At 37.1% G+C, this 65190-nt stretch overlaps 2 protein-coding genes and 1 pseudogene across 3 annotated transcripts; all 3 read right to left on the bottom strand.

Moving 5' to 3' along the window:
* Positions 1-18691: 18691 nt before the first annotated feature.
* On the bottom strand, positions 18692-38683 carry LOC147908033 (uncharacterized). Of its 2 annotated transcripts, none has more exons than XM_087410924.1 (3): positions 33017-38683; positions 32012-32856; positions 18692-31879 (listed from the first exon to the last, which is right to left on the bottom strand). In XM_087410924.1, the coding sequence occupies exon 3, from the start codon at positions 22958-22960 to the stop codon at positions 22595-22597; it is 366 nt and encodes a 121-aa protein (XP_087267050.1). In that variant the 5' UTR covers positions 22961-31879; positions 32012-32856; positions 33017-38683; the 3' UTR covers positions 18692-22594. The 2 variants fall into 2 exon arrangements, 1 of the variants encoding a protein (XP_087267050.1); XR_015546570.1 differs by lacking the exon at positions 18692-31879 and having other exon boundaries at positions 31890-32254; positions 32348-32856.
* Positions 18997-22408, bottom strand: LOC105154786 (uncharacterized). The gene is made up of 6 exons (XM_087411182.1): positions 22240-22408; positions 21696-21820; positions 21337-21618; positions 20926-21139; positions 19978-20451; positions 18997-19508 (listed from the first exon to the last, which is right to left on the bottom strand). The coding sequence occupies exons 1-6, from the start codon at positions 22406-22408 to the stop codon at positions 18997-18999; spliced, it is 1776 nt and encodes a 591-aa protein (XP_087267308.1).
* A 3596-nt stretch (positions 38684-42279) lies between the features above and the next one.
* Positions 42280-50772, bottom strand: LOC147908032 (uncharacterized; annotated as a pseudogene).
* Positions 50773-65190: the final 14418 nt, after the last annotated feature.

Genomic DNA, 65190 nt, shown 5'->3' with positions numbered 1-65190 from the left:
ATACCATTGTACCTATCACTAGTGAGAGGCAACGATGAGGGCGCGATGCGCCCACATATTTTTTTTAAGATATCCAAAAATAATTCACAGACAGCCGCTCCGCCGGAAATACTTGAGCTCACTCGACTCCGACGAATTTTACTCACTCGTAATGTTAAGCGGCGAGAATTTCCGAACAATTTCGAAACAATACGAGCGGGAACAACAATTAGTATAAAAGCCACATTTTCTTGGCTCTTCTCCTCTTTTTCATTCTGCTCCTGATCCGATTCCCTAAATTTTCCAGATCTGTATCCTCCGCCCGCGAGCGCGAAAAAGTGGTAGAGCGTACTCGAGAGTTCTCGGCAGCAACCGACCGGCATATCCTGAATTTGTTGCGTCGATGGGAGCAATCTGAGACAGAGTGTACTCTGTCTCGCCGAGTGTTCTCGATTGCCAGTTTGTTTGCCGCCGTTTCCTTTCCGCGCACCGACGTAAGTCCAAAGGTAGAGCTCTGTTGAACATTCTTGACCGTCGGCTCTTAGACCAGCGAGTATCGACAATAGAAAAGGAATGAAGTTTTCTTCGCCTCTGCCGAGTGTTCTTGGTCGGGTGCTCAAAACGCATTCTTGGTTTTCCCCATTACATCGGGGAGAACTCGCGCTTTACCGCAACGAACACTGCATTGAAGAGCTCAAAGAGGAGCTCATCAGCAGTTTTTTAAGGAATTACCGGTACTATTGAAGGACGACGCCTAACATGGTGTCGAGGTAACCGAAAACGGTGGGAGACGTGGCATGACTTCAGCGCCAGTTTCATAGCAGCGTTTTTGCCCCATGCTGATGAATTCCAGTTAATCGAAGACATCCACGCACGCAAACAGAAACCGGGAAAAACATTTTTTAAATACTCCACATCGCTTATAGTTTTAATAGCTTATAGTTTTAAGAACCGTGACGGCATAACAAGTAAATACCGCCAGATGAAATATCTCTACCGAAATATACATTGCTCTTATCAGTGGCGTATATGACGTACAAATATATGTTCAATCCAAAAATTGAGCCGCGAGGCCGCGAATTGCGAGCATCTACTTCTGCTAGAAAACGCTGAAAAGAAAAAGGAAACCGCATGCAAAACTGCCATAGCTGCCGCCGCGACGACGTACATAGTATGTCCCAAAAGTAATGAGAATGATTCTGGAAAAAATATTTTTATTAAAATTAAGTTCAAACACTTTGTTTTCAAAGTAATCTCCTTGAGAGTCTATACACCGCATCCAATGCCACTCATAACAGCGCTGGAAGTCTTCAACGGAGACACTGTTCAAGGTCCTTGTCACAGCCGCTTGAACGTTTTCGATGATCTCAAAATGATTTCCTTCCAGGTTAGATTTGATGCGAGGGAATAAAAAGAAGTCTCACAGGGCCAGGTCTGGGCTGTAGGGTGGTTGGAATGTTCTTCACAGCCAAAAACTTTCTCACCGTAAACATGGTGTGGCTCGACGCGTTGTCGTGGTGAAGGATCCATGCATGCTGGATTTCAAGACGCGCGCGACCCTTTTTCTCAAACAATCGAATATTTGGACGTAAAATACTGCATTTATTGTTTGTCCGGTCGGTAAATTCCTTTGCTCTACAGTCAAAAAGAAAATGACCATGCTTTTTACTTTTGACTTGCTTATTCGCACCTTTTTTCGCTCGGTGAAGCCGAAGTGTGTCACTCGGAATTCTGCCTTTTTGTTTCCGGGTCGTATTTAAATATCCAAGTTTTATCGCCGGTTATCATTCGCTGAAGAAAATTGGATTGGAACTTGTCAAATAATTAGAAATTTGCGAATAGCTGAAACATTTCCCTGTCCGTCAATGATGACCTTTCTAGCGATCATATCCGCCCCAAGCCTTCGAGTGCCGTTCTAAACTCTTTTCGAATTGCTGCAAATCGCAGATGACCTCTTCCAATGCTTGGAAGAGTTCCTCAATCCACACACACACGTACGCACGCACGCACGCACACTCCGGAGAAGCTGCTAGTCCGAGTGAGTGCAACTTCTCTGCAAAATTGTCCCGTCAGTACTTGCGCGATGTAAAGGTCGATGTCCAGTCAACTCTTTTCCTTTCAGGAATACAGAGGAAGTAAGTATAAGTTATTCTACCCTTCCGAGTGCTACTTCATCTCCACTCGTCAATGACTGCTTCTTTAATTCTGCTCTTTATCTGTTTAAAAGTCATTATAGGAATGGAAAGAAAAGCAACGCTCAAAAGAAACGCTCTCCCTCTTCTCAGTCCTATACGTCAATGTTCTTTCCTTAAAAGTCAGATTCAATGGCTCAACTCCAGTAAGAATTTGCAGCGCTTCGGTTGAAACCGTACTGTAGGTCCTCGTTATTTTTAAGAGGGCGAATCTTTTTGAGCACACGTACTAATAATACTTTGGCATGATGCTTTCTGATGCTTCCCAAGCTCTAGCGCCGTACGTGATAATTGCCAAGAAGACCCCCCTTGTATAGCGTCATCAAATAGCATACTTTAAATCACTGTTCTCGCAATTCTGCCAAAGAGTTCGAATATAACTTTACTGTTTGCGCACACGTTTTCAATGTGCATATTTATGTTGAATCCCGAACGTGATCTCCAGATTAGCACTGCCAGTCATTTTAATCGTGTTACCTCTGATTTTAGCAATGGGTGATCTATCAAATAATGACCCCTTCAAGAATATTATTTCCGATTTTGTCTCAGAGAGCATAAGTTTATCCGTGAACCAGGACACTATACAATCTGTAATTTACAGTCCCCAGAAAAGGATAATTTCAGTTTATCATTATGTCATTCGGCTTGTATTCGGCACCGACTACGTTTCAGCGATTATTAGATATCATACTCGACCCTGAGCTAAAACCTCACGTGTTTGTCTATTTAGATGATTTTTTTGTCATTAATCAGACTTTTGAAAAGCGCATGCTGCAAGAAGTCTTTAAACTTCGCGACGCGAAATTTAGAAATACCATTTCTACGTAGATCAGTTAAAATATTATACTTAGGGCATATCGTTGATCGCGAGAGAATACAAACCGATTCAAAGAAAGTTAAATCGATCGGCATCACTTAAATTAGTCCGCGCCAAAAACCGTAAAACAAGTACGCCAATTTTTAACATTCTGGTGTAGATACTTCATCCCGGATTTGCAACTATCGCCATTCCGCTAATTGCATTGACCAGGAAAAACGCACGTTGGAAAGGGGGGCCCGACGAAGAAATCGCGTTTAGTAAATTAAAGACGACCCTGACCACTATTCCTATTCTCGCGTATCCAGAATTCACGCAACGTTTCATCTTACAGATGGACACTAATTAGAGATCGTTTTAACGCAAAATTTTACAGAAGGTGAGAGAGTAATTACGATGTATACGAGCCGCATGTTGAACCAGCCGTTGGCTTGTTTGCCACCGTTTTCTTTCCGCGCACCAAGGTAAGTCCAAAGGTAAAGCATGTTCTGCCTCTGTCTGTTCTCATCATCGGCTCTTAGTGTTCTCATCATCGACTCTTAGATCAGAGGGCCTCGATAGTAAAAAAGGGGTGGAGTTTTCATCGCTCTGCAGAGTATTTTTCGTCGAGTACCCAAAACGCATTCTTGGTTTTTTTTCCTCCATTGCATCGGGGAGAACTCGCGCGCTTTACCGTAACGCCGCGAATGCGTACACGACCGCGATTTATTGACGCATACCCGCACACCGCACGAACCAATTAGGTGTTCTGTGCCTGACCCGCGTCCCGCGTCTCGCGAATCACGTTGCAATCGACAACAGCCGACGAAGCCGAACCAGATTTCGTCATATACGCACGTACACATACACAAAGTGTTTACACTCACCGATACGAACAGACACAACAAATTTATTGTACTCCGTAGCGCCGTTTTTCTAGCCGGCTCTGCGAATTCAGCGAAAACACTGCGAATCATCAAAAAGACTCAATTATATCTCCAATACTATTTTCTTTTGTTAAATACACAATCTTAAATTACGCACACGATTCTTTACATCTCACCTTCCCTCTTTTGCGTTCCGCAATAATATTATCGGCGAGCTAAAAGCCGTGCGTAAAAAGTTAGATCGTTACAAGTTAACATCGTTTATTCTTTATTTCTAATTCCTTATTCCTTCTATTGTACGCAGGATCTTACGGTTAGCCAGGCGAATACTTGCTTATTCGGTTCTCTTAAAAAAATTGATACTATTTCTAAAATTGGAAAATGTGATGCACGATTTTCCAATTCAATTTATGATTTTATCTGAACATAAGTAATGTTCCAAATTTTCTGGGACACCCTGTATAAAATGTTATCTACATGTCAACAAACAGGACGTTTTTTCAAAATAATTAAATGTACGCATCGATTTATTGAAAACAATTTCGTATGGAATTACGTAAATATAACATAAGGCTATAATCAAAATAGTGACTCGTAAAGTCGCAGTGGTAAAGCGTTTGAGCTGTCACGTTGGAGATCAGGATTTGATATCAGTCGCTTCCTAAGTTTTTTTCCGCTTCTCTATCATAGTTATACTATATTAGTTCAACATCTCAACACTCAGACCGTAGTGACGCTTCGAATTTTAAAGTAATGCAATATATTATATATTTTATATTTTATATTGTATGTGGAAGGGCTATTTTCTACGTTTTTTAAATTAATGATTTTTGTGCATAATAGTACCGCAAATAATCTTTGGAAAACTTCTTCGACCACAAAAATCAGTATTTTCGGAGATATATTAAAATTTATTTGGAATGACAGTTTTCAAGTCAATAACATTTTCCCCGCGTTGGGCACGACCTTGTGGTGCGGGTGCTCGCCCTGGCCGTCCCCTGTCCCGGGGCCGCCATCGGCACTTTGTTGACGGGGCAGTCGAGCATGGGTGTCGGTCTAGGGTGCTAACAGTGCCCAGTATGACTGGACTCCGTTAAATAGGAAAAGTCTGTGAGTTCGGTACCCCAGTAGGGGACGAGTTTCTTCGAAGGCCAGTCTCTAATGTGTCAGTAGAGATTGGCGGCCCTAACTTCAATCACCCGGTAGCACAGCGTTAAGGGGAGCTTAGCTCCCTATTCGTGACGATGCAGGTGTTCCCACAGGTGGGCTCGCCGGCTGGGTGCCCCTGGCAGATACTGGAGACAATGTTCCATCCGAGAGGATCTACACCTTAAACGCACCGTTGACATTACAAAAAATTTCAACCAAAGAGATTACCGCTAATGAATGACAAAATACTCACAATATTAATATTTATCCTGAGAATTTTTAAAACATATTTTGAAATTATGAATATAAATGAACAATGGCTAATAAATCTTAGTGATACGGAAATTCCAGAAAAAGCCAAAGCCGTATTGCAATTAGGTTAGCAGTTTAATTTACCTAACAATATCATTAATAAAGAAAAGAGTATGCTTGAGTTTATTAAACACATAGAGTGTAACCTTTTAAAAACTAATAATGAAATTTAAAACGATAAGAAATGAAGCAATTAAAATCTTAAAATCAATAGATAACAGTGATATTAAATCCGTCGAAAATGATATCATACGAGAAGATGTAAGGTAAAAACGATTCATCTCAGAGAACCCTGAAATTCTAGTTACCAGAGCGGATAAAGGTAACACAACTATGTATAATTATGAATCGCGAAATTTACAGAAGTAAAATGTATGACATTCTTAATAACCAGAGCACATACATTTTAGTAAATAAAGATCCCACTAACAAAATTTATTTAAAAACAACGGAAATTTATTTAAAAAATTGGAAAAACAAGGGGTACATTGATGTAAATATGTATAAAAAATTATATGTATCAGAACGGCAAACTCCCAAGTTCCTATGGACTGTCAAAAATTTATAAGGAAGGTCATCCGTTGAGAATAATAGTTAGTTGCATAAATAGTACTTTTTATCCATTAGCGACTTTCTTAAAAGACATTATAGATAATAGTAACAAAAAGAATTTTAGTTATGTTAAACATAGTTTTGATATTATAAATAAGCTCAATGAAAGGATAATCGATAATAATTTTAGCATTATATCTTTTGATGTGGTTTCGATGTACACGAACATTCTGACCGATTTGGTATTAAAGAGTATTGAACGAAGGTGGAATCTGATTGAAAATAAGACTTCGATATCTATCTATGAGTTTTTAAAAGCAATTACGATTATAATTACTACATTTTTTTAAATTTGACAAAAAAATTTTTAAACAGATTTTTGGCATGCCAATGGGCTCTCCATTATCCCCTATATTAGCGAATATTGTTCTACAAGACTTAGAACAAAAAATTATTACGACCAATATTGTTTCGTCTTTTTATTTCCATTATGTTGATGACATTGTATTGTCCGTGCATAAAGATAAAGTTAAGAATTTCTGGAATTGTTTAATTCATATCATGAAAGGATAAGGTTTACAGTAGACTTTGGTGACGAAAATAGCATTAATGTTTTTAGATGTTAAACTAATGAGACAAGAAGGAAGAACTATCTTCGACATTTAAAACGAACTAATTCAGGAAGATATCTGAATTCAAATCATCCATTAGTGCATAAAAGGGATGTAATCATTGATTAAACAGAATATTGTTTTTATCCCATCCGAAATTTCAGGAAAAAAATATTTCAGACTTAGTTCACACTCTGTTAATGAATGGTTATCTTCTTGAATTCGTTTTTTCAACAATAAAAACTTTAGAAAATAAAATTAATTTAGATAAAAATAGTGGAATAATAATGAAAATGATTCTAATTCCAATTTAAGAAAAAAATTTTTTGTAATACCATATTTAAGTAAAGTATCGGAAAATTTAAAAAATTATCACATAGTCAGGGCTTTAATATTGCTTACAAATCTATAAATAAACTTAATAAAGTTATCAAAACTGAAAAAGATCGTGTGCAAAGAGGATCATTGTGGAGTGGTTTATAAAATAAATTGTCTGGATATTGTGAGTCTTCTTATGTTGGGCAAACAAAAAAGAAATTAAAAACTCGAATCAAAGAACATAAGAAAATCTATCTCTGATATGTCAATGAATGAAATGCATGAATTGGATGGGGATAATATTAGAATTTTAGATATAGAATAATTGTTCAAAAGAAGAATTTCTGAAATGATATATATAAAATAAGTAGTATTAATAAGCAAAGTGATACTGTAAGTTTGCCTGATGTTTATTTGCCTTTTCTAAAGAAAGATCTCTCTCACACTTAAAAATAATTCTAGAACAATCTAAACTTTTGACATACATATAAATAGCGGTAACATATGACGATATGTCTAAATAATAATATACAATCACGACGAATTTCCATCTACGTGAGGAAAGTGCTTAAGATTCATCATTTTGTGTACAAAACAGGTAACGATTTGTTAATCCTCATAAAATTGACTAGAAGATATTAACGATAGTTTAATTTTTAAATTAGACTCTGGAAATTCTCTTGTTTTACATAATTTGCAATATGACAATTGACGCTGCAACCATATTTTATGATGTACCTTCACAAGATAAAAGAATACATTTATACATATTTATATTTTTGACCGTTGAATTTAATGTCAGATTTATGTAAATTCTGCGTTTTACTGATAATTGTTATTTTATTAAAGATGGCTAGATTGTGAAACGTCCAAAGATTTTTTATTAATGTAATGATTTATTAAATTTCACAAACAATATCTAGTGCTATGGTTTTATGCTCCCCTTTTATGTTTTGATTTATAAACCACGTTTGTTATAATTATTTAAAAATAAAATATGTCGATGTTAAGACAAATTTGACTGCATTAATGAATTCTTTCTTTGGTATTTTTGTGACACCTTTAATGGAGTCCCACCTTCCCATCAATCCATCCAGCGCAATATCCAATAGAATATTAGTAAACAGAGAAGTACATCTAATGAAACCATTATCTCTGTTTTGTCAATCATTATTCTAGTTAGTAATTTATTGTAAAATTCAAAGATATTTTTTATTCTAGTTTTGAGAGAGATAATGGTTTTCATATATAAGATCTATTTCTAATAAAATTACTAAGTGTATTAATAAATCCAAAACATGATTGGCTATAAATCCTTAAACAAGCTCAATAAATTTATCAAATTTCATAAAAACAAAAATCAACATGATAAAAATAATAATATTATATATAAATTAAACTGTAATAACTGCATCATATGTTGGCCAAACGAAGAGACAATTGCAGACAAGAATTAAAAAACATCGCAATAATATAAAATTGGATCAGTCCAAGTATTCAATAATCTTGAAACATTTCATAGAAACTAATCATGACTTTGATTGAAAAAAAGTTAATATTGATTTTGAAAAGAATTATCGTAAAAGAAATATTTCTGAAATGGTACATATTAAAGAACAAAAAAAAACCGGTTTAAATTTAATGAAAGATACTGAGTTATTGGATAACTCTTATTTTAACATACTTGATGATATACGAGAACATAAATGTTCACAGTTTTGAACAGAGTTGTTCTTACATTCGATTTTATTGACTTACTTTTATTTTATCTACACTTCACATCAGTTAATTTTCAAACGAGCAACAATCAGTATATCTTTAATGTACTTAACTGAATCTTTGATTGAGAGTTTAGATTACAGTATTTTATATAAATTATCATAGTTATTATTTGATTCTGTATTCCTCTTATTCTCACTATTAATATATTATTTTAATAAGTCTATTTGTTCTACAGAATATCATAAAATACTCATAACTAAAGAATTCTCAAATGGTATGATACAAGTCTGTGACAAACTAAATTCTCGATCTCAAGGAATTTCGCAAATTCGAGGAATTTGGCAAATCTATCTTTATCGATAAACATAATTAATCTACTGTTGACTGAAGTATCCAAATGTTCCTTATTGTCATCTGGCGGGATACTTATTGACGTTCGATATTTTTTTATACTGTTTTATATTTTGACACTTCACCATCGATGGTTTTTAAAATTTTCATTGTATCCGTTATTCTTTAATGCATTAATTTAAGATTCTGCGTTGTAGCACTGAGGAAGGCTTTGTAAGCCGAAACGTTTGTTAATTATATTAATTCAAAGTTAATTTAATTAAGTAAATTTAATTTAACTATTGTGTTAATTTTTAAGAAAATATATGAGCATTTTTACTCCATTATATATATTCATATAAATGAATTAATTTCAGAAATGATAATTGCGTGCCGATAGGATTGCCGGACTTTCAACGCAATCAATCTGAAATATTAATAATCCCACAAATTTTCCCAAATTTAAAAAATTATAATAAACTTATTGCGAAAAATATTACCTTACAAACTTATTGAACTATTATATACAGGGTACGTCACCAAAATCCGGACAAATCGAACAATTCCTTGTTGTGGCAGCCTCAGAGAGCCTCTTTAATGTGTTTTATTTGTATCAAAGGTCCTTCTCGGCAATTCGACGCATTGTTGGCTCGCTTACACCAACAATCGATGCTAATTTTCGCAATGATTGCCTTGGGTCATCCGAAATCAGCGTTTGAACTCTTTCAACGAATGCAGGGATCCTCGCAGTGCGTTCTTTCGAGTGACTCTTCCTCGCTGGCATACTGGAATCTTCATTGGACTGTTCTAAAGCCGTATATTTTGCCACAACGTCATAAACAGTGGATCTCGGGTATCCAAAGAACCGAATTATTTCCGTTGCTGAGCGCCCGGCGTGAAGGTCTTCGATGATCGCGGCTCTTCGATTATACTCCGCACTTGGTTTCAACATCGCGGCCATTTTGAGAATATGACTGTTTACTAGAAGCATCAGGCTTTCTTGGACGCCAATAACAATCTCTGGCGGAGGCACAGTATAGCGGAAAATTTGAATTGAAATTTGTCCGGATTTTGGTGACGCACCCTGTACATACTATTAGGTGTTGGAATTAATTCGTAGCGTTTTACAAGTGATGGGAAGTACTTTCATTAATGTATTTTTTAATGCTCATGTGAAATAAATAACATTCTTTCATTAAAAACGCTACGAATTAATTCCAACACCTAATACTATTTAACAGCTATCATTATTGATAGATTCTTAATTAGGATTCTTAATAGGAAAAAGAAAAAAAAATTAAAACGCATTAAAAAAAATCGCATACTTTATTTTTTTAAACTTGTATTTTTTTCTGGCGTTGCGACAACCAGTTGTATGTTTTAAATACATTCTGTAATACAATTCTTAACATGATTTCTATATCGCACAGTATTAGCACTGACGAGATACTATTAAAGACCCTCGCTCTGGACAAATTTTCGTGACTATCAATAGAGTCGGAGGGGCACGAGGATAATTGAAGAACGATGACAATTAATTATTTCCGACAATTAATACAGATTTATGATTATTAACATAAATATTTCGATGATACATTATTAAATTCGTGATTTTTTATTATATAAATGCTATATTTATTATATAAATAAATATGCATATCTTAATAATATAATATCTTATATATTGCCGAAAAATTATAATTTTTCCTCTGCAGTTATTATCTCTATTAATAATCAAACTCGGATGATATCAATAAAATCACAGTTTTAAATAAAAATTGAGTATTATTAAGTTTTAAACATATGTACACGTAAGTTTCAAACATATACAAAACTAATAAATTATGAAATTAGTACTACTAGTATTAGTATTACTAGTTTATTACTCTTAATCACTTAAATTTTAACAGGCACGCGAATTTCCAGAAACGCCGAAGGTCTTTAATAATATTTCGTCGGTAGTATTAATAATATCCAAATTTCGTAAAGATCTATATCTTCGTAATCAGCATCCAGAGTTACAACGGTCAATCCTTTTCTCAACACTGCTACTTCCTTCATAATATTCACAAATTTCACAAATTTCTTTCCAATGATAAATCCTTGCAGATCCATAAACGTTGGTACGATCATGGTGAACGACTTTTCGAGACTGTGCTTAATCACAAAATATTTGGTTTTTATTCTTTATATTGAAAAGAGGCCGAGATACTTTTCTTTTATCAACATAATTTCCGTAATCTTGCGTATTACGTTTGACATTGGGCTGTATTTGATCACGCGTATGATTAGACAATAGGCTGTAGTATTCGCGAGTACATTCTCTTTTAACTCAAATTCCAGATGTACATCCATGGTGCCATTCTTGACGGACTCGCTTTGTCGCGAGCAGTCGATGATTATAAAAGCATAACCGTTCCAAAAGGCATCCAGGTTAAATAACGTTTTGTATGTTTCGCGAGAGATTTCATAGTAAGGCTTTCGGAAACGTATATACGTACAAGTATCATACAAAGTAGCTATTCTACGTTCGTCTAAGTCTAGGTCCAGGTAATCATACGGAAAAAATTCTGAGTTTAAATAAAGTTTCATATTGGTTTTTACAGTGATTAGTCAATTTACAGTGGTCAAAGTAAATTTTATGAGATACTTATACAATTCCCAGGAACGGAAACTCATACTTAGATCGTCCATTTTCCAAAGCTTGTAGCATGAATAGTTTATTAACTTCATTCACAACATGAAGCATTCGCCACTGCACTGTGAATAATTCAAGCATCGGCTCTGTCGCTGGATCTCCCACTATAATTATTATCATTGCGTGCTTCAACATCAAAATCAGTTCGTGACGAGCGTTGATTATCACACGTTTGTAATCTTCGCAAAAGCCCAACAATATGCTGAGTAGCACACAAAAATTATAGTATCCGTTATCTGTCATTAAATTTTTCACGGTATGTTCAGTGTGTATAAATCCAGCATTGTGCAGACTACGTACAATGTCCATTGATAACGTTGTATAAATCTTTTTAAGGTACTGATTATTCCAACATTTTTGATACGGTCAATCTCCACATCGTTGAATTCGTATTGAATCTCATCGAACATGAAAGCTATGCAATTATTTCCAAGCTGTTTTTGTACATTTTCTTCCTTTGACATCAATCTTCCTTCGACGTAGAGAACGTTTTCACGATATATAAATCCTGCTGTTGTATGGATATTTTTATCTCGTCGCTATGTTGTATTGACGCACGGATTGTACATGTGAAACTCGAACTTGACGATGCGATAAAGATAGGTTCGCCTCCAATATTCAGGATATCAGCCATCTCAGATATTTCGTACAAGCCTAATGATTTAACGTAAAAATTTAACCTTCGAAGCAGTGAGTTTCTTTCTGAACAATTGAATGTTTTCGATTGCTATCGTTCCTCTGGCAAAAAATTTTTCTCTAATCTGTTCGTTCAGAACAAGCATCATGTTATCATTGTCGTAATACTTTATCGCTGTCGCCTCCAGTCGCCTATGCAATCTAACGGTGATTTCCTCTCCGCAAAAATCGAGTAATCATCCGTCTTGAGCAATGCGAAGCGTCAGATCCGTAATACTCCGTACGATCGGTAGATGAATCTGTCGGAAGATAAACCTATCTGTGTTGATCTTTCCGATATCTTATATCCTAACGGCACGAAAACTCGTGTATCGCGTGCACATTTGTTGTTGCTGTATGCACCCGCGGTCACGTTGCATTCAATGCGAATGATGTTTACATTGATGATTTATTGATACATCCGTGCCTCTGTCGTGTTTTCAACACGCGATTCGAAAATCCTAACAACGATCCATTGTTATGAGGTTTGATGAAATTTACTCGATAAGCGCACTTGATCTTGCTCTTCATTGTATTGTATTACGCGGATAGTCAATGTGTACTTCTCAACTTCTTTGCAAGGCGTTTTCTCTCTCGCAATATCGTTGGGACGAGACTGTAAAGTTGCACGTCTTAGATACTCCTTCACGTATTTCGTACGATTCATCGAGAATGACAATTTCCTTGTTGTCAAAGTAAAATTTATTATTCGATGAATTTACGAGGGCAAGTCAATAAGTTCTTAGAAAATCTGTCAGAAGGCACTCGTAGTGTCATGTCACATTACTTTTTGACAAGTAGCATCTTTCAGCTGATTACTGTCAAATTTTGAGCGGAATTCATCACGTAGTTTCATTTCTGTAGATGATTAAAGCGAACAACCTTTGTATTTTTTGCAAAATGGAAAAAAAACGAGTTTCGTGCAGTGATCAAACATCTACATATGAAAAGTTTAACGCTGAAAGAAATCAAAGCCAAGTTAGATAATGTTTATAGCACATCTGCACCAGCGTTTGCGACTGTATACAAGTGGGTGAATGAACTTAAACGTGGTCATACATTCACATGTGATGCACCTCGTTCGGGACGTCCAATTGAGGCTGCTACGCCAGAAATCATCGATAAAGTCCACGATATTGTTTTGACTGATCGATGAATGAAAGTGTGCGAGCTTGTTGAGGCATATCACAGGCATATCACATGGCACAGTGATTTCAATTTTGCACGAACAATTGGGTATGAAAAAGCTATCGGCAAGGTAGGTGCCACATTTGATCACTGTGGACTATAAGCGCGATGATTTCAAAATAATGTTTGGAGATGTTTCAACGTAATCCAGATGAATTTCTGCGTCGATTCATTACTGTGGACGAAACATGGATCCATTACTTCACACCCGAAACGAAGGAACAGTCAATACAATGGATTTCACCGAGTAAACCAGCTCCGAAGAAGGCAAAGATCGTGAAGTCGGCCGGAAAAGTGATGATCACAGTTTTTTGGGATGCACGCAATACAATTCATATCGATTATCTTTCGTTGAAGCAAACGATGGCGATTACTACGCAGCCTATTGGACCATTTCAAACAACATTTTAAAGAAAAAATGTCCCTATTTGGCAAAGAAGAAAGTACTCTTCCATCAAGATCATCAATGCACGGGTTCACACGTGCTCGGCACTGATGATCAAATTCAACGAATTTCATTACGAATTGCTTTCCCATTCAGCATATTCGCCAGATTTAGCCCTCTGCGACTATTTCCTATTTCCAAACCTGAAGAAATGGTTCGGAGGAAAGAAATTCACCACCAGAGAGCAGCTTATCGCCGAAAGAGGCTTATTTTGAAGGATTGAACAAATCATTATTCGGACAGCTTGAAAAAATTGAAGAATCATTGGATCAAGTGTATCGAGCTCAAAGGAGATTATGTTGAGAAATAAAAATGAATCGATCAAAAAAAATGTATTTTTCTAAAAACTTATTGACTTACCCTCGTATATTACATATCGTATGGTAAGTTTCAAAGTCTGTCAGACCGAGCTCGCCATTGCTCAAATCTACGGCTGGAAAGTAGTAGACCGTGAGAGTTCTACTCTTACCGGTCAGCATAAATGTCAGTGACATGTTTGAATGTATACTGAAAACATTGCAATGTCAGTTCTTAAATTGATCGTCAACCATCTGTAAAAATTGGAGACAGTTGTCCACAGTTATTTTGATCGTAACATTGATAAGGCATGCGATTATATTCAGTTTGCGTCACATCTAGATCGTATCAATTCCTTCGACCGTCGAAGATTGCCGAAACTGTTAAAGTAAATAGCACTATCTCCCCGTTTCGTGTATGCCACTCAATGAGTACCTGGTTCCTCAATATTAATCGAATTTACGAACTTCGTTTCGATATACTTTTCCTATTGGTAATGTAGTACGCATAAAAATATCTGTAAAATATAGAATGTATAAAATATGAAATACGTTTTGCCAGTTGTTGCAGTTGCACATTGATAATTATATACTTTGACATTTTTATCATTTCTTTTTAAATCATTTTTTTTTTTAATTTTTTCCGTGAGATTCCTCATTTATGCTTATACGGACCGAGATAAACTTCATGACCTTCCATAACGCGATTGTATCGTTTCAGTTCTTCCAATTGATGTTGTGCGGTTTTGTTTATATCTTTTACAACTTCTGCCGCGCTGCTGATCAATGACTCTGAGCAGCGGTAGATTAAGTATGATACCACTGCGTTTTGCTACCGTGAGTATTCGCTTTTTCATTGGCTTCTGTTTCTTCTTTATTTTCAAACTCATATCAACTTTCGTCTTGTCCTTCATAACCGCCCAAACGACTGTAGCAGCAGCTCTCTCTCAAGAGTCGAGTCTTTTGCGGTAATGCGTTTCCGCGTCTTTTCGGCGAGTATTTGTCAGCTACGTGTCGTTTCGCGAGATCTTTGCTCCACGAATAAGCTATATCGTGATCACGACATGCTGCGCCCAATGGATTAATGCCTCGATTGCCTCTATATAATCGCTTTTCTAAATGCATTCCTGGACCACAGAATTGATATCCGGGGATATGCAATTCGAATGGAAATGCGTTTATCGTGATTTAAAAGACCTTTTGTTGTTGACATTTGTCACAACTTTTTATAAACGGTGCCGGATCATCGATATGCGATCAATGACAGGGTAAATTATAGTGTTTCAAGTACCGATGATGTTGCTGAATCTCTAAATCAGCCTTTATATGCGGGGACAATCTGTTCCACGGTTAATCTATAATATATAATTCTTAAACTCTCGTGTAGCAAATAATTTTCAGTATATATTCCAAATTTTTGGCAGCTAAATAATATACATCGCAGTTGTCCGACACGGTAAGAAATATTTTCATTAATGAGCAGTTTAGCTATACGCGCTTCTATGAATAGGTTCGCTATCGATACAATTTTTCAGTTTATATCAGTTTCATGGAGGGGTAAAGAGATGAAGTTCATACGATAATTGCAAATGATCAAAGTGATTAATGTCGACAACAAAGTACAGACTGAGAAAGAAATGCGCAAGCATGGAAACATGTTGCCGATTTCTACGTGGTATTATCTATGGGCAAAATAAACGTGTTGATAAGTTTACTGGAAAGTCCACACGGTGCACGCTTCGAGAACGTGTACGTGTACTCGAAGTCATTGTAATAGCCAAAATATCGATATTTAGAGAATTTATTAGCCCTAATTAAAGAAATTGGTTATTTTACATTCTCCAACAACAGTGATGTCGTTTCTCTGAACGATTTCCAAATTCCATTTTTATCTTTGACGACGTGGCATGCAATGAGCAAGACGCGATCAAAGAGTACTTTTGTGATTGGCCGACACGCGAACTATTTTCTATTTTCTCTGTCAGACGTATGCAAAGATACCGAAGCATCTTATACGTGATAATATATACGTGCAAATCTGTTGATCCTGGTCAAACAGGATACCAATCTGAAGCATGTATACAATGACCATATAAACACTGACATGCCTTACGAGGATTTTTACGAACTGTGTCGCTGTTGTTAGCAGCAAAAATATGGGTTTGTAGTGATAGACAAAGACAGTGCGCTCACAAATAGACAATACAGAAAAGGATTTAATGAATATGCGATATCGTAACGTAGTTATCGGTATGTCAACACAACGTTTCCTCTCGAGTATAACATGGATAGCAGCAAGGAGTTGAAGGATCATGAGAGAGTAACGAAGCAGATTATGAAAACTAGTGATCCAATTCGTAAAAAGTTTTGCGCTTTGAAAACTGATAAAATAGAGGAAGATGTAGCGTTGGAGAGGCATTTCAAGCCTATTGTCGAACCTCTGAAACAGATTGCCGGAAACACTGCTGGTGAAGATCTCAACCGATTAGGAAAGAAGTCAATATTGTGAAAAACATAAATATTGAGAAAAGAAAATCTGAAGACAACGAAGATGATGATGATGATGACGATGATGATAATGATGGCAATAGTTTCTAGATAGATAATATATGGTTTCAATTAACACCGTCGTCTAAAAAGCAACGCACAAAAAAATCGAACGTCATGTCGGATTCACACAATTCTATATCGAGTGTCACGTAAATTATCGTACATTATATCTTAGTCGAAGACGTTAACGAAACACCCAATGACCGTTTGAAAGCGGTTAGTTAAACAGTCTTTGCAAACGCAACGAATTCGTGAGGAGCATAATTAACTAGGATTGCTGGGACAAAAATACTAAGTGTAACAAAAATACTAAGGATTGCTGGGAAAAATGATAAGTGTAACAATAGAGCAACGAATTGTTGTGAAATTTCACGTGAAACTTGGAAAAACCGCTACTGAAACTTATAATTTATTGAAAGAAGTGTATGGCCATGAATGTTTATCGCGTGCACGTGGTTTAAGCGTTTCCAAGATGGCCGAGAAGACGTTGAAGATGATTCACGTCGCCTTTCCACGTCAAAAACGGATGACAATATCGAAACAATCGGTAATCTGGTTCGATCCGACCGTCGGTTAAGTATTCGTGCGATTGGTGAAACTGTAGGAATTGACAAAGAATGTGTACGGCAAATTTTACATAACAATTTTAACATGAAAAAAGTGTCTGCCAAAATGGTACCTAAAATTCTCACGTTTGAACAACAAGAAGCTCGCAAAAATCTTAGTACTGACACTTTAAATGCCATTGAAAATGACCCAAACTTATTGGAAAGGATAATAACATTAAATTAAAATAACATAAAATTAAAAGGAACAAGATTTGAGTCCGTTGAAAGAGAAAGCGGCACGCGTCCTGAAGGAACTGACAGAAGAAGATTTTCAGCACTGTTTCAAACAATGGAAGATTCGCATGGAGCGTTGTAGATAGAGGAGGGGTGTATATTGAAGGTGATAATAAGTAAATATGTATGAAATCAAAATAAAATGTTTTACAGCGTCAGTCTCATTATTTAATAGCCACCCTCGTACATCAGTGATGCCAGACATGCACTCGCGCATGCGCGTTGTTTATAGCTTAGCGCGCAGTGCTGTAGCCATTAGGTTAGGTCAGGGGCTCCGCACAATGAAAGAAACAGGGAACAGAGAACAGAGAATAAGAATTTCAATCTATCAGAAATTATTGTGGAATACACAATCTAATAGGTTGAAATTCTTATTTTCTGTTCTCTGTTTCCTGTTCCTTTTATTGTGCGGAGCTTCTTAAAGTAACCATGTGGTGCCGTATGGACCGCGAAGTCTGCGCGCCAAATCAGACAACAGAAGGAGCGAGGAATCCCAAGAGGAAAATAGAAATAAGGAAAAGTATTTTAGGTCAGAAAATGAATCGCAATGGAATCAGAAAAAAGGCCCAAAAAAGATATGTATCCGAAAATTTAAAAGATTTTGGTTAAACGAAAATATCTTTAAAGATTGGTTGACAGAGAATGATAATAAAGCTTGGTAAAATTTGTAATATATCATTTAAATGTTGTCGATATAATTTATCAAGGTCGAATCAGTTTCTCTTCTATAGATAACGTAAATAGTGTTAATGTAGAAATTGATACCTTACAATAAGAGGTATGTCTAATTTCTATATATTTATGATTATATTTCTCTTTGGGGCAACTAAGAACGCTAGTTTCAAACGAATTAGTTTACTGGCGCTTTAGACTGCGCGCATGCACGAGTGCGGGGCATGTCTGACATACATAGATATATACGTACATACATACGTACATACGTACATATGTACATATACATACATACTATACATAGTGTTACGCCCGTGCCGTGCCGACACCGTAGATCGTCACTCGTGAAGTGCTAAAAGTCTGTGGGAATAAGTGACTCAATGATAAGTCAGATTCTCTAGACAAGCCCACGCTTGTCGTGTGATGTGATATAGAAAATAATAATCGAGACTTTATTTATAACTGGTAATAATAATCTTTATTTCACGAGCACAAATTAATATGACCGTACAAGATGAACACCTTTATCGATCTGTTGTTATAATTTTTCTTTTTTTTTATTTTTACGCTGCTAGGCAACTCGCTACCTACGTAATCCTTAAGCTTTCTACACTCGCTGCGCTAGTGAGGTATTAAGAATTCCCCACATACTCCCCCCCGAGTGACAACGAATCCTGCACTTAAGTCTACCTTATAAAATATATACAACGTGTCATACAAAATATCTTATAAGTGTCTGACTAAAGTTAATTACATTTTGTCGTTGGGAAGATTTATCAAAATTATATGGCGAGAGTCACTTTCCTCTTCGGGCGCGCATACGTTCTCAAAGTTGGTCGCTCGTTGCTAGACGAATTAGCTGCTTGTCCTGCTTCTAGAATCGCACTACACAAATCATTGCGTATGCCATACGCTGGCTCCAAATTCTCGACTGATACACTGTGCTGTGCACCATTAACTTCAATACCGAAAACTCGATTCGAAACATAACGATTTATAACCTTATGAGGGCCGGTGTAGGGACGCTCTAATGTTCTCTTGGTACCGCCCACTCGTAGAAAAACATGGGAACATGAATATAAATCTTTAAATACGAATGCGCGTTTCTTGTGCTTATGCTCTATCGAGATTGGCTTAACTTTGCGCATATGCTCGCGGAATTCCTCTATGAAAATTTGCGGACTAGGAGTGAAATCGTCCGGCAGTATAAATTCTCCGGGGACGCGCAGTGTCGTTCCATAGACAAATTCCACAGGCGATGCGCCGGTGTCAAGGCGGACATAAGTACGCAGACCTAATAATACGGTCGAAAGTACTCATGACCAACCTTCATTAGCATGACACATAATAGCAGCTTTTAAGCTTCTATGCCACCGCTCGATCATACCGTTCGAAGCGGGATGATACGCCGTGGTACGAATTCGTTGACAGCCGATCAGCTGAAGAAATGCCGTAAAAAGTTATGCTTCAAACTGGCTACCTTGATCAGTAGTTACCGTTTTGGATGCTCCAAAATTTGCTACCCAGTTGTCGTAAAACGCGCGTGCCACTGTAATGGCTTCAATGTCTTTCAGAGGTATTGCTACTGGCCAACGCGAAATCAATCATCGTCACACAATATCTGTACCCGTCCGACTCAGGCAAGGGACCTATTAGATCCATGTGAACGTGCTCGAAACGCCCGTCGGGTGCGACAAATTTTTCAGGATGTAATTGAACGTGTCGGGTTATTTTTGATTGCTGACAGTCAAGACAATTCTTACACCATTTTATAATATCACGATGCATGTTAGGCCACACATATCGTTGACGGATTACCCGATCAGTGACTTTAGGGCCCGGATGAGCCGCGTCATGGAACAAATGGAAAACGCAATCTCGTAAAAATGCCGGTATATAGGGACGAATTGCCTCGCCGGTCATTTCGCAGTAAAGTATAGTATGCGTCGGCCCCCATTGAATTCGCTTCATAAAAAGCGGAAAATCAGGAGATTCGCGAATAGATCGTAGCTCCTCGTGTTGTTCTTGTTTCTGTGCAAGCTCATTAAGTTTGATCTCGACAGGTAAACGAATGGCTTCGATGCGGGAAAGGGAATCCGCCACAATATTATCTTTGCCCGATAGGTATTTGATACGCATAGTGAACTGCGAGATGAACGAAAGTTGTCTCTGTTGCCGAGGTGATGCTTTTTCAGAACGTTGCATAAACGCGTAGATGAGAGGCTTGTGATTGCAATCTTGAAATTTCGCCCTTCGAGTAAATAACGAAAATATTTGATTGCCTCGGCGATCGCCGTAAGCTCCCGATCGCACTGTAGTTCTGTTGTGCCGAATTTAATTTGCGTGAAAAGAATGCGAGCGGTTTCCACGAGTCGTCTAAACGTTGTTCGAGGGCGGCCCCGATGGCGAAATCTGACGCGTCACAAACGAGGCGCGTCTCGGCTGCGTCGGAGGGATGAGAGAGTATAGTCGCGTTGGCCAGACTCTCCTTGCATTCATTGAACGCTTCTTCAGCCATCGGCGTCTATATGATTGGCCGTTTGTCATTTTTTCGTGAATCGCGAAGGTACTCATTTAATGGTGCCTGAACGATAGCTGCATTATGTAGTAATTTACGATAAAAGTTGACAAGCCCAAGAAAACGACGCAATTCGACTATAGTGTTAGGCCTTGGAAACTCGCGAATAGCCTGAATCTTATCGAGTGTTTACATCCTTCGCTGTTAATCGTAAAGCTGAGGAATTCTAATTCCTGCTTGCCGAACTCGCATTTATTTACATTGAGTCGTAAATAAAATTTTTTTAATCGCTGTAACACTATGCGTAAGTGATCTTCGTGCTCTTCAAGAGACGTCGACACTATGAGTATGTCGTCGATGAATGCAAACACAAATTCCAAGTCGCCTAGAGCGCGGAAGATTTGACGCTGAAATGTTTGACTCGCGTTTTTAAGATCGAATGTCATGAATTTATATTCGAACAGCCCGAAGGGCGTAATGACAGCCGTTTTCGGAATATCTTCCGAAGCTCCACTGGAATTTGATTGTATGCCTGATACAGATCTAGCTTAGAGAAAATAACTTTCCCACGCAAATTAGAGGAGCAATCGTGCAAATGCGGTACGGGAAATTGATCCGGCACGGTAATTGCGTTAAGACGACGGTAATCGCCGCAGATCCTCCACGATCCGTCTTTTTTCGGTACCATGTGAATGAGACTTGCCCATGGACTACTGGACGGACGGCAAATACCGGCTTTGACTAGCCGTTGAAATTCAGCCTTTGCCGCTTTTAATTTTTCCAGACTTAACCGCCTGGGGCGCTCAGCTACCGGCGGGCCCATGGTAATGATATGATGACGAACATCGCTACTGCAATTCGGAGTTACCTGTTTTAAACTGGTGACCTCCGGAAATTCCGGAAAGATAAGATACTCGCGAATTTCGTACTGGGTTTGACCGTGCTAATGGCAAGCTGTGGTACCGATTTGACAATGCCCGACACGTACACATTATTTTGTGAATCGATGAGTCTGTGATCTTTAAGGTCCGGAAGGAGACCATAATGTGCAATCAGGTCGGCCCCAATAATCGGGTACGGAACTGATGCTACGCAGAAATTCCATGTGATCGGGCGTATCCCTAAATGTAGCGTTCGGAACGACTCCCCATATGTATCTATACGCGTATTGTTTGCCGCGTAAAGTTTGAAATTGGTCGGAGTTTTGTTCTTCGCGTAAGTGCTGGGAAGCAGCGAAATTTCCACCCCCGTATCTACAAGGAATAACTCTCCGGTGACTCGATCGCGGATGTGGAGACGGACAGAAGAATCGACGCCCGCCATACCTGTCTTCTCGGTGGCAAACGATTCTATTCCCCCGCCTTTTTGTCTGTTAAAATCTTGAGCTTTGGCCAAGGACACGGGAATTTTTCAGTTCCCTTACAGACTCGCGCTTGTTTCCCAAAAGTACGATGCGGCCAGCAGACACGAGAATTTCTGCTTTGGAACGCTTACGATTTTTATTTGCCTTCTCTCGTCTGAGATCTGCTGTATCGCTTGACCTCAGCCGCGAGAGTAGCAATATCAGCGGCCAGACCGTCGATCCTAGCTTCTAAGTCGGACGGCTTAAACTCTGACGACGATGCGGCGGCACATTGCGCAGAATCACCCACGGTCTCAACTATTTTATCCGCCATTTTGGCTAATTTGTCCAGATCCGTGCTTTCGGTAGTCGCAAGAATGCTTCTAATGTGTGGTGATAAGTGTTCAAAGAACACAATTTTTATTACGGCGTCGTCACATCGTTTGTCAGAGTTCAAGTTACGAAGTCGACTGAGGATCTGCGACGGTTTCCCTGACGTAAGCACCTGGCCTTTTATTAATTATCGCAGTTGACTTTCTGCTGACGCTGAAAAATTTTCAATAATACGCTGTTTTAATTTGGTGTATGGTTCGTTCACATCGGGCTCCGCGATGAGATCTCTGCAGCACGCGATGGCTTCTGCGTCCAGAGACATAATCACGTGATGCGCCTTAGTCTTTTGCTCTGTGATTCGAGTGGCCTCGAACGTGGCCTCGATTTGAATAAACCATATCACCGGATTTTTAATTAAGAACGGCGGAATTTTCGGAACCTTATATGAATCCACATGTGCGACATTGCTGACCACATTGCCCTGCATCTGCCGAAGCATCACTTGCAGCTGCATCACTTGCTCCTGCAATTCCTCGTTGGTCGGAGGAGCCATGACTATACGTGACGAAGCTCGCGAATAATCAGTACTTCCTAACGGCCTTAAATATTAATCTCTTACGCGCGCGCTATAAAAATTTCGATCGCTCAATGCTAATTTGTCAATAATGGAGAAATTGTTAATTGACGTTCGTATAATTGATCTCGTGAAGAAAAGCGCGGAGGATCTACTTTCCTGTTTTACCGGATTACGCGCGCTTAAAAACTAACGCACTGCATACACAACTTGCCCGACTACAATGCGGCAAAGTCGTCCTTCACAGGTCACAATGGCGGCGAGGTCGTCCATCACAGGTCACAATGGCAGCGACGGCGATGGAGTCCTGAACGCCGGCTCCTGGGCTGACTCGTGCGGTTCCCACGTCGGCGGAACGCTGAGCGCCTGTCGTTGGATATGTCTCTGCGGTGCTTTCGACGGCGAGAATTTTCCACCGGCCCCGGCCTCAGTGATGGGGCCTTGCGACAGGTCACAATATCGGCGATGAGCCTACTGCTGCTTACGACGTCGGCGATGGGCCTCCTTGTCGGCTACGACGTCGGCGACGAGCTTTCTTATCGGCAATGTGCACTTCTGCTCGGTTCGAAACCAAGTTCGTCTCGATGTTGCTCGAACGACAGTTACAGGTTAATCGCTTCTTCCTCTCGATCACATCGGCCTTTAGATCTCGCCTTTCGTATCACGATGGCCTTTCGTATCACAACAGCCTTTCGTATTACATCACGTCGGGGTCACTAATGTGAGAATAAGTGACTCAATGGATAAGTCAGATTCTCTAGACAAGCCCACGCTTGTCGTGTGATGTGATATAGAAAATAATGATCGAGACTTTATTTATAACTGGTAATAATAATCTTTATTTCACGAGCACAAATTAATTTGACCGTACAAGATGAACGCCTTTATCGATCTGTTGTTATAATTTTTATTTTTTTTTATTTTTACGCTGCTAGGCAACTCGCTAACTACATAATCCTTAAGCTTTCTATACTCGCTGCGCTAGTGAGGTATTAAGAATTTCCCACAAGTCACGTTTCCCAGCGACACGTGGCTCTGTTATTTAACAAGATCAGCGGATTTGGATGTAAATCCTGCATTTGGACGTGTCTCTCGATTCGCTTATCTTCTTATCGATTATATGCTCTGAGCTTTACGCACGCGTGCGCGTGCGCGAGTGTGTGTTCTGTATTCATTTCATAATAAATTCTTCTTGTTCTTTTTAAAATATTCGTGTTATTTATTTCTGCGGGCCGGGAGTGCGTGAATGCGTTCGCGAGAACGTCTCCGCGAATCGTCGATGTTCGGACGTAACAATACTATAATATATATAATATGCATATTAAGCGTATTATACATCATATATAAATGTGTTTTATTAAAAATACATAAATACGAAAAAAAGAAATGAATTTATAATAATATTTTATGATATCTCCATGGCAACCTATCGGTGGAATCTGGTACAATGTATCATTTATCGTCATATGGACTTAGAGCGATTTTCCTCTTGGATATTGTATACACGTCATGCAATTTAGAATCTCGTGTGACACTTCGTGTTATCAACATCTCTTTTCACCACTCCGCTCTGATATCGCCTTTCATGCTTAATTTTTGCTTACTGTCTTGTGAAAAGTGCTGCCTTATTTAATAGCTCACTGCACATTTTTCGTCTTATTATAGCTGTTGGTGATTATTGCAATACCTCAGTTTTTTATTTTTTTAATTAACTTTTTAAAATATTTACTTTTAACTTCTGGCGAATGCTGGTTGAAACGAACAGAATATATTTCTGTAAGTGAATGACGCGATTTTTCTGCGTTATTTTATTGTGCGTTTTTACTGCATTAATTGTGTGCTTTCATTATTTACTTGTAATACAATATTTTATTATTGTGTAATAATCACGTCATAATTTCAAGTTCAAGCCATTAATTTCAGTTTCAAGTCTAGCCGTTAACGTTATATCGTTATTGTTCTTATTTGTCATTTGTTTCTGTACAGGCACTTTGTTTAAAAGACAGGCACAAATATAAATAATTATTTTGTTAATTTACTGTGTGTCTTTGTTGTGCATCCGTGTAAACATATTTTCTTATACTGTGTCTAATTTTGTGTCTACTTTAACATGAATGTGACAAATATAAACGCTTCATTTCGTGTAAGCGCTCTTGCGCTTTCTGTGGCACCGACTGGTTTGCGCCCCTGATGATGGCGTTCCTACTGGGCGTTACAACTGGCAGTGGGCCGTTGTTGCCTCTGCTTGGAGCTTCTGCTGTCTCCTCGGTTGGTGGCGTCTCGCACCTTTTCTCTCACCTCTACCTGACGAAACTGATGAAATATGGTTTCATTCTTCTCAGATGTCTTTTGATGTCTCATCGGCTCTTTCTACAATTAAGTCCTCTCTGTCTATTTTAACTAATTCCATCTCCTCATTGAAGCACAGAATTGCTCATATTGAGTTAGGACTCTTCTAGATCGTCTCGAGTCCATTCTGGAGACATTTAATGCTAAGCTGGTGAAGTTTAATGAAGTATTTCAATGTCTCGGAGACATCGAGAGTGCTACGAATCGACTGGCGGCGGCTACGGATAGCAGATCATCCTTGAGGAGCGCTGCGCTAGATTGGAAAGGGAGATGCGTACAGGTCCTGCGACCACTGCCTTGCCAAATAGTTACTAATTTTGAGCGTATAATCAATGAGCATAGAGATCATGAGTTCATCATATTCAGTCTGCTAAAAATATCTTCAGAGAACTACACTGAGATTATAACAAGAGTTTTATGATGTTTCAGTATCTACATCGAAGATTGCTCATGCCTTCAGGATTCCTGGTAGAAATTCGTCGTCTCCATTTATTAAATTTACGACAATAGCAAAACGCAATGAGCTAATTGCCAGGACTTGTCGCAGGGGTCGACTGAATGCATCTGACGTCTGTGGCTCCTGGTCGGCCAATAGGATCTCTGTTTGCGAGCATGCTACAGCGTCTGAGTAGCGCACTTTTATTAAGACTCGTCGACTGGCATAGTGTGTAGCGTATTTGGATGCGAAGGAGGATTACATATTTTCGCGTCAAAGATAATGCGCCCTTGTATCATTACACTTCCCCGAATTCACTTCTCTCTATCCTCAAGTTCGTTTTACCTTCCTGTCATCCCACTCCGCTGTCCCTACCGCTTGCATCTGATGGAGATGACTCTGTATGATTCTCTGTAGATCCGTCTCAATTTTCGAGTTAGAGCCGGATGTCTCTCTCAATAGTATACTACATCTTGCGCACATTAATATTAAATCGTTCTTTCCACATGTTGCGTTGATGAGAGACGTTATTGTCTTCCACCGTTTTGTTCTGATCGTCGAGGAAACTTAGTTGCGAAATTCGGTCGACTCTGAATCCATCGACATTGATAACTACGTGCTTGTTCATTAGGACAGATCTACGGTAGATCATGCCATGGAGACGATGTCGCGCTATATGTTTCTCCAATTCCTGATTGGCTTGGGCTCCCGCCGGTGGATACTCTCACCGAGAGTTGCTGTATTCCTCCATTTTGCTCGCGGTCGGGTGGCGTATATTGCCCCCCTGGCCCTTACTTTCTGATTTGCATTATATCGAGTTATACCTATTCTATGCGACATGTATAACATGTATAACCGACCGATTGTGTGTCTGGGCGATTTCAATATTAACATACTCGGTCAAATCGATTGTAATGCCAAACTGTTGCTTGATATCGCGTCGCTATTTTCTCTTAAGCAATTGATTGATGCTCCAACTCGTTTAACATTTAATTCGTCGACCACTTTGGATCATATTTTTGTCTCGTCGAGCATTAATGCGATTGAGTGCGGAGTCAACGATGCGATCAGTGTGAGTGACCATCTTATCATCTATGCGATGCTGGCTATTCCGCAACCACATCATCCTGATCATGTGTCTTTTTAACATTCATGCAATCAGGCCTAGATATTCAGTATGAGCTGAGTTTTATATAAGCAGCGTCGCATATTAATAGGATTGATCTCTCACTTTACTGTCTCTCTTACTGCAGTTTTTGACCGACTCGCCCCGATTACTTGTAGACGTGTTTCTCGTTCCTAGCCAAATGGTGCCGATTACTTGTAGACGTGTTTCTCGTTGCTAACCAAATGATGCAGTCCGACTCATTGAGCTGAAGAGATGCCCTTCTCAGATACAGGCGATCATAGTCTTCTGCTGACTAGCAGCGAAAGTCTGCGAAATTGCTGTTTGACGTTGACATGAACATTGCTGTTTGTCGTGAGAAAAAGTCCTTCCTCTCTATCTCTCTCATGACCTCCTTGCTACAATTCTCCGTACCCTTGGCGATGTATATGGTAGTCCTCCTCTGCTACTATACCTCTGCACTTTAGAAATCCTTCCTTCCTGAATAATCATTTTCTTGATACTCTACCTTCTTCATCTTATTCCTCTAACTCTTTTACTCATCTTCATTCCTCCTCTTCTCATGTTTCCGAGACCTTTAATTTTGCTTCAATCAATCCTAGTGATCTCTATAATATTTTTAAGCGCATTCACCTGAGTCTCTGGATCTCTCCGATCACATGCTCCTACTATGCCTTTCTCATTGTCTCGATCCCTTTCTCTATATGTTAAATTTCTCTCTTTCTCACAGTACCTTTCCCTCTTCCTGGAAACATTCAATTGTTCTTTCTATTCCTAAAACTCCTAACCCTTCTTCTCCTTCATCTTTTCGCTCTATTTCACTTCCCCCTTTACTCTCAAAACTGCTTGATTGTATCTATTATACTTCTCATAATTTAATGCCTTTATCTCAAATTTTAATATCCTTTTCTCCTGTCAGTCAGGTTTTCATCGATCTCACAGCAAGACGACGGAATTGCTTCACATTTTTGTCGTCGTGCTTCATGATTTCGACAAGAGTCGCCTTACTTCCATCGTTGCGCTGGACTTCACAAAGGGTTTCGATACTGTCAATCATGACTTACATTTAGTCAAAATCAAGCTACGCGGTCTTTCTTATCTGACCCTTTTGGTTCCTTACAAACCGCACGCAGCAAATTCTCATATAAACCTTTTCCTTTTTTCTCCTCTCCTCGTTCTTTCTGGGTATACCCCAGGGTTCCATTCTCGGATCTTTACACATGAATATTTTTGTCTCTGATTTGTCTAATGTTTTACTGTCCTCCGAGTTATTCATGTATGCTGACGATGTTATTCTTCTTAAATCTTTTCACCCTGTAACAACCTGACTTTATGCGCGGACTAGCTCGTCAGAGTCAGGTGGCGATCGAGCGCAATAAAAAGGTTCAGGCAAGGAAGGGAGATGTATAAATCGGCTCCGACTGGTTGCAAAAGAATATAATGTTTTTATTGTCCGCATTATTGTGCGTGCGTGCGTGCATGCGTGCGTGCGTGTGTGCGTGGGAACGTGTGTTTAGGCTCGCTAGCCCGCTGGACATATCGGAATAACGCGGCGCTGGACGCAGGCGGAGCGGGACGTGAGAGACGCCCCGATTCGCATATTCGCGGTCGCGGGTATAACTAGCAGCTTGTCGTGAACGCTCGGCGCGCAGGGCGTGTGTTTGCGAGGCGAAGGACACGAGGTGAAGGATGCGAGTAGGCTCGGGTGTCGGTGGCCAAGAATGCTCGGCAGAGGCTGAGGACACTCAACCCCTGGTCTAATGTTTAGGCCGCTGAGGATGCAGCGGCAGTTGCAACTGACTGTCGAGAACGCTCGACGGAGACAAAGTCTTGTCAGGGTTCTTGTCAGTGCAAGCGGTACCGAACCCGGAGGAAACCGATTGGCAATTATCGAGAACGCTCGATGGAGGCAGAGTATGCTATACCCCGAGTCGCATTGCGAATCGATCTAGGAGCTGATGGTAAGGAGCGGAATCGGAACTGGTATTCGGACAAAGCGGCGGAACAAGAAGAAGAGCCTCGTATTACAAGAGCGGCTTTTATCTTGTATTGTTGCTCCCGCTCATATTGTTACGGCGTCGCTCGGCGATTTCCGCTACGATTTCTGATTTATGATACGAGCGGATGACGCACAGTTTGGTTGTCCGCGGTCGCTCTCGGCTTCTTGCCGCCTGTAACCTGTGAATTATGCTTTAAAATTGCCGAGCGTATTGCGCTCTAATTGCTTGCATGTGACCAGGGGTCATTGCGGCGGCATCCGGTAGGATGTTGGCGTCGGGTGCAATTTCTTTAGGGGTGCATTGTTACAACCCATTCGATGCTTTAGCTGTTCTGCTTTGAATGCAAATCTAAAATCTATTGCCAAATTGTCCACTAATAATATGCTGCATCCAAATCCTTCTAAATCATCCTTGCTGATTGGTTCTTCAACATTGTTATCCCACATTCAATCCTTCGATATTGCTCTTAACTCTGTTTCAATTCCTCGCTCCTCCTCTATTAAGATTCTTGGTGGATTGATTCTTCATTGATATTCAAGTCACACCATCATGTGTCGGCAGCTTATACTCGTTTACGTCTTCTTTATCCTTTTCGCTACATCCTTTCCTGCTTTCAAAAACTCCTCACTTCTCAATTACTTGTTATTTCTCTATTTGAATACGCTGATGTTGTCCATGTTTCAGCTCTTAATCAACATCTATTAAATCGTATACAGCATATCCAAAATTCTTCGCTTCTCCTATTGCGTCGTTAAATACTATCATATATTTCCAGAGATTACCAGAGATCTGGGTTAAAATATGACAATGTTTTAATCTCTACCTATGGTGTTTGTATTTTCTCTCTTTTGCTCCAATACTCCTCTATATTTGCGTCGTCTCCTTCAATTGAACTCTGAACATCATTCTTCTTTTTAACCGCTTTGTCACTAGATACCAAAAATTACTTATCCTTCCTCATACATCGTTCCACTAAGTTCCCTGTCACTTTCTGCTACACCTCTGTCAAATATTTTAATTCTCTTTCTGATTCAATAAAACCCACTCCCTCTCTGTTCTCTCACGGCCTCACAGTATTTAAGCGAGACTGCAGAAATTGATGTATTTTTGCGTGTGTGCGTATGTGCGTCAGCATATGTGTGTGTGTGTGTATAATTTCACTTATTGGTTCTCCTCTTATTGCATTGTTGCCTTCCGGTATTGTTGCTGGTAGACTTTGTAGCAGTAATTTTGCTGACTCCTAACCACTTGCAAGCTATTGACTATTGTATTGTATTCTATTTTATTTCTTATTTTCTTTTCTTCTGTTTACTATAATTTATTGTATATTTTATGTCTATTACTCTGTTAACATGTCTTTTTCATAATGCTTTGCAATAAACTGAATTGAATTAAAATTAAAATTTAATTTAATTTAAATTTTATGTAAGATTGCTGTCGCTTCATTTCGATTTTGTTCAAATATTATTATATATGTATCAAATTGATCTCGCTACACCTTTTGCCTTCTTCGTATTCTTCTTCCCATCAACATGCAAAGCGTACATTTTTGCTCTAAGACCAACGAATACGATCATGATGGCACCGTTGTTTTCATCTTTCATCAAGCTCGGAACTATTTTATTTATTAGCGGAATATCGTAAACATTGTCGACTGTGTAATCGCTAGCGAATCTATTGATATTGCGTTTCATAATATCGTACATGTCGTCACATTTAATATGATAAATTAGACTATTTGTGTCAGTGTACACTTTACAATTTCCGCGACACAGCCATATACTCGTAGTGAAATTCGTACAAACACATTTTGAATATATCAAGGATACACATATATCCACGTATATCAGTTTGTTTGAATTTCACCTCAAGTCTCCGAATTTTTATCGCGATCAAGTTCTTGGAAAAAACGCTATGACTGTCAAAAATTGGTTTCGTGTTCATTGCCTTCGCGCCGTACCGTCCGTCCCAATTGTTATGAGTCACATGGTGTTATGTATCGACATGGTTACGTACATTCTCCATGATCTTATCGAAAACCGCATTGTTTATCAGTTTGTATAAATTTTTCTCGAATTCGTTGTTCGCGCGAGTTCTAAAATTTGTATTGAGTTGGATATATTCGCGAAGCCATGGAGATTGCGCGAATTGTAATATGCGATGGATCTTTGTAATGAGGAGACCGTGAAGAATAAGAATTGTTACTGATTGCGATAATGTATCGCTTTTTATCATACAATGTCGTGAGAAGCTTGTCTTACGGGTGGTTTCTTGCGCGTCGGACAAAACAGTAAATCGGAATACGCGGAGATGTTACGGATACTCCAAGTCTACCTCGAGAACGTCGATGAATCCGTCGTAATGATCATAACGTCAAAATTATCTAAATCGTCAACCCATCGAAAATCGACGTATGGCAATGATTGGCATATTGCCTATCCGAGATTGTTAATCTCAAAGTATTGTAAGTTAATAAAAGTATACATCATATGTTGACGATTTCGATGGTATAATTGCAGGTACTTGTTGTTGGCCTGCGCATACCTGTTTGAACATTAATCACCACGTATATCACGTTTGATGAACGAATAGAGCCATGCAACATCGATAAGAAGTTTGAAATTGACACGAATATGTTTCAACATTGCCTCTCACATAAAATCCGCTAGTGTATAATAATAATTTAGGCGCAACTAAGTTCTCGCTGTTATTTTGATGAAAATGCAACTTTATTGTGAAAAAATGGCTTGGAAATGGCTTGGCGGATAACTCCTAATACTGAAGCAAGCTCTTCTTGCGTTTGGCATGGATCCTCATCGAGCAATGCCTCCAATTCTTCGAAGGTTTTTGGCCTTCCTTCATGCAGACGGTCGTCAACATCGAAATCACCGTTTGAAGCGACGGAACCAATCTCGGCACGTTGTTTCACTTAGAGCAGCATCTCCGTAAACTTTTTGGAGCTCTCTATGCGCTTCAGCCGCCGTTTTCTTCGAATGAAAAAAGAAAATCAATACTTCCCGCATATGACGATTATTTGGCACAAAATCAGACATTTTCACACAACCAAAAGAATATGACGTAAAAACAAAATCACTAATGTTTCAAAGCGGTTTGTTTACCATATGTCTAAGCTTGGTTCATGACGTTTAGGTTATGTCAGAATCGACCAGCACTTACTGCTGGAGCCATCTGTTGACAAATAGCGGGAACTTAGTTGCGCACCTAATATGCGGAATCGAGTCCATAACTAGTAATACAACTATCCCGAAAATTCTCGACCAACAGCAAGACATCTGTTTTTAAGTATAGATCGCTGTATTCATTCACTGTGTGTGCGTAATCACTCTCGGATACGGTATCACCTGTCAAACGCAATAAAATAATTCGCACGATGGTAACTCGGTTTCCTGTAACTTTTCGATACAGTCAATGTATATACTCATATGGAAATATACCTTTACGTGTGAGAAGATTGAAATCCTCCAAATGGCAATGATCGCGTATGATTTGGCGCGAATGATTTTTCGCACACATAGCAGTGCGTAGCGCTGTTAAAATTTTGCCAATCATCTCGTGTAAAATCTGCCATGAATACATTGTTCGAAAGTATAGACTTTACACCATGCGCTAAATTTTTAAGTTCCTCGATGAACTATGCGACGCAATCATTATCGCGACAAAATCGATACTTGCAACAAATCGTTGTACAAACAGCGGACATAATATGTTAAACTAAATACCCAATGATGCTGGCATGCATAGCTGGATGTTTCCATGTCCATTTTCATCTTCTCCAGGATGCACTCCAGGTCAGCATATACGACAAATGGAACTTATCCTTCATGATGTGTTGAAACTCAGCTACTTATTATCTTCACTTCAGCAATCTGATGGCACAATCGTTTTGTTTTTCAATCTACTGCATGAATTTTCAGTTTTGCTCGAGCTAAAATAATGCAGACATCTGAAAAAAGAAAACGTACAATTTATTATTTTCACAAAAAACATTTTGTTATTACAAAAAATTTTTTGTAATTTTGAATTAAGTATATATATATATATATATATATATACCAATTACAAAAATATTTCTTGCTCTTTTTTTTATTAAGTTGCGAACTCACGAGGTGAGACAAATCCTTGATCCATGCAAAATGCCTTGTATTATCGTTGCATGGATCCTGCACGTACAAGAAATTAACATGCTTGTTTCTTTTTCGGTCGGTGAGATAATGGAAGAATTTATTTTTGCTTCTCGATAGTGTAGACATTGATAGAGATGTCGTTGAGACTTCCAAATCTTTTAATTTGTCTCAACGTCATTGAATATGATGACTCTCGCTCCGTATTCTTTTTAGCCGAGTGTAGAGCGGCTATCATCGACCATACGAAACATGCGTTTGCCTAAAGATTGCACGTTGATTACCACTATCTTCATTTTAATTTCTCGCGGAAGTTCGATATGGCATCCCGCGTGCAACGGATTAAACTTGTTTATGTTCACGGTAAAATTTAAGATACGCGACAGCGTTCTCCTACTATCCTGAAATTCTTCCAGCGATGTCAGGATAGGTTCGACGACGCGCGAACTCCACTTTTCTAAACTAGACAAACGGATATAATTTTTCGTATTAACATTTTTATTCGCACGTTTATCTGTCATAAATTCGCCATTAAAAACAGTATTTATCTTGATATTATTGTGTGTCTGTATAACGTTTCGCATATCTTCCAGCACTATTTCTTTCGCGTCTTCGAAAAATTGGTGAAGCTCGATATGTCCAGAGTTTATCACGGCACCGATCAGTATACGACTTTCGAACGCCGTTTCGATTTCACGCTATAGGAGTCCCGCGCTGTACTCAGCGCTCACTTGCACGAATCTTCTGCACACCGAATCCTTCAAACTTTCAAGTCGCACAATTAACGAGCGATTAACGATTATTTAATCCAATCAATAATCGCGGGTGTTTAATACGACTCTGTGCTTTCAGCGATTCGATGAAATTATCGCAACACTGATCCCACACGATGTATTCTTCTCGCGTATTTAACTGAGCGGCTTGCGCCAATCAAGCTCCGTTTGATCCATATTATTACAATATCCTCTTTTTCCACTAAAAATTTTAGAGAAAATTTAGAACTCTAATACAATATGAACCAAAGAAACTTTGAACTCAACTGAGTGTATCTTTTTCGTCTTATATAGCATGGGCGCTTGCATTATTTTGTTCGCTGCAAGTTCTAATATGTTTCCGAAGAGCGATTTCATCTCGAGAGTTATTAAGATAAATAAAATATTTTTGAAAAGAAAGCATGGGAACAGATATGCTTTATTGTTGTAGGCGTCAATCCCTTAGAAAAAAAAGGGTTTGATATGGTCAGAATGCATTTTTAATACATGTGTCATTGTATTATTTAACATAGGTTTGACGGCAGTGACATTGAAAAATTAATTCACATATTTTTTTTGTTTTTTTTAAGGTAAATGAAATTCCACATTGAATACACTATCTGAAAAATTTATTTTTTGAAAAAGATAAACAGATAAACTTTGTTGTTGTCCTAAATTTCACGAAAAAAACATCTCTGAATTAATTCACACTCTGTTAAGTAATGGTTATCCTCTTAAATTCATATTTTCAACAATTAATAACAGAATAAAAACATTGGAAAATAGAACTAATCTAGATCAAAATCGCGAAAAAAATAATAATGAATATGATTCTAATGCGAAATCAAAGAAAAAATTTTTCACGATACCATACTTAGGCAAGGTTTCGGAAAAATTCAAAAAACTTTCATATATTCATGGGTTTAATATAGCTTATAAACCTATAAATAAATTGAATACATTTATAAAGACAGGGAAGGATCCTTTGCTTAAGGATGTGACCATTGTGGTTGTTTACAAAATTAATTGTTTAAACTGCGAATCGTCTTATGTTGGCCAAACTAAGAGGAAATTAAAAACTCGTATAAAGGAACATAAGGCTGATATAAGAAAACCTACTTCCGAGATATCAGTAGTTTCACGTTACCGGTTGAATGAGATGCATGAATTGAATTGAATGGGATAACATAAAAATTTTAGATACAGAACAATCATTAATGAAAAGAAGAATTTCAGAAATGATACATATAAAAGGCCAAATAAGTGGTATCAATAAGCAAAGTGACACGGAAGGTTTGCCTGAAGTTTATCTTCCTCTTCTAAAGAAAGATCTCTCTCGCACTTAACAAATAATTCTAGAAACTTTCCAAACTGTTGACTCATATATATAAAGTGGTAAAATATATGATATGACTAATAATAACAAACAACGTCACGACAAATTTCTATCTGTGCAAAGGATATACTTGAGATTCATCGTTATTTTTACTGTAAAACAGATAACGATTCTATTCCTTTAGATTTCCTTTAGATTAGAAGATATTAATGATATACAATTTTATTTTAAATTAGAATCTGGAAATTCTCGTTCTACACTTTTCGTGATATGACTTTTGACGTTCTAACATTATTATACGAAGCAGCTTCTCATGAAATTTCTCTAGAAATGAACACATTTACATAATTATAACACACGACTGTTGCATTTTATGCCAGCTTGATGTAACTCTGCGTCTTAAGAATATTATTAATTTACTGAAGATGGCCGAAACGTTTAATGTTTTAATGTAATAATCATATTTTGATGTAAGAATAATTAAATATTACAAACTATAACTTGTGCTGTGGTTTCTTATGCTCTTTTTTTATACTTGTTGAATAATAAAAATTATAATTCTAATCTCTGTTTCTTTCTGGGTTTTTTCTACAGTTCTAAAATTTTTTTTTCGATAATATTTTTCTATGACATCATCTGCTTGTCACGTTACTTCGAAACCTCCACGTTCCTGTTTTTCCTTATCACGACAGGAAACGAGTCTTCTCCCTTACCTTGCATTTAAGAATTAATTAATAATATGAGGGCTGTTCAATAGTAGAATGTGTATAATAGTTCAATAAGTATATAATAGTTCGATAGCTACTCAATAATAGTTTTAATAATGATTCGATAATTAGAAACACTTGACCATTTGTGTGTGTGTGTGTGTGTGTGTGTGTGTGTGTGTGTGCGTGTGTGTGTGTGTGCGTGCGCTTACTAAAAAAAAATTATTATAATTAATTGCTAGGTCATATCATTAAAAAATCGTGAAAACAAATATCATCGGGTTGGAAAGAGAACGCAATGGGCGAGAGAGAGAGAGAGAGAGAGAGAGAAGGAACAACCTCTTTCCCCCTTTACCACGGACCCCGGTGACGCACTCCCCCTCCCTCGAACCTAATGTCTCTGTGCACTTTCCCTTCTCTGATCCCTTACATACACACATACACACCGCATATACGTATACGCACTAACACATAGTTAGAACCCGCCTAGTATTCCTGACTAAATATAACATGGTTGTTGCTTTATACTATTCTTTTGTAATTCGAAGATGAGATGATCCTCATAATATGTTTATTCAATCTTGTTTTTGGTTTTTTTTTTCGATTATTGTTAATCTAATTTGATATATGGGATTACTGTATGTATTGTTAATCTAATTGTAAGTTTCCCCATGTCGGGCGACACCTTGTCGTGGGGATCTTGTGCTGTGGGCACCTATCCATGTGCCGTTCCTTGCGGTCGGGATCACCGTCCGGGGGCGCGGTGCGTGGGTTCTAAGTGCGCTCATTGTGTCATCGGTAATCGGGCGGGAAACATCCGCACAGCTGAATATGATTCCTCAACAGGGTTCTCTTCGGAGAATCGTTTTCAATGTGCCGGTAGGGGATGACTCTGACTACAAACCTCCGATGGTATGGCACCGTTAGGGAGAAACTACTCTCTATCCGTAATACGCGAGTGTTCCCGGAGGGCAGATTTTCCCGGTCAAGGGCTGCCCCGTGCCTGGGGAAGGGCGGTACTCCGTTCAGGGGATGAGGATTAAGCCTCGGTGTCCTAGAGGGAAGGAGTCGGCTGGATCGGAAAACATCTTCCGATTATGGGGACCCCGTTGTCGCGGCGAGTCCATGGTAGAATAAGAAGAGTGAACCAATGTGCATAATGCAATGGTAGCCAAGCAATAAACCAATCAATCAGAAATTAGCCTATTGATGCAATGCCATATTCAAATACGACATTGATCAGAGTATGATAAAAGCAAAAATAAATTAAAAATTTAAAAATATAATATGAAATTACTGTTACAAAATATCATAAATTAATAAAATATGTAATAAAAATAAAATAATGATAAATAATGATAAATAAGTTATAGTAATAAAGGATTAAATCAATAGAAGAAATCAATATAGAAAAATATAAATTTATTAAACTTTACATCGAGCTAATTCCTTTCGCAGTCTTTTCCACACATACGCTTTTGGAACCTTTTCAACTTGTTCGCAATTAGGTCTTATATGATATGTACATGGACATATCTATCGAATATATCTATTACATTATCTACGAAATTCAATCAAATTTGTCGTATATTACTTGGAAAATTAGATTGCAAATGTACGTCATTGTTACTACATCCGTACAACAGAGATAGATAGTATATTATCCAGACGTAAAACAATTAGAAATTCTTACAATCTAGCAGAACGGAGTTCACTTTTTTGCTAGAATATTATTTGAGACTGATTCTTATTTAGTATTCTATCAGTATAAGTATTTAAAGGTACCGAAATATTTTAAATTTGATTAAAATAAGAATATATAATATATCTACGGAATTATTATTAAAAAAATAGTTTATCTTAGTTTTCTTCCATTTCCTAAACTGTCGATGAATATTTGAATAACCACAATTCTCATGTACATGTGCAGCAGTATGCAGCTTTTTACGCGAGATCTACAGTCCAATTTAAGACTAATTAAACAAAAAAAGAAAAGATATATAAAATAACCCATTTATATTATTACAGGAGCAAGTCAAATATTTTAATCGCTTTTATTACTCTCTCAAATGTTTTTAAGGTGATGAAATATTTTTAGGATGACCATTATTTCAGTAATGATTTCTTTTAACTGTGATACTATGTAGTTCTCGAATGTATCAATGATGAAGAACTATTTTAACTCTAAATGCATATGGCATAAATGAAATTCTGACTGATTATACTAAAACAGAAATAACTGTATAATGTTTCTGCTCGATCAAGAAGACAATAAAATAAATAAAAGAATAATAATACAAAATAAATTCGTAAATCATCCTTCAAAAGAAAAGTAATTTAATAATTTTTAGTAATTGGTAATTTTAGTAATTTTTAGCTTACCTTAAAATCTTATTTTTACGAAAGATAAACGTGTACATGATTAATGTTCTAAATATGAACCAGGAAATAATGGTAATAATACAAAAGTTCTATAGTTGTAGTCAATGATCTGAGAGATACTTTGACTATTGACCAATCAAAACAGAGCCGTATGGAAAATATAAGTAGCCACATATTTAGACAATAAATCTAAAAAAAAAACAAATTCTTACGAAAATTAAATAATTCTAAATTATAAATTTTGGAATAATTTTACTTATCTTATATGTGCATGTGGAACTGACTGATTAATTCGACCGAGATATTGACTATCAATATTCTTCTCCATATATTAATTATATCAATTTTTTCCATAGTAAAAATACTACAGGTACTTTTACTTTCAATGCATATTTTTTTATTGCATAATCGATATAATTTTTTCCCTTTTTCCGAAAACTGTTGTTCTGTATAATTTCATAATTTAATTTTTTTAATCGCATATATGTTCCAGTGCGAACAAAACTACTTCTCTAGGAATATTATTGATTTTTTGACGAACAATATTTGTTACTTTATCCAAAATTTTATCTTCTTTACTAAAAAAGTCATTGTGAAATATCTCAAATTCACTATTCATTATTTTAACTACATGAAGAAGTCTTTGTGATGGATACATATAATTTCTTCTAGATAATGAACAAAGCCAATCATTTGGTGGATTGGACAAATATTTAGTAGGAATTTCTAAATAATTATAACGGTTCCTAAATTTATGGGCCACATATCTAGCTACATACAGGGTGGGCCATCTATTGGTACGTTTTTAAAAATGCGATCAAATGAGCATACATTGATATTTTTTATTAATTTTTTTTTTGTTGTGAAGCTAAAAGTATCCGCGTCAAGAATGAAAAACGATTTCGTTCATGTGGCTCCCTCTACTGGCCTTACAGTATGCCATTCGGTCACCCCAATTATTAATGACATTTTGGACTACCTCGGCGCCAATTTCACTCAAAACAGTCGTAATATAATGTCATCCACTAACATCCCTTTCTCACGAACTTTCCTCACCAATTTGCGTATAGCTCCTTCGGTGGGTGCTCTATCACGACCCATATTTCTTTTCAAAATTCGTACAGTTTCGGCGACACAGCACTGACTTTGAAAATAAGTTTTTAAAATTTCAAAACGCTCTTCAAGAGAAAACATGTTGTTTCGTGCCGCGGACGGTATGACTAATAAACTGTCAAAATTTCGGGTCTGTAGCTCGTTCGGTGTTGCCATACGACGAAATTCAAAAACGTACCAATAGATGGCCCACCCTGTATATCAAAACATTTTTTTCAATAATATTTTGAGAAGTGATACGTTCAAAATCATTGAGTAATTTTAGTTCGTCAGAAGAAGGCTTATAATTATTTAAATTTAATACTAAAAAGAATAAATAATTTATTTATTAACATGTACATAAAATAGTAAATTAATTGAAGGCTGTTCAATTCTTCAATCATTTGAATATTTATAATAAACGAATAAAAAGAACAAAGGGCTACAAGCCCAAAACAATCAACATAAAATAACAATTTGCATTAAATGTTAAAAAATGAAATAAAACATGTCATAAAATTAAAAAACGTAAAATATATAATAATTTGACAATCAGCAAATGAACAAAAACAAACGTTTCGATCCCTGTTGGATCATTTTCAATGTGACGACAAGATAATAATGGAAATGTTAGATAAAATATATAGAAATTAAATAAAATTCGCTTTCGGACAATATCAACTATAAAACTCGCTCCAAATTGAAAGAAAACCAAACAAACAATTGTAGTTGACAACAATGTGTTCCTCCGAACTGTATGTGTGCATAAGGACGAACATGTTTCTGTTAGCAAGTACAAAATAATTGTAATAATAAATTAATGGCAGGAATAAGTAAAAATAATAAGAAAAGTACAAATTGAGTCGCAAATAATAAAAAGAAAGGTACAAAACAAGTTGCAAGTAATAAAATTAAAATTAAAAGAAAGAGGCAAAAATTATTTTAGATATTATAAAACATGTACACAAGAATTATTAATGTCGATAGAGAAAGAGTAAAATGCCGTCATTCCTTGTATATGTATAATGAGTTTAGTACAGATAAATTTAGAATAAATACCTAATATATGTGTCAAAATGATGTGTTTTCGATTAGACAATGCGATGGGAATTGATCATCTCTCTAGGAAGCTAAGAGATAAAATAAAGTACGACATATACAGGAAAGTTGAAATGGAAAACTAAAAAGGAAGGGGAACATAAGAAGGAGAAAATAAAGTAGAGAGGAGAGAAAGTAGAGAGAGCAGAGATGGATAGGAAAGGGAAGCAGTTAAGAAGGAGAAAGAGATTGGATGATCTGTGAGTAGGTTTCAGGTAAAGATTCGGTATCATTTTGTCTGTTAAGACCCTGTTTCTGCCTTTTAATATGAATCATTTCAGACACCATCTCTTATTATAAGAAGATTCGCAATCTAAAATTTTCACATCGTTCCATTTAAAATTATGATCAAAATTAATTCGATGATCAGTTATGACAGTAGGGGAACCCATATTTTTTCTGATGTCAGAGATATGTTCGCGTAGTCTCGTACTCAATTTTCTTTTTGTCTGACATAACTCGCCTCACAATCATCACAGGAGATCTTATAAACAACATTCTGATTGGATAGGAAATCAAGCTTATCTTTTCCTCTCTTTAATAAAGCTTTTTAATGTGTTAGGAATAGGAAAGAAAATAATTTACAATGAAACATACTAGAGATGGAAAGGAAACTTTCAGAAATAGGTTTGACATAAGGAATCGTAAAATATTTGTCTTTCTCACGTGAATAATGTGTAATCTCTTTATTATGTGTATGAAACTTTAATCTACGTTCAATTGTAGAGAAAATAAAGGGAAGAAGATAACAGTTGTTTAAAAAAGTATGAATAGCCTCTATCAAATTTTTTTGTTGGAACCGTGGATGTGATAATAGGATAATTTTGTCAATAAAATTGATAATAGTACCTTAGTAGTTTTTATGGCAAAGAGGATGATTTGGATAGAAATTAAGGAAACATCCTTTTATGATAAATGTCAAATATAATTCTCTGATTATCTATAACAAGCATTGTATCAAGAAAACTTAATCTGCCACTTGTACCAATCTCCAAAGTAAACTGCAATCTCGTATGTAAAGAGTTAAAAATATTCAAAGTGTCATTGATAGTATCAGATGGAAGCGCGAGAAGAATATCGTCTACATATCTAAATCTCTTTATTTATAATAAAGTTAAAATCTGCAAAAAAATGATAAATAAAAAATTTAAAAATTTTAAATAAAAAATAAAAAATAAAAATTGCTTTAATAGTTACAAATTATTAAATATTAATTATTAAGTAATTATAAATAACGTAATTAATTTTAAGTAATTAATTGCATTATTAATAATTTTCAATATTTACCTTTTCCATTTTCTTCTGGTACATTGTTTTCTTTTTCCTCTGAATTATTTACATCTTCTTCTAAAGATACAATGTTATCATCAGTATTTTGATTACCTAGATTTTAAAATATAAAATATCATCTTCTTTCATTTCACTATCTGGATTTAGCAAAAATCTGGATTTAGTAAAAATATCTTCTTCCGTCATTTGATTTTTTGAAGTAATCTGGGTTATGCACATTTATGATTGTGATTAGAAGTTCACATATACTATCCCCTTTAGTATTCTTTCCTTTCGAGATTACGTGTTTAGAATGCTTTCCTAAAATATATCATTTTAGGCGGTATTGCAATTCGATAGATGTATGATGATCACAGGCTTCTCCTATAAACCTTAGACATGAGAATGATTTTCTAAAATGTCTTGGTTCAGTCTTCTTGTTAATATATCTTTTATTTCTGTTTTGAATATTTTTCTTGTATGTATTAATATATAAACATCTCTTGAAGAGATTTGTTACATAACAGTATTCTCTTCTGACATTGCAGTAATATTTTTCTCTGCCCAACTCATTTCCTTAATAAATTCGTTCGTATTATCTATATAATTTTATTCTGTTCTATAATTTTCATTCCACAACTTCATATTACTTGAACCCATGTCGCATGTCACGGCTACAACGATAAAATCAGCCTGATAAAGATGTTGTATGATTTTTAATAAAATATCACGGGACATAGCTGTGTCAAAGTCATAATATATAGGCTGTCTCCAATTTTTAAATAAACCTCTAGCCATTACAAATTGACATGTCTTATGTAGGCCATATACTTTCTGTTGTTTTCATTCAAAATCTAATTTGTTAGAAGTGTAGACTTCATCGAAAATCAGAACAGTTAATTTTTCTGTCTTTCTGTATGGAAAGACTGTGTCCAATAGTTAATATAATATTAATAGAATCATGCAAAATATTAGGTAAAATATTAAAATTAGCAACCCAATTTTGTAAAGTTGTTGTACACGGTAACGGAATCTTTCTAACTTCTTTTAAATCTTGTAAGTTTTTGGACTTAAAGATCTTATGAAATGGCCGACGTAATATCTTCAGAGGACCATTTTACAAAACTCCTTCTTGGTGACATTAACATTTTAAAAATATCTTGAAACTAACGTGGTTCTAATATTAACACATATAAAAAAAAGAGCATAAAAAACCACAGCACAAGTTATAGTTTGTGATATTTAATTATTATTACATTAATTAAAACATTAAACGTTTCGGCCACAATCTGGCCATCTTCAGTAATTCAATAATATTCTTAAAACGCAGAGTTACATCTAGTTGACATTAAATTCAACAGTCGAGAGTTGAATTAAATAAACATGTTCTTTTGTATGTGAAGATGCTTCATGCAGTAATGTTACACCGTCAATTGTCATATCAAGAAAAGTGTAGAACAAGAATTTCCAGATTCTAAATAAAATTGTATATATTAAAATCTTCTAGTCGGAATATAAAGAAATAGAATCATTACCTGTTTTACAGCAAATAAACCAAACGAATCTCGAATATTTCTTTTACACAGTTAGAATTTTGTCGTGACATTATGTGTTGTTATTTGTCCTATCATATATTTTACCACTATTTATATATCTGAGTCAAAATTTTTAGAAAGTTCTAGAATTGTTTATTAACAGAAAGAGACATCCTTTTTTAGAAGAGGAAAATAAACCTCAGGCAAACCTTCCGTGTCACTTTGCTTATTGATACCACTTGTTTGTCTTTTTATATGTATCATTTCCGAAATTCTTCTTTTCGCTAAAGATTGTTCTCTATCTAAAATTCTTATATTATCCCAATCTAACTCATGCATCTCATTCATACGGTGAAACCACAGAAATTTCAGAAGAAGGTTTTCTTATATCAGCCTTATGTTCTTTAATCTGAGTTTTTAATTTCCTTTTGGTTTGGCCAACATAAGACGAGTCACAGTTTAAGCAATTAATTTTACAAACTACTCCGCATTGATCATCCTTAGGCAAAGAATCCTTTCCTGTCTTAATAAATGTATTCAATTTATTCATAGGTTTATAAGCTATATTAAAATCGTACATAAGTGAAAGTTTTTTAAATTTTTCCGAAACTTTGCCCAAATATGGTATCGTGAAAAATTTTTTTGAAGTAACATTAGAGTCACATTCATTATTAATTTCTTTACGATTTAGATCTAAATTAGTTCTGTTTTCCAACGTTTTAATTTTATTATTTATTGTAGAAAATATAAACTTTAAAGGATAACCATTACTTAGAAACGTGTGAATTAATTCAGAGATGTTTTTTTCATGAAATTTAGGATGGAATAAGAATAGAATTCTATCAAATTGCCCAATAATAACTCCCCTTTTGTGTTCTAACGGATGATTCGAAAAATAATTAAGATATCTCCCAGAATTGGTAGGTTTTTTATAAATATTGAAGATGATATTTCCTTCCTGTCTCATTAATTTAACATCTAGGAAATGTATACCGTTATCATCGCCAAAGTCCACAATAAATTTAAGCCTTTCATGATATGAGTTAAACAATTCTAGAACTCCTTCAACTTTTTCTTTGTGTATAGCTAATACAATATCGTCCACATAACGAAAATAAAACGATGAATTAATGTTATTCTTGGTAATGATTTCTTGTTCAAAATCTTGTAAAACAATGTTCGCCAGTATGGGGGACAAAGGAGAACCCATTGGCATGCCAAAAATCTGTTTAAATATTTTATTATCAAAACTAAAAAATGTAGAATTAATAATAATCATAATTGCTTTGATAAATTCATGTAAAGGAATCGAAGTCTTATTCTCCATAAGATTCCACCTGCGTTCAATGCTTTTTGATACTAATTCGGTCGGAATATTCGTGTACATGGAGACCACGTCAAATGATATAATACTAAAATTTGTATCAATTGCTTTACCATTGAGTTTATTTATTAAATCAAAGCTGTTTTTAACGAAACTGAAATTTTTTATATTATTATTGTCAATGATTTCCTTTAAGAAAGTCGCCAGTGGATAAAAAACACTATTAATACAACTGACAATCAATCTTAAAGGGTGACCTTCTTTGTGAATTTTTGGCAAACCGTAAGATCTCGGAAGTTCGCCGTCCGAAACGTACAATTTTTTATATAAATTAGAATCAATGTACCCCTTATTTTTCCAATTTTTTAATAATTTACCAATTTCAACAGTTATTTTCTTAGTGGGATCTTTTTTGATTGAATCGTATGTAGTATGATTAAGAATCTCATACATTTTTTCTTTATAGCTATCACGACTCATAATTACGATGGTATTCCCTTTATCCGCTCTAGTAATTAAAATATCAGGATTCTCTGAGATGAATCGCTTAACCTCTCTTACACCTTCGTATAAAATTGTATATTCAGAAGATTTACTATTACAATTCTTAATCGCTTTAAGAATTTGGACAGTTTCATTCCTAACATTTTTACGCGTTTCATCATCCGCCCTGAAAAGATTATATTCCACGTGTTTGATGAACTCACGTGTAATACCATCCTTACTAACCACGTTATTAGGCAAATTAAACTGTTGACCTAATTGTAGTAAGGCTAAGGCTTTATCTGAAACTTTAGCATTGCTCAGGATTCTTTGCCTAAGGATGACCAATGCGGAGTAGTTTATAAAATTAATTGCTTAAACTGTGAATCGTCTTATGTTGGCCAAACCAAAAGAAAATTAAAAACTCGGATTAAAGAACATAAGGCTGATATAAGAAAACCTTCTTCCGAAATTTCTGTGATTTCACGTCACCGTATGAATGAGATGCATGAATTAGATTGGGATAATATAAGAATTTTAGATAGAGAACAATCTTTAGCGAAAGGAAGAATTTCGGAAATGATACATATAAAAAGACAAACAAGTGGTATCAATAAGCAAAGTGACACGGAAGGTTTGCCTGAGGTTTATTTTCCTCTTCTAAAAAAGGATGTCTCTTTCTGTTAATAAACAATTCTAGAACTTTCTAAAAATTTTGACTCAGATATATAAATAGTGGTAAAATATATGATAGGACAAATAACAACACATAATGTCACGACAAAATTCTAACTGTGTAAAAGAAATATTCGAGATTCATCGTTTGGTTTTTTTGCTGTAAAACAGATAATGATTCTATTTCTTTATATTCCGACTAGAAGATTTTAATATATACAATTTTATTTAGAATCTGGAAATTCTTGTTCTACACTTTTCTTGATATGACAATTGACGGTGTAACATTACTGCATGAAATATCTTCACATATAAAAGAACATGTTTATTTAATTACAACTCTCGACTGTTGAATTTAATGTCAACTAGATGTAACTCTGCGTTTTAAGAATATTATTGAATTACTGAAGATGGCCAGATTGTGGCCGAAACGTTTAATTAATGTAATAATAATTGTTTTAATTAATGTAATAATAATTAAATATCACAAACTATAACTTGTGCTGTGGTTTTTTATGCTCTTATTTTTTATGTGTTAATATTAGAACCACGTTAGTTTCAAGATATTTTTTAATTACACGAGCATTAACATGTGTAAATTAACACAATTTTTTGACTTCATCAATTTTAATTTTGGATTACACGTATGTTTGCTTCTGAAGAAATGTGTAAGAACTCATAGAGCGAATATTTATACAAGAATACAAATTCAATTCTTAAAATCATGTATAAAGGAACGTCTAGTTCTCATTCATATGTATAGATTTACACGAAAAGATAGTAATAAGCTGTTCCATTCTGCGAAAGAAAGAATTGATAAACTTAAATATAATTTTATTTTTAAATACTTAAGGGTAGAATTACAAAACACCTATAATCTTGGGCAAACAAAATCGGAATTATTCAGCATGTGTAGAAAAATTGAAAAAATTCTACCGAATAATATAGCTTATTCTTTCTTTCGAAGACAGGAATTTAACTTTGACATTATGTGGCAAAAGGAACAAGATAGAATCGGTAAAAAAATCTCTAATCTGCGGGCCAAATACATTCGCCAAGAAATTGTGAATATAAATCGTATTAACTATAATATTACGAAATTTGTGACCTCTGAGATGAATTGTGATACTTCCTGTGCACCTTTAAAATTGAATACAGTTTCAACTAAAATCATGAATCCTGACAAAATTCATTCATCATACAATATTAATATCACTCCTGAAAGTTTTAATGGCAATTTTGATATAAGTAATATTAATAAACAATGGCTGATAAATCTGAGCAATGCTAAAGTTTCAGATAAAGCCTTAGCCTTACTACAATTAGGTCAACAGTTTAATTTGCCTAATAACGTGGTTAGTAAGGATGGTATTACACGTGAGTTCATCAAACACGTGGAATATAATCTTTTCAGGGCGGATGATGAAACGCGTAAAAATGTTAGGAATGAAACTGTCCAAATTCTTAAAGCGATTAAGAATTGTAATAGTAAATCTTCTGAATATACAATTTTATACGAAGGTGTAAGAGAGATTAAGCGATTCATCTCAGAGAATCCTGATATTTTAATTACTAGAGCGGATAAAGGGAATACCACCGTAATTATGAGTCGTGATAGCTATAAAGAAAAAATGTATGAGATTCTTAATCATACTACATACGATTCAATCAAAAAAGATCCCACTAAGAAAATAACTGTTGAAATTGGTAAATTATTAAAAAATTGGAAAAATAAGGGGTACATTGATTCTAATTTATATAAAAAATTGTACGTTTCGGACGGCGAACTTCCGAGATCTTACGGTTTGCCAAAAATTCACAAAGAAGGTCACCCTTTAAGATTGATTGTCAGTTGTATTAATAGTGTTTTTTATCCACTGGCGACTTTCTTAAAGGAAATCATTGACAATAATAATATAAAAAATTTCAGTTTCGTTAAAAACAGCTTTGATTTAATAAATAAACTCAATGGTAAAGCAATTGATACAAATTTTAGTATTATATCATTTGACGTGGTCTCCATGTACACGAATATTCCGACCGAATTAGTATCAAAAAGCATTGAACGCAGGTGGAATCTTATGGAGAATAAGACTTCGATTCCTTTACATGAATTTATCAAAGCAATTATGATTATTATTAATTCTACATTTTTTAGTTTTGATAATAAAATATTTAAACAGATTTTTGGCATGCCAATGGGTTCTCCTTTGTCCCCCATACTGGCGAACATTGTTTTACAAGATTTTGAACAAGAAATCATTACCAAGAATAACATTAATTCATCGTTTTATTTTCGTTATGTGGACGATATTGTATTAGCTATACACAAAGAAAAAGTTGAAGGAGTTCTAGAATTGTTTAACTCATATCATGAAAGGCTTAAATTTATTGTGGACTTTGGCGATGATAACGGTATACATTTCCTAGATGTTAAATTAATGAGACAGGAAGGAAATATCATCTTCAATATTTATAAAAAACCTACCAATTCTGGGAGATATCTTAATTATTTTTCGAATCATCCGTTAGAACACAAAAGGGGAGTTATTATTGGGCAATTTGATAGAATTCTATTCTTATTCCATCCTAAATTTCATGAAAAAAACATCTCTGAATTAATTCACACGTTTCTAAGTAATGGTTATCCTTTAAAGTTTATATTTTCTACAATAAATAATAAAATTAAAACGTTGGAAAACAGAACTAATTTAGATCTAAATCGTAAAGAAATTAATAATGAATGTGACTCTAATGTTACTTCAAAAAAATTTTTCACGATACCATATTTGGGCAAAGTTTCGGAAAAATTTAAAAAACTTTCACTTATGTACGGTTTTAATATAGCTTATAAACCTATGAATAAATTGAATACATTTATTAAGACAGGAAAGGATTCTTTGCCTAAGGATGATCAATGCGGAATAGTTTATAAAATTAATTGCTTAAACTGTGACTCGTCTTATGTTGGCCAAACCAAAAGGAAATTAAAAACTCAGATTAAAGAACATAAGGCTGATATAAGAAAACCTTCTTCTGAAATTTCTGTGGTTTCACCGTATGAATGAGATGCATGAATTAGATTGGGATAATATAAGAATTTTAGATAGAGAACAATCTTTAGCGAAAAGAAGAATTTCGGAAATGATACATATAAAAAGACAAACAAGTGGTATCAATAAGCAAAGTGACACGGAAGGTTTGCCTGAGGTTTATTTTCCTCTTCTAAAAAAGGATGTCTCTTTCTGTTAATAAACAATTCTAGAACTTTCTAAAAATTTTGACTCAGATATATAAATAGTGGTAAAATATATGATAGGACAAATAACAACACATAATGTCACGACAAAATTCTAACTGTGTAAAAGAAATATTCGAGATTCATCGTTTGGTTTTTTTGCTGTAAAACAGATAATGATTCTATTTCTTTATATTCCGACTAGAAGATTTTAATATATACAATTTTATTTAGAATTTGGAAATTCTTGTTCTACACTTTTCTTGATATGACAATTGACGGTGTAACATTACTGCATGAAATATCTTCACATATAAAAGAACATGTTTATTTAATTACAACTCTCGACTGTTGAATTTAATGTCAACTAGATGTAACTCTGCGTTTTAAGAATATTATTGAATTACTGAAGATGGCCAGATTGTGGCCGAAACGTTTAATGTTTTAATTAATGTAATAATAATTAAATATCACAAACTATAACTTGTGCTGTAGTTTTTTATGCTCTTATTTTTTATATGTATTAACATTTTAATTTGCCCTGATGTAAATACATTTGCATATCTTTTGTTTCAGCTTCCTTGTGCTTATCTTTTGTCATTTTTGTTACTTCTGCTTGTAACTGTGTTACTTTTGTATTTAAATCTTGATTCTTTTTTTCAAGATTTATATTTTTTTTGAATAATTTTTGTTTCTCTTCCTCTGATTTTTTTAATTATTGTAATAATGTTTCTATTGAAACATTTGAACAATTATGAATTTCAGGAATTCTGCAAAATATCATTATTATTATACCAAACTTACACGAATATATAATCTAATAAAAAAATTATTAAGTAGTAATTGAAAAAACATTTTCGTACTACATACATCTTTTGTTCTATTATTCCATTTTATTCTTCAATTTTTTGTATTTCTTTCATATTTACAGGTTATTCTATATTTACAGGTTCTATATTTACAGGTTGTTCTATATTTACAAATTCTAAAAATAGTAATATATTTAAAAATATAGAAAATACCTATACTTTAATTCTTTTGTCATCTTCTTGTGACTTCCTTTATCTTTTTTTTTTTCTAAAATTAACATTTCAGTTGGAATAGCCTCCTTTTCTAAGTAGACAATTTCATTGACTGGTGAATTTTTAGATTGTGATTTTGTTTTTTTTACCTCAAAACAATTCATCGAAATGAAGACTACATATGGCTATAAATAATTCATAATATATTTTAACACGTATAGTTAATATTAATATAATCAAAGTTAAAAAAGTCCAATTAGGATAAGTAATATTAACAGTGATAGTGTTGATTTTAAAATTACAACATAAATATAATTTTATTAATAATATTATATTTATGTTATAATTTTGTGTTCAAAACATTGAGAATGAAACGTGTTCAAAAACATTGAGAATGACACGATTGATGTCAAAACGTCTGTATTGTGAATTTAAACATTAAAGGTTTTTATTATTATCATTTTTGACTGTTTGACCTTTTGTTTATATTTTTATAATGTTATTGTTACTCAATGTAAAATAATAGATTAAATCTATAAAAATTACTTTAATTTAAAAAATACGTACATTGTGAAAATGTAAGGCTCAATTAGATTATAATCGAAATTAAAGGGCTATAAGCTAAAGTTAGATGGTCATTTTACTTTATTAATTTCAATTTTTACATTAACTTACCCCCAATCAACTTTTTCTTTCTACTTCTTTTTTCTGGCAAGCATTAAGCCATTGCTCACGAAGAGCATCATCCTTTGGGAAGGTAAAATAGTTTACTCTTTTAATAATTATATATTGTGATGATGTACGACTGTAGTATAATACAATTCTTTACATAACGCTTCGGCATCGTTTCTATAAATAAAGTAGAATATTTTATATTTTGTAAAATATATATTGGTATATTTGGTAAGATTTACTGTCTTTTTCAATAAGAACATAGTGAATCTTTATAGTGAATCATTATATTTTTGCTTGTCAATATCAAAGAAGAATGAAATGATTTATATTGTTTTCTTGCTGGAAAGCGCAAGTAGTAATTTAATTACTATATTTTACAGTAAATATTTTTTTTACTTACCTACTTTATTATCACACCGTGAAAAATATTGATACGTACACTACGATGCTACGAACAGAATCCGAAAGCTAACCTAATCGTTCATCACGGAGGCAGCCATATTGTATTTTTGTACCGTGGGCTAATTTCTGATTAGCTGACAAAAGAGGTTACTGTGTATCCTCCTACTTGATTCACCTTTTTTATTCCACCATGGTCTAAGCACTAATAGCGCGTCGAAGTGCGTCAAGGTGTGCGACGTCTCGGACACTCACGAGCCCGAACTTCCGAGGCCCTGACATGAAACAACATCTAAAGATCCCGGGCTATTGCGGATACAGTAGAGTATCCGGGATACGTCGAGAGATGGCGCTCGCAAATAGCCAAAAGAGAGGATGCAGAGTAGAGAACAGCTCTCGCCGCGGCTTGTCCTACACAAATCTAGCAACGTAGAACTGAGGATGGAAGATGAGGGAGCGAAGGACCCATTTGTTTTTATGAGTCAGACGCCCAGAAAAAAAAGAGGGGATCCTAACCGCCAAAAGTTCGCATTCGTGAACATAAAAATAAGAGAAGGAGAAATCATGGAATCACCCGTGAGTCAAAAAAACTTTATCGACCTGGTCTCTGACTCCGGAAGTATCCGATGGTCCAACGAACGAAATGTCGGTCTCGGCAGTTAATGGACTCGTCATTTGAGGACATAATGGGAAGGAAAAAAGAGGCAAAAAGGGGAAACTAAGGGGAACTAAGTTTCTTTTTAAAATCGTGAAGGTGAGTATCCAAATGACGTATGAGAAAAGTCGGATTTTGCTGCCGTGCTTAAGAGGAGGAAAATTGTCCTAAAAGTCAAAAGATTAATGGTCTAGTCGAGTGCATACTCGACAACTCGCTAACGGCGGACCAGAAGAATGCGGTCGAGGAGATAACCTACCTCTTCGACCAGATGTCCTCAAAGACAATTATGACAAAGAGTTAGAGGTTAGCGAGCGATGTGCAAAGGAAGACTATCACCATGAGGGGTGACCTGCACTGCAAAATCATTGTCGGGGTCCAAGTTGCCAAAGGCGGTGCAAAAGCTGACACAGGTTACGGTGGTATTGAAGGACCCGATAGAGGTCGCTAATAGGAAATGTGAGTCTCTGGAACGAGAAATAATTAAACTCTGCAGAGAACTAAAAATGCTATGAAAACCGACAGGGACTTGCTCAAATAGAAGGTCCAATCTCTCCAGCAAGAATTTGAAAGATAAAGATATTATCAGACCGGAAGGCGAAACTGTAGGACAGTGATCGTGGCCGGCAACAGGAAGGAATTAGACGAGGACGATGACCTGATCTCCAATAGGGAGGACTGAAGACCAGAGAGGATCCTCCGGGAAGGTAAGAGATGCTACCAGCATAAGTCGACGGGAGTCGGAGGGCTACTACCAGTAAATCGCTTACCATTGAAGGGGGTTTCCAGATTATTCTGGAGACCCCCCTAAGGAGAAAACGGAAGGAAGAAAGACACGCCCAGAAGACTGGAAGGGAACACAGTCGGAGGAGAACATGGAATGGCCTCATTGGGCCCAGAACGAGGGAACACCTGGATGGAGGTTCCTTCAAGAAGAAAAAGAAAAAAAAAGAAGAAAAAAGGAGGGAAAGCAAGTGGAGAAGAAAATATGTCCTTCCCCCTCTCCCCGCCCCGAGACAAGATCGAGTTGTAACCGCTCTCCCGAGGAAGTAGAGTGCGCGGACCGTGGGGAGCAAAGAGAAGATAGTCTTAAAGGGGGAAAGGAAACTGAAGAGAACCGAGACCGGTCGAACTGCCGAAGTAAAAGGTGAGGGAAGTGGTCGCACTCAAGGGTGGAGATTTGGGAGCCAAGGACTGCGGCCGTCGTCATACGGTGCGAGGAAAGCGGACTCTTGTACGCGGAGTTGACAAGGCGAGAGAGGAAATCTCCCTCGAGAAGTTAGGAACAGGAGACACCCGTCTGAGGAAAGCTTAAGCGGGTGAGCACCTTATTGAGATACCGGGGGAGAACTCTAGGCAGAAAGTGGACCTCTTAGTAGGGAAGTTGAAGACTGTCTTTCAGAGGCAGGACAAGATTAAGATTGCCCGCCCCATTAGGAAGGCCGAGTTAAGACTCCTCGACATTGACCAATCGGTGGAGGATATGGTCACGGCGGTGGCTTCGACGGGAGGAATTACCAAGTCGGAGATCAGAGTAGGACCCTTACGGGAGGGTCACGGGGGGGGGACTACACGCAGTGTGGGTACAATGTCCAATAAGTGCGACTACCAAGCTCCGGGCGGAGAAACGCCTCCGCCTGAGGTGATCGTATGATTCCCCTAGCCAAAAGGCGCTTGCTATAGGTGCCTTGTCGTTGGCCATATTCGGGCGAACTGCCAGAGTGTGGTCGACAGGTCTATGATCTGCTTGAACTCGATGGGAGGGGGGATGCAGGACCAGACCCTATTTATATTATTCAGTCTGCGCCTCCAGGAAACTAGACGCGAGGCATAGGAAGGGGGCTGCGAACTATCCCTCCTTTAATAAGCGTATTGTGGGTGTCGGATCAGAAAGTAAGACCGTGGAACCGCAATCAGCAGAAACAGTAAAATTGGCGAAACCAACCGAGGTGGAATAATTAGAGGTTTATCCCGGTTGAGACAGCTATAGATATGATCGAATTGCAGAATGGTGCAAAATAGTGCAGATCAATATGAATAGATTCAGGCTAGTACAGGACTCAATCGCAAAGGTGAGAAGAATCTTCAACTCATCGCCGTTTCTGAGCCAAAGTCCGTCTCGGCAGATGGGCGATGGGCGGCGTCAATGAAGTCCCGATCTGCTGCTGTGATAACGTAGCAGAGGGCGAGGGATATGACACCGTAAGGGCGCTGCATAGCGAGAGGGATTTCATGTCCATGGACTAGGGAAGGGAGAGGGACGATAGTGATTAGCAGCTACTTCTTCCCCAGTCCCTGCGGAATTCAATGATGGACTTCGGGCGTTAGAGAACTGCATAACCGAATACCGGGGTAAACCGATGATGGGGGACGTCAAGGCCCGAAACCCGGCGTGGGATCCGAAGATTCCCAATAGGAAGGGTAGGATTTTGGCGAATTGGGCGAGCATGATAAATCTGTGCCTGCTCAAGAAAGGGGACGAACCACGCGCAGGAAATTCTGCGTGGACATCACATGGGCAGATCGAAAGTCTACTGGCGAAACCGTCCGCAGCATCGCAAAATCAAATATCTCCGTCATCTCTTTGTTTCACCAGTAGACCTTCGAAGAGATTGCGGGATGAAAGCCATTAGGAGAAGTAAAGCTTCTCTCTGGAGAAATCTTCTTGACTGAAATCTTCTCTGGAAATAGACCCATGGGAGAGCTATAAAATAGTCATGGGCAAACTCAGAGAACAGGTCGGCGGTCGTCGAGACTCACCGCAAGTGGTTGGAGATTTAGTAGAAAATACTATTCCTCCAGGGGGACTCTGGAAGAGAGGGCCCAATGCCTGCAAGTAGGGAGAAGAGATAGCTCACCGTCACTCCAGCGGAGGTCTTGCACATCATGGCAAAGGGGAAGGAAAGATTCCGAGACTGGACGGCATAGCCAGTAAAATTCTGAAGGGCACGGAGCATGAGCTGGCACCACGATGGGCGGAATGTCTCATCGGATCTCAGGGAAAGGGTTTTCCCTTCTCTCTGAAAGATGGCTATGCTCGTGCTCCTGAAAAAGTCGGACAAGCCCGAGGGGCAGCCGTTCCTACAGGCCAATCTGCTTGCTCAGTGAGCAGGCTAAGCTCTTGGAGCGGGTGGTCTGTCGGAGAATACAGGCATATTTGGAAAGGACCGGGGATCTCGATCCACCAGTATAGGTTTCGGGCCCGCAGATCGACTGTTGATGCGATCTGGTAGGTCCGCAAGCGAATGGAGGACGAGTGGAATGGCAGAGGTGGTATTGGCTGTATCATTTGACATAGTCAATGCCTTTAACTCCTTTCCTTGACCCGTCATCGAAGATACTACTGATGGAGAAGGAGGTTCGGGATATTTCCGATCAATAATAGGCAATTACTTATCCCTCGCGTACGTGGACCAAGGATAGATCGTGCACGAGGAGGTCACGTATAAGTTTCCACAGGATTCGATTCTCGGACCGTCCCTATGAAATATTGGATACGATACTGTACTTCGGATGCCGATGCCCATAGGGTGATCTGCTACGCAAACGACACCTTGCTGGTGGTAAGCAACGGAGCATGTCTAGGCTAAACGCTCGTTAGGGCTGAGTTAGGTGCGATGTACATCGTAAGAGTGATTGGGGACCGGGAACTTAGAGTCTCGACATTTACAAAAGATCATCACTTTTATGGAAGAGGACATGATCCTTTGAATGGGATGAAGATGGAATCCACTATGAAGTATCTAGGGCTTACCCTGGACTTGCAATGGATCTTCCGGGACCATATCTGCCTTCTCCTGCCCGAGGGCGTCGCGAATGGCCGCGGCATTGGCTAGGCTGACGGCCAACATCGGGGGCCCGAGAGTGGCTGGACGCGTTTACGCGGCGGTTGATTTCTCCATTACCCTCTCTCATGTATGGGGCTCTTATATGAGCTCAGACTGTAGCCCAAGACAGGATAATCATGCGGGATGTCATGAAGCTAAAACGCCACCTCGCATTCAAAATCGCACGTGCATGTACCGTTGTCGCATGAGGCGACGGCGATTCTTGCCAGGTTAGCGCCGTTCATTATAATGGCCTACAGACACAGGTGCCTCTATCTTAGAAGTAAGAGCTAATACATACTCGCGAGCTAATACATAGGAACGGGACCATAGAGATATTGAAGACTTTTCTGTACCAGAAAGAGCAGCAGAAGGCCATGATGAAATAGCGGGAGTACCTACGGAGGCTTCCACCGAGCGCATCAGGAATAACCATAAGAACGAGGATAGAGGAGCGCCTGGAGAAGTGGGTGTCTATGCATGACGTTGACCTATAAGGTCACGCAGGTGTTAACCGGGCATGACTCCTTCCGGGCCTACCTACATGAAATAGAGGCGGATATACCTATATGTCTGTACTTCAGAGTCGCGGTGGACACCGGCCTTCATATTTTATTTCATTGTCCGGTCTGAGCAGAGTATCGTAGGAGAATCCTCGACATGATAGGAGAGTGCCGGAACTGCAGGGCGGTGGTCAATGCCATCGTGGCTTCTGCAGAGAATTGGACCGTTTTCGCGGATTACTGCGAAACAGAGATGAGAAGGAAGAAAGAGGATAAGAAGGGGCACCAACGCAGGGCTCTCCCTTCACTCCCAGATTCACATAGGTACCTAGGCTGAGGGAAGATGTAAATAAAATATAAAAAAGGAACTTCTGGGATGTATATATGTATATATACGGCTAGAGGTGTTAGTGATTTAAGGTTTTATGTACACATGTGTAGAAATTTGTTTTAACTTCGGTATAGCGTACCGTCCTAAGGTGTAGGGAGCTTCGCTCCATGAGCTTGGGAAATGTCCTAATGAAATGCCTAACTGCGGTCCCGAGACATTGCCCTTAAGTCCAGGCGGAAGATGGAAAAAGGGGAAGTTTTTTAGCTAGGCGGCCGGCTCGGAATATCCTATGCCTTGGGACAGAGGATCACGAGCGAGTCCAGCACAGTACGAACGCCGAGCGTCTATCTCCCCCCTCCCCGGGTTTGAGGCTCTCTGAGGGCCGCGCTGGGGAAGTTCTACTTGGAGACCTCGCCGATTAGGCGCCTCTCGGAGGTGCCCTGCTGATGGAGGGGCTAGTGAAAATTTTTCTCTACCTACGCAACCAAAATAATCTTAATTATAATTTAAGTTAATAAATATAAGGGTTATTATGTACTTCCATGGCTGATAAAAACTAACAAGGAAAATCCCAGAAATGATACCTTTGGATTTTGATGTTAATTTTTTTGGTAACTCTACAGGTCAGAAAAAAATTCCGTGTCCGGCGATTTTTTTCAGATATCCTTAATTTTCAAATTTTTTAATTTTGAAAATCGGCTGCGCTTTGGGCGTAGATGAGCTGTTCCATTGACATGCTTCACAAACAAAACGATTGTCGCAAGTGGTTAGGTGCTCGCGTTGGAAATCGAAAGATGCGAGCTCGAAACATTGTAAATAATCTATTTATTTATTTATTTATTTATTTATTTCATTTCATTTGTTCATAAATTTTAATATATTATTTAATGTGTTATTGTATGATTTAATATGTTGTTGACTATCATACACGTAACCGAACGAAAAATGAATATATATTGACATAATGAAAAGAAATTAGAACAGGGGAATAAAATAAATTGAATATCTGTATAGAATAATGAGTTATTTATTCATAACTTTTGACGTACAATAGTTAGGATGATATCATAAAAGCACAAAATATAAGAATTTTTTGCAATTTGCACATTGAATGAATGACGTCATGCTGCAAAATTATTTTTCTGCATATCTAGTGGAAAATATATTTGGTTTACATTAGAAAACACATTTTTTTCAGAGATGAATTTTAATCTGTACCATGCGTATTCAATCATATTATTGAAATATCTGATGATAGTCGTGAATGTATTAAAGAAGGAATCTTGATCTTCTCGGGATAAGAGTTGGCGATTTTGTTAAACATGCGTACAGTTTTGTATTTGTTTGATGAAATTTTTTTGTCGAAATAAATATACGTCGCAAGGCTGGCAGTAAGGCGTGCAATGTGATGGAATTATTTTTATTGTCGAACAATTGCCATCATTATTCGTAAAAAAGTTATTGATATGCAATGTCTGTTTGGCCTCTCCAGGAATCAAAATGAGTAGAAATTCTTTTTTTTTACAATATGGCTGAATTACGTTTATGACAAACTGGCTGAAATGATTTCCTTGTTAATTTGCCTGATTTTGAAGCAGTGAAAACTACATTGCTGTAGCTTTTTGATAAGTTATCAACAATACTGGCAACACGAGGACCGAATGTGCCTGCCGGCTCTTGCTTGCAAGAAAACTTTCGGTAATAATTTATTTGAAGTTGACTGCGTACTACATTGTAGCTGTTGGTGATTTTATTGAAATCAATTCAAGAAATACTTCCGTTGTTTTTTTCTCTTTCATTGACAGGACTCTTGAGACATCGCAACAATGCTCACACCCCATCTGATCGATATTGATAACGCAATTCTTATCGAAACTGCTATTTGTTTGGCGACGTGTTTTTGAAATTTATCTGCTTCTTGTAATATCGTCGCAAAGTCCATTACATTTTTGGATTTTATGTAACTTTCTTCTGTCGAATATTATTCAATGACATAAACGGAAATTTCTCATGTTCAGAATTGTTACAAACAATCGATGCATTATTCGTATCTATTGTTTCAATAGTACTTACTATTTCCGAACATTTTCCTTACATTTCACAAATATTTTATCGCAGAGATATTCGCACGTAATTGTTTATAAGAATAAAGGGTGATTCATGGTGAATCATACTTAGCGAAAAAGCGACGCTTATTAGAAAAAAATGGCTGAAGTCATTATACAATTGCTAGAAAATTTCGACTTTCATGATGATTATGATGTTTTTATCAAACGAAATAATTCCGGGCGACGAAACTGAAAAAGAGGAATCGGAGACTTGTGAAACATCATCGAAAAAATCAGAGATTTCGAATTGTTCATTAAATATTGAAGCATACGAAAAAATACAATGCAAAAGATGTAAAACACTTACGTGTCATTGGAAAATTAATATTGTCAATTTGGCTAGAGAACATTCCCGCAGGAGTGTAAAAACTTCAGAGTAAGGGAGAAAGTGCATTAGAGAATAAAAAACATTTGTCTCGATGGCGTGAAGAAATCAGGAAAGGTAGAAACAAATTAGAAAAATTCAATACAATCAATAAGTGGATACTTAATCACTTTCATGAAGCAAAGAATCAAAAAAGATCGGTGACAACAAAAATGCTAAAAGTCATAGGTTTGTCAAGCAATTCGAAGAATTTAACTTCTCAGCAAGTAAGTCATGGGCAGATAAATTTAAAGTTTCAATGTTCGACAGAAGAAAGTAAATCGTTACATAAAATCCAAAAATGCAATGAATTTTACGACAATATTACAAAAGGCAGATTTTCAAAAACACGATGCTAAACAAACAGCACATTTCGACAAGAATTACGTTATCCATAATACCGATCAGACGGGATATGATGCGATGTCTCAAGAGTCCTGTCAATGAAAAAATAACAGAAGTATTTCTCGGTGATTTCAATAAAGTCACCCACAGCTACACTACACAGAACGCAGTCACAGCTTCAGGTAAATTATTATCGAAAGTTTTCTTGTGCATGAGTAGAAATGCGCAGCCATAGAATGTCAAAGCAAACCCCCTCCACATCTCCCTCCGGCACCGTGGCGTGACCTAGAAGTCTGGAAAAAGGACGCGCTCTGATTGAGCGAAGAATAAAGGGTGGAGGTAATTAAATGGGTAATTAAATGGTGAGTTCTGATTGATTCGCACCGTACTCATGAGATGATTAGTGAAGGGGAACAGTAGAGGACCTCTGACAAAATGGAAGGTAAAGTCCAAAAATTGGTGAGTGGAGATAAACTATAACATTTTTTATCGTGATGGCAAAATACGAACACCGAGTATAAATAGCGGATGATTTTATGACGGTCATTTTTTTTATTGACACGACATAATGTCTCCGACATATTGGCATTTTAGTGAACGTTTTTTATTTATGAGAGATAACATCTTATATGAAAATTTGCGATTCTAGAGGGAGTCTTACTTTTGCTAGCAAGAATGGAGGAGATAAAACAGGAACGAACATGTTCAACTGCGACGCGTCGTCTCTGATGTGATAACTCACTTTCGAGAGTATGATTTTTATGATGTATGACAAGGATGTTAAAAATGTGTATTGCATTTCTTGTGCTTTATTTAAAAATCTATGTTATACGTATAACACGGAAATATGCAGAGAAAAAAGTTGGTTATTGGAGCGTGCGAGTGATTAAGAAACGAGGGTTTATGTTATATAAAAATGAATTTATTGATACAAATTCTTTTTTTCAAAAAAGTAGAAATACATAGTTTGCATGAGAATAAACTAAAAAAAGTTTTTAAAAAAATTAAGCCAAAGATTCTCGCTTCAAGAGAATTATATGAAAAATTTCGTTATATCTTAATAAAGTTAATTCCAAAAATATTATATTGAAATACATATTAATAGTAAGGTAGAGCCGGTTGTAACCTATAAAGCTAGAGAGGAGTGCGGGGCGCGGGGGATACTCATAGGCGCGGGGGAGAGGACAGCGTGAGGAAGGTCCCCGATCGCCAGCATCGCTATTTACGTAAACAGTGATAACTAGAGCCCTATGTTTATGTATCAATTCCGATCGATGAATTACATAAACATGATATGCGTGATGATGTTTCGCTATGCGTTCCGTATTTGTTTCGTCAACCCCGCCGCCTGCTGCCATCTCAAAAACGCATCGATAACAAAGGCTTATATGTTAGAAAAAGATAGAGCGCGACGATAGAGCACGACATCCTTTTTTTTCTTTATCTTTTTCTATGACTTAGTTTTCATAATACATTGTGATTTTTTTCCTTTTTTTTTACCAGCGCATCAGGACAAAGGATGGGTAGTAAAATAAAGTACATATATAGTGAAGCAATCGAATTTTTTTATTCACATCTTATTACTAATTTTTCTCATTTTATTATATTTTTTCGCGACCGACAGCGTTCGAATGCGATCGATGGCTCAGACATCGCTAGCAGCGCTTTCTGGAAAAAGAGAACAAAAACTTCTTTGATCACTATTCGCTTTTTTCAGCAGAGAATAAAATGTATTAGTACTAGTCACCATAAACGCGATACTTTACGACTTATATTTTGATGATATTGATAACGTTGATAATGAGAAACACATTGGCGATTTTGCTTTTTCGCCAGGACATTCCCAATATCTTATTTCTTTCCTTCGATGATGGTAGGCTTGGTGGACTTAGTGGACTTGACAAGGGACGGTATCCCTTGCACTCGATCGATTTTCGATGTATTATATATATTCTTTTACTCGATCCATGTCTGATTGCTGGTAACTAAAATTTACGATTGAATAAAAAAAACTTTGTACACTATTTATATACACTGTCAGATCGGTGACATGTCGCGACGGATTAATAGAAGCGCCGATGTTTTTCAGCTTGGTCACACGTCCTCTCCTGGGTGCAGCTTCATGATGTGAGCTAGAGGCCATCTGCTTGGTGGTGATGTCTCTGAAATTATGAGGCACAATGATCCAATCTGAGGAGCAGTGCTTACCTAGCAACTATTCGCGCAACCTCTTCCGAGCTCGTCCGACCTCTAATAAAATTGGTGATGCTGCCTGGACCCACTGCCTCGACCACTCTATACGCAGATTCGCAAAAGCAATAAAACCGCACATTGTATTAGACCACGCGATCTTATTCATTGCACTCAGTCAACGCGCGTGTAATATTCGCATTATGTTCGAGAACGAGTTAAAGCGAGAGCGGCAGCGAGAAAATTTTAAGTGAGACGACGTTTTAGCTGAAGTTCGATTTACGCGAATTCTCGATCGCGAATCGAACGCGAAGGTTTTCTGGCGGCGGAGCGTCTCCCAGGCGATTGCACTTGTAGCGAAGCATTGACTTTGACCGAAAACAGCGAAGAGGAGCATTGCTGCTCGATTTTACCTTTTATCCTCTTTAAAGAACGAAGGCTTCCTTTTACAATCGCTTATGAAATTCTCGCAAAATTGAAAAATTTGAGATGACCCCCCCTATTTCGGGCAGCGATTGGCGATTTTCGAGCGCGATGGCCAAGCGGTACGCTATTGTCATGCGCGTCAACTAAATCAGGAATCCTGATTGGGGTGTACATATGTTACGCGTTTCGCGTCACGCGAGCGCGCGTGCGCTGCGACCGATTTGAGTTAATTTGCCGTTATAGCGGTTGAAATTTGTGTACGTACGACATGCTTAGCTTATGTTTTTCGACTTTATTGACGATGTGATGGCCAAGTTTGTGTTTTGGAAACCTCTAAAAACGCTTGGAATTCTTCTAGAAGTTTCCGATCCGCATGTCGCACGTACACCAAATCTGCAAAAAACTGTCTGTTTCGGCTGTGTCTCGAATACGTTTCCTCTACTTTTCGCAATTTTCGATGATACGAATACAATAAATTTAACAATTTTCTTTGTAATAATAAATTTAATGCTTAATGCACTATAATGTACTATATTACATTTTCAAGCTTCAGTTTTGAAAATATTCTGATTACGTTCTCAATTGTTGCGCAATCAAGATTTTGTAATCAAAATTGTCCGCTAATTCTTTTCATTTGATATCATAGCTAGATCACATGATCACGTCTGCGTCATTATATTTTTCAAACAATTTCTTATTATTTTTAAATTTAAAAAAACGTCTCTGGTCAAGTGTAAGCACAGGCTTCCGCGACACCGTGCGTTGCACACCTCAAAATTTATAATTTCTAGAGAATCTCATAGGCGATTGAGGAAAGGAACCTTTGTTCGATTAAATAGATAAAAGGCCGATTGAGCAGTGATCTCTCTTCTTCTTCGCTTTTCCAGTCGCAGTTAACGCTCCGCAATTCAGCTCAATCGCCTTTGAGACGCTCCGCCGCAAGAAAACCGCCGCGTTCGACTTGTGATCTGATAAATGAACATTCGCGTAGATCGAACTTTCGCTCGAAAACGTCTTCTCGCTCAAACTCTCTCTCTCTCTCTCTCTCTCTCTCTCTCTCTCTCTCTCTCTCTCTCGCTCTCGCTTTGTCTCTCGAACATTGATAGAGGGTGACAAGAAGATTAAAAGAGGAATAATGCTCGGAGTTCGACTGAAGAAGACTTCGCAAATATAAAGGAGTATTGCGAAGGAAAGAAAATACAAGACAGCACAGGTGGAGAATAAAACATTGCCAAATTTTAAGTCAGCCAGATCTCTGATAATACGGAAATATGTGAAATCGTATTTACAAACACAATAGGAGAAGCGAAGACAAGAATTTTGGATACGCTGTACACGATTTATCAGATGTTGGTTAAGAGCAGGAACGTAGACGACATCAGCGTAATCAAATAGAGAAATAACAAGTAATTGGGAAGTGAGAAGTTTTTGAGAGCAGGAAAGGATGCGGCGAAGGGAATAAAGAAGACATAGAGTATAAGCAGCCCGACACTTGACGGCCACGTGTGACTGGAATGACCATGAAGAATCAACATGGACACCAAGAATCTTAATAGAGAAGGAGCGAGGAATTGGAATAGAATTAAGAGGAATGTCAAAGGATTGAATACGGGATAATAATAATGAGGAACCGACAATTAGCAAGGATGATTTAGAAGGATTTGGATGAGGCATTATTAGTGGACTAATCGGCGATAGATTTTAAATCTGTATTCAAAGCAGAATAAGTTGCTAAAACATCAAATGAGTGAAAGGATTTGAGAAGAATGACGTCATCTATTAGGTGTTGGAATTAATTCGTAGCGTTTTTTTAATGAAAGAATGTTATTTATTTCACATGAGCATTAAAAAATACATTAATGAAAGTACTTCCCATCACTTTCTACTACTTTTGACCATCTTTCGGGCAGTAAATGAATACCGCGTCGGAAGAACTGTTCATCTTTAGATGAAATCCAGGAATCGAACCATTTTGTACAATCTTCGTAAGATGTGAACTTCTGCTCGCACAAGCTATGAGCTAATGATCGAAACAAGTGGTAGTCGCTAGGTGCAATATCAGGAGAATACGGCGGGTGCGGTAGCACTTCCCATTTAAGTGTTTCCAGGTATGTTTTTACCGGTTTTGCAACGTGTGGGCGAACATTGTCGTGCAGCAAGATGACTTTATCGTGTCTTTCGAAGTATTCCGACCGTTTTTGCTTCAATGCACGGTTCAAGCGCATCAGTTGCCGTCGGTAGAGATCTCCAGTAACGGTTTCATGCGGTTTTAGCAGTTCGTAGTATATGACACCCTTCTGATCCCACCAAATACAGAGCAGGAGCTTTGAGCCATGGATATTGGGCTTTGCCACTGATGTTGATGGTTCGCCGGGCTTAACCCATGACTTTCTGCGCTTTGGATTGTCATAATGGATCCACTTTTCGTCACCGGTAACAATCCGATGCAAAAAACCTTTTCTTTTCTGCCGTTGAAGCAGCAGTTCGCACGTGAGAAAACGTCTCTCAATATCCCTTGGTTTCAATTCATATGGGACCCAATGTCCTTCCTTCTGGATCATGCCCAAACTTTTAAGACGTTTTCCTATTGTTGAGAAGTCAACTTCCAATGACGTAGATAATTCTTTAAGTGTTTGACATGAGTTTTCATTGAGCAGTACCTGCAAATCGTTATCTTCAAATTTTTTCGGCTGACCAGGTCGCTCCTTGTCATCCAAGTCGAAATCACCAGCTTTAAAACGTGCAAACCACTTCCTACACGTTTGCTCAGCCAGAGCATGTTCACTATACACATCCACTAAAATACGATGAGCTTCAGCTGCACTTTTGTTCATATTAAAGTAATGAAGCAAAACTCCCCGCAAAAACACTTTATCTGGCACAAATTTTGACATATTCAATGAATTATACAGTATTGTTATTTATGATTTCAAGAAAGGTTATGTACGGCAAATGACGTCCTATGATAGATGTTTACAATGTATACAGAACTATAGGTAACAACGAAATAGTGTACTGCTTGTGCCATCTCTTGTAAAACGCTACGAATTAATTCCAACATCTAATACATATATGAAGAGCTCAGAAGATAAAGAAACATTAGAGACAAAGATATTAAAGAGTAGAGATCCGAGAATGGGGAACAGCACGAGTAGATAAAAAAAGGGGAAAAGAATTATATACGAGGACTACTGCGTGCGATTTGTAAGAAACGAGCAGATTAGCGAGAGAGCAGAGTGGGAAAGACCGCATAATTTCAGTTTAGCTAAAAGTAGATTATGATTGACAGTATCGAAAGCCTTTGTGAAGTCAAGCGCAACGATGGAAGTAAGGCGACAATTGTCGAAATTACGAAGCACGACGTCAGAGATGAAGTAATTCCGTTGTGTGGGATGCTGTGAGATCGATGGAGATGAACCA

Source organism: Acromyrmex echinatior, chromosome 11, assembly GCF_024713525.1.
Source record: "Acromyrmex echinatior isolate Ae372 chromosome 11, ASM2471352v2, whole genome shotgun sequence".
NCBI classification, from domain to species: domain Eukaryota; kingdom Metazoa; phylum Arthropoda; class Insecta; order Hymenoptera; family Formicidae; genus Acromyrmex; species Acromyrmex echinatior.
The sequence above is the reverse complement of the archived record's forward strand: the minus strand, read 5'-3'. Positions and strand labels throughout refer to the sequence as shown.

Bases quoted from the DNA above. Each gene is read 5' to 3' on its own strand.
- LOC147908033 (XM_087410924.1), bottom strand. From the start codon at position 22,960: ATGGCTCCTCCGACCAACGAGGAATTGCAGGAGCAAGTGATGCAGCTG.
- LOC105154786 (XM_087411182.1), bottom strand. From the start codon at position 22,408: ATGGCGGATAAAATAGTTGAGACCGTGGGTGATTCTGCGCAATGTGCC. The intron at 21,821-22,239 runs GCAAATAAAAAT...ATTTCTGCGTAG, and splicing joins CAGATCTCAGACGAGAGAAG to CATCAGTTCCGTACCCGATT. The intron at 20,452-20,925 runs GTAAACACTCGA...CGAAATTTCAAG, and splicing joins TACGATTAACAGCGAAGGAT to ATTGCAATCACAAGCCTCTC.